Source organism: Heterodontus francisci, chromosome 21 (genome assembly GCF_036365525.1).
Source record: "Heterodontus francisci isolate sHetFra1 chromosome 21, sHetFra1.hap1, whole genome shotgun sequence".
NCBI classification, from domain to species: domain Eukaryota; kingdom Metazoa; phylum Chordata; class Chondrichthyes; order Heterodontiformes; family Heterodontidae; genus Heterodontus; species Heterodontus francisci.
In genome coordinates, this window is record NC_090391.1 from 66,633,760 (window position 1) to 66,705,848 (window position 72,089).

Sequence of the window (72,089 nt, forward strand, 5' to 3'; positions counted from 1 at the left end):
GTAAGCGATGTTTCTACTTAACTGTGTAAAATTGGCAAATCTGGCTGAATCCAGACTCGCCAGCGAAGCACACTGAAGAGAAAGGAGCCGCTTATTCTCTCTCACCAAAGATTCTACAGGGAACGAAAGAAGAAAAGCATTTTTTTTTTCAATCAACCGTTTGTATTGCTGAAGGAACGATTGGTGCCTATTAAGAATAAACTACTGCATCAAATCCTCGTGATGACTTCGAGTGGCCTTTGACTAATTCCCCATTAGAATATCTCATCGATAAGGAATGTAATCCACAAAGACTTGCTTATTTCATTTACTCTTAAACAGATGGGCCAAAGGGACTCTTCTGCACTGTATTGTTCTGAGAAGCTAATTTTTTACAACCCGACTATTAAAATCAATTAACTGCAGTTATTTTTGAATGTATGTCTGTGAATGGTGAGTTAAAATAAGAAGTCATACTGTCTTTAGACATAGGTTTGTCTTCATAGTATTTAAGATTTATTTCTTCATAAATAGTTAATTTGTTGCTGTCTAAACATACCTGGTTTGACCTATTCCGGGGGTTACTAGTGTGTGTAATGTCGCTGCTTTCTAATTGAGTGTGAAAGCTTATTAATATCCTGCGACCTGTGGAGTGAGGGGACTGAATTGAAGAGCGTTGCTCCCGCCGTGGTCGTAATAGATGAAAAGTACAGAATCCAGCCATTCGGCCCCACTCGCCTATGTGGTGCTTATGCTACACTCGAGTATCACCCCATATCTATGAATCTAACCCTCTCTGCATATCCTCCATTTGTTTTTCTTTTTCATGCACTTATCGAGTTTCACCTTAAAGGGGTCTCTGGTATTCGCTTCAACTATTGCATGTGGTCCAAATTCCGCATTCTAACCACTTATTCAGTAAAAAATGCTTCTGCTAAATTTCCTATTCCATTTCTTGATGACTCTTTTATGTTTATGATCTCTCGCTTTGGTCTCTGACACGTTATATGCAATTAGTTTCTCCGTATCCCTAGATCTCTCTGCTCCTTTACATCATTTTGACTCTTATTTTCCAAGAAGTACATGGCCTCTTTATTTTTATTACCAAAATTCACCACCGTAGACCTATATGTATTAAAATTAATTTACCGATTGCATGCCCATTCAGCGCATTTAGTAATGTCTTCACGTATTTTGTCGCTCTCTTCGTTGATATTAACTATACCCCCAAATTGATGTTAAATTAAATTTTGAAATTATGTTTTACATTCCTAAGTACAAATCGTTTATGTAAATATTGAGCAGCAGTGACCACAGAACCAATCCCTGTGGAACACCACTTCTCACCTTCTGCCATTCTCGGCAACCAACTTTAACCCTGACATTGTATTTTGCAGCTGGTTTGCTACCATTGTTTCACTGATCCCTTGACTCCACATGCTTTGACCGCAGTCATGATCCGACTATGAGATATCTTGTCTGTGGCCTTTTGAAAAAAAAAACAAGCATCGGCAGCATTATCCCTGTTATCTTTCTGTACCTTCCTCAAAGAATCCAATAACGCTGTTTGTCTTTCTGTTGCGAATGACGTGTTGATTATTCTTTATTACATTATGGGCTGTCAGTGTTTTATCTATTGTCTTTCTGAAATAATTCCCCGGAAGCAGTGAAGCCAACCGGTGCAGCATGTGTTGATCTGTGCATTATGAACACACAATGAGTTATCAATCTAACTATCTGGATATTTCTTGTGTCACTGACAGAGCACAAAGATCTGCGGATGGTGAATGGGAAGCATCGCTGTGAGGGGAGAGTGGAAGTGTTCTACAATGGCACATGGGGAACAGTGTGCTCGGAAAAACCTGATGGACGTGGTGCACAAGTGATTTGTAAACAGTTAAATTGCGGTCTCCTCATTTCTATTGATTATGTCGCTCAATTATTCGGGGCAGGATCCGGACCCATTTGGCTCCCTTCTGTGGCAGTGTCAATCAGACCCGTGAAGTAAAAACAAATGTGAACACAGGAAGAATGTTGGTGTTGTTTGTTCAGGTAACACAACAAAGCTCTCACTGTGTGAGTGCCATTTCAAACATTGGTGTCTGATACAGTCAGCATGTTTCCTTCTCAACAGAAGCAAAAGTAATGAAGAATCCGCCTCTCAGATCAAAGGACTGCGTTGGGGAATATGATTCTAAATGTGTGCTTTCACCAGATGATACCTTTACTTTATTATACCAATTTTTTTTATTCATTCATGGGATGTGGGTGTTGCTGGCTGGGCCGCAATTTATTCCCCATCCCTAATTGCCTTGAGTAGGTGGTGGGGAGCTACATTCTTGAACCGCTGCAGTCCATGTGAGGTAGGTCCACTCACAGTGCTGTCAGTAACTATCTGACTTGTACTCCTGCCTCATACTACATCAGTAATAATAATTGATTCTCTTTGACAGATTCTGGACAATGGTTGTGCCTATTTGGAGGTAACAACAACTGCTCCGGGAGAGTGGAAATATTGTGCAATAACAGCTGGGGCACGGTGTGTGATGACTCCTGGGATATGCCCGATACCAATGTTGTCTGCAGACAGCTGGGTTGTGGACGCCCTCTACTGGCCCCATGAGGGGACAATTTTTTTCCCAGGGTGACGGTGTTATCTGCCTGGATGAGGTGACGTGCACAGGAAGCAATTTTTTTCTGGCCGACTGTCTTTCCTCATCACCAGCTCAATCTGACTGTGATCACAAGGAAGACGCCCTTGTGATTTGTTCCGGTGAGCGTGGCAGGGTTTGGAGAGTGGGGTTAGGTGCCCTTGTTCTGTTAAGTTGTCTCGTTGGTTCGGGAAATTAAGAACATTATTTATCGTTTTAATGTAAAGTGCTGAAAATTCATCTTCCTGAACTGTTTGTCCAATATATTCCACAGGGATCGATGTACCAGTGTTTCTATTCTTGCTCGCATTATTGTTTGTATTAGTTGAATTGATATTGTTGCCATTTTCTGAAGATGATATGAGCGCTTTCTCACTGACTGGAACATTTTTTCCTCACCACGTTTAAAAAGAGTCCAGTTGAAATTCCGTTAATCCCAGTTTCTGGCTGTACCTGAACTGTCCTGTACTCAGCATAAACATGGGGACACTGTCTCTGGAATGTAGACTGGCTCACCCTTTTCTCTGCGCAATGTACACCACACATGCAGGGGAAAGTTCGACTGGACTGATTGCCCGGAAGCAGTGGATATAATTTTTAAATACATATTGTAAATATTTTATCATGCAAGATGGAGTGTGTCTGTGTTAAACATTTCTGTATTGTTGCCATTAATAACCGGGATGTAAAACTACTTCCATCCTAGTTACGGTCTGATTTGTAGTCCCGCTTAACAGTGTGTTGATCGCACCGGTGGTGGTTATGCAGGAAAGGTCAACCAGAAGAGGTGAGGCTCATATCCTATCACGGAACCAACACAAGATCCCACATATTGTGTCATATCCGTGCAAAACTCTCGTTCATTGCAGCTTTCTATGGAATGTCAAGTGGCCTTGTTAGAAATAAACCGTAATCGTTTTTGCTGATGTGCTCCCGAATGAGTAAAATGTGACATTTAAAATAAAGAGTTATTTGAAGGGTCCACATTCACTGTGAGAGTTTCTCACTTAATACATGAAACTATGGAAGAATTTACTTATTGTAACAATGGATCAGGAAGTTACTTGAACTGTTTGGACTCTGCATTCATTTATTCATTTGACTGTTAATCTTCCTTCATCCATTGGTTATAATTCCAGCCCTTCAGATTCTAGGTATGGCTGTCCAATCTCGAGCTGTCTCACCGGTTTCTGTCCATCATTTCCAGAGGTGATACCTGTATAGGACATTCTGCTTTAACCAGCGAGGATTCTATATTCCAAAACAACGCTTCCAACCACATTTCATCAATCCAACTCATTCCTGATTTATTGTAAGAAATGGGACTCAATAAATGACACTGCTCATATTAATAACGAGTTCTTATAGAAATAGCTCTCTCTCTCTCTCTTGTTAAGAAAGATTATACAGCTAGGAAAGCATCGGCCTGTTATCTCTGCCAAGGACAGGACCAGCACAGGCTCTGAAACAAGTTATTCCTGAAGCTGATAAGATGACGCCTTGTACCATCTCTTTACAAGTGCCTGGCAGAAGTTTACAAATGATAACAAGCATGAGATAAGGTGAAAGGTGAATTTGTGGAGCAGAGCGATGGACAAGGGGGAGTTACCACCTTCAATATCCCAGCTGCATCTCGTGTATTCATTGGTTAGAAGGGTCCGAACTGGTGATTGATATTGGGTGAACTACCAGAACCCCACATCAGGTACATCAATGAATTCTCAGATGAACAGCGACAACATGCCCTGTCTGGCAGAAGATAGACAGCTTCCTTACATCTCGGCTAAGTGGAATAGGTGAAAGCACAGAAAGGGAGAGAGAGAGATCGCGAGACAGAGAAGAAGAAGCCAGCCCTTCCAGCTGCAGAGAGTGGCAGCAAAACTATCGGCCATGGGTCTATTACTTCTTCTGTCTATTTTGCTGATGCATCTTGTCTAAGCTGTTGCTTCTTCATAAGCTTCATATTTTAAAATTACTTATGAGATCTGGATCACCTATTTTGGGAAAACTGTGACTCCCGACCCTATATCTTACACTATGTGCACTAGTCTTTTATCACAGTGAAAGAACATACCAATGAACAATAAGCTCCTCACTCATACTTTCAACTGATGCTGTCACAGTATCAGTCTACTTCATCCAGCTTCTCTTCAGCTGAATTCCACATGTGGGCCCAGAACACATTACTCAATTGGAATTTGTTTCTCCTGAAATGTGGTCATTTCTTCTTTCCCTCAGTCAACACATTTGTCCCCAGTCTGCTGCAGGTGAACATATGAGTATGTAGAAAAATAGACACTTGGACATATATGATAATACGTGGAACAAAACTATGCCACATTCACAATACCTGGCTTTGTCTCTTTACTATCACCATATCTGTGATTTGGATGTGTTCACAAATAATTTATTGTTTAACGCTCGTGGATTGGCACAAAACGTAAATCTCCCTACTCTCCATCGAACAGCTTCTGCCACGAGCGGTAAGGGTTCACCGGCTGGTTTGTAGCAATCAATTTATGAAGTGATTGGAAATATTCCATATACGATAATCACTGCTCTCATGACGAGACAGTCAAATTGTTCCAGATTTTATTTCTCTCGGTGACTGGATTTTTGGATCATAAACAGGTTTCCATCAGGAAATCCTCACCTGAAATCGGTGGTTTACCATTTATTCTACCGCTTTGTATTCTGAAGATTAAGATTAATCTACAAATTCTGCTTCATGATACTGGGGCAACCACACTACCAAATCGATATAAGTTTTGTCTTGCACTTTATTTGTGGAACGACTTAATCATTGAGACAAATTTCTCAGTTTCAAACGAGAAGAACAAATCCGATATTAGCCTACTTGCACTCTTTTCGGAGTGATGGGTGATGGGGTCACTGCTGGCCGTTTGAGACTCTGAAAGGGTAAGAGACGGGGACAGGGTGGAGGGATTCTGAATTAAGAAACTGTGCTTACCGACTATGTTTTACACTATTGTCTCTGATCTGATGTCTGAAATCTGACCCACCAGCTGTACTGAGTATTGTTTTGACTGCTCGCTGGATGAGCAAATATTTATGGCCCATCACTAGTGGCTCTTGAACCATCGCAGTCCCTGTGATGAATGATGTTCCACAATCGTGTCAGATACAAAGTTCCAGGACATTGTCACCAGATGATGAAGGTATTATGTTATTTGCTCGGATTTCCCAATCAATCTCTCCAATAACCATCCATGTATGTGTTTAACAGTTGCTGATTCCATTGAGTCCCTCAATCATATTGAATATTACACCAGGAGCAGGGGATACATCGACATTAGAGTGAGGTCACAATCAACACAGTGGGCGGCACAGTGGCGCAGTGGTTAGCACTGCAGCCTCACAGTTCCAGGGGCCCGGGTTCGATTCTGGGTACTGCCTGTGTGGAGTTTGCAGGTTCTCCCTGTGTCTGCGTGGGTTTTCTCCGGATGCTCCGGTTTCCTCCCACAAGCCAAAAGACTTGCAGGTTGGTAGGTAAATTGGCCATAATAAATTGTCACTAGTATAGGTAGGTGGTAGGGAAATATAAGGACAGGTGGGGATGTTTGGTAGGAATATGGGATTCGTGTAGGATTAGTATAAATGGGTGGTTGATGGTCGGCACAGACTCGGTGGGCCGAAGGGCCTGTTTCAGTGCTGAATCTCTAATCTAATCTAATAATCTAACAGAGCAAGCAGGGAAGAAGCTACCTATTTGGTAAGTAATTAAGCTGCTAACGTTTCAAATAGTTATGGAATAAATGGTAAGCTTAATAAAATATCTTTTAAAAAAGGAATATAAAATAAACAATAGAATTAAATAATTAAGTCATCAATTAATACACATTAAGGATAGCAGAACAGGTGATGTGTAATGCCTGGAGCATTTAGGAGCTCCTGGATGCCAGTGTGACCCAGGGCAAACACGTCTGCAGTAAGTTTTTGTGGCTCGAAGAGGTTCGGCTCAGAATCATTGAACTGGAGCCCGAGCTACATACACTGCGACACAGCAGGGAGGGGGAAAGTTACCTGGACATTTTGTCGCAGAAGGCAGTCACACTCCTTAGAATGGGGTCTTCTGATTTTGTCAGTGGTCATGGACATGGGAGTATGGCTGCAGCTGTGACAATTGAGTGGACGGAGAGGGCAGAACTGCAGGAGTCACATACTTTGCGATTGTCCAACAGGTTTGAGGTTCTTTCAGCATCTTCGGATGAGAGTGGTGGCTGCACAGTAGATGAGCAACCAAGGCACCATGGTGCAGCACGCCATTAAATTGGAGGGAGGAAAAAGAATGTAGTTCCCACAGGAGACAGTATAGCTAGAGGGATTGACACTGTTCTCTGCAGCAAAGAGCGAGAGTGCAGCCGGCTGTGTTGCCTGCTTGGTGCCAGGGTTCGCGACATCAGCTCAGGGCTGGAGAGGAACATAGATTGGGAGGGGTAGGATCCAGTCGTCGTGGTCCATCCAGGTACAAACGACATAGGCAGGGCAAGGAAAGAGGTTCTGTATAGTCAGTATGAGGAACCAGGCGCTGCATTATGAAGCAGAACCTCAAAGGTGATAGCGATGGAACAAAGGGCAGTGCAATGGTTAGCACTGCAGCCTCACAGCACCAGCGACCCGGGCTCGTTGTGGATGCTGCTTGTGCAGAGTTTGCAAATTCTCCCTGTGACTGCGTGGGTTTCCGTTGGGTGCTCTGGTTTCCTCCCACAGCCAAAGACTTGCAGGTTGCTAGGTAAATTGGCCATCATAAATTGCCCCTAGTGTGGGGATGTGGTAGGAATATGAGGTTAATGTAGGATTAGTATAAATGGATGGTTCACGGTCGGCACAGACTCGGTGGGCCTGTTTCAGTGCCGTATCTAAAAATAAAAAAATGAATAAATCTCTCGATTACTGCCTGTGCCACCTGCAATTTGGCATAGGGCAAATAAGGTTAGAGAAAGGGAAATCATGTCTAAACAATTTATTGGAGTTCTTTCAGGGGTGACATGTGCTGTGGAAAAATGGGAACTGGTGGATATATTGCACTTAGATTTCCAGAAGGCATTTGATAAGGTGCCACATCAAAGCTTATTGCAAAAAATAAAAGCTCATGGTGTAGAGGATGACGTCTTGGCATGGATAGACGACTGGTTGGCTAACAGGAAACAGAGAGCAGCAATAAATGGGTCATCATCTGGTTGGCAAGATCGAACGAGTGGTGTTGCATAGGGATCAGTTCTGTGGCCTTAACCTTTTACAATTTATATAAATGACTGTGATGAAGGTTGCTAAATTTGCTCATTGCACTACGATAGGTAGGAAAGTAACTTTTGAAGAGCACATAAGAAGGCTAGAAAGGGGTATAGATAGGTTAGGGGAATGAGCAAAGACCTGGCAAAGGGAGTATAATGCGGCAAAGTGTGACAACGTCCACTTCGGCACGAATAATGAAAAAAAACATATTATCTAAATGCAGAGAGATTGCAGAGCTTTGAGATGCAGCGGGATCTGGTGGCCCAGTGTATGAATTTCAAAAGGTTGGTAAACAGGTACGGCACGTAACTAGGAAATCCAATAGAATGTTATCGTTTATTGGGAGGGGAATTGAATGCAAACGTGTGGAAGTTATGCTTCAGCTATACAGGGCATTAGTGAAACCACATCTGGAGTATTTTGCACAGTACTGGTCTCTCTATTTAAGGAAGGATGGAACTGAGTTGGAGGCAGTACAGAGACGGTTTGCTGTGCGAATATCTGGAATGGGCGGACTATCTTACGAGGAAAGATTAGTCTGGCTAGGCATGCATCCGCTGGAATTTGGAAGAGTAAGAGGCGCCTTGATTGAAACATACAAGATCTTGAGGGGTCTTGAATGGGTGGATGTCGAAAGGATGTGTTCTCTTGTGGGAGAATCTAGAATTAGGGGGTACTGTTTAAAAATAAACGATCGCCCATTTAAGGCAGAGATGAGGAGATTTTTTTTTCTCTCAGGGGGTCGTGAGTCTTTGGAACTTGCTTCATCAAAAGGCGGTGGAAGCAGAGTCTTTGAATATTTTTAAGGCAGTGGTAGATAGATTCTTGATAAGCAAGGGGGTGGAAGGTTATCGGATGTGGGTGGACATGTGGAGTAATCAGTTCAGCCATGAACTTATTGAATGGCAGAGAAGGCTCGAGGGACTAAGTAGCCTACTCCTGCTCCTATTTCATATATTCGTATGTTCGTATGTGCCTGCCACATTTGAATAGCTGGTAGATGGTGCAAATTGTGAGATATGAGGGTGCAGCTTCCAGCAATGCTCTGTGTGTTCGAGTGAGGCGAGGCTTATGAAGGTTTGAGTCAAGTTTAATATTGTTCGAAGGCGAGTGAAAGAGTTGCATTGAATGGAGCAGTGTGTGGGGCTGGTAGTGTAATTGGTAGGAAGTGGCATACGAGGATGCATTCATTGACGTTCACCACTTGTATAGGGCCATTAAACTTCTTGCAGCACTGACACCACATCCTTGGTGCCAGACCGGTGTCACTAACTGCCTTATGGAGGGCCTCATGGCCCAATGAGGCAACGAATCTCTCGACTCCTGTCCAGTTCCTGCAACAACTCCAGTGCAGCATCCGAAAACCCTGACAAACTGTCTTGAATCTTGAATCATAACAATTTCTTCCAAAAGTTCTTCAAATGTTATCCAAGCATTTTCAGCACCTGCTGCCGAATTTAAGAAGTGCAGTCTGGGTCTAAATTGTGAAGTCTAGCTTTAAATAGTGCTGACCTGGTATGAACTTGGGCGACCTGCTGAGGCATGCAATCACATCTTATTCATGGAATGATCAGGCAGCATTAAATATGCATGCTGCCTGCATGACTTTTAACAGGCGCAGGGTCATCCCTGTGCCTGTTGTCAGGGGCTCTCCACTTTCGCCCTCTGATATTCCAATTGTGACGGGATTGTGGGAGCACCTTCGCCACTTGGAATGCACCGGCTCAAGATGGCCGACCACTGTTTCCTCATGGTAACTATGGATGTGATACTGAGCCTGACAAAGTCACCCTTATTATGAGAACAGACAGAAAGGAGATAAAATGGGCATATAATGAATGATTTTAAAAATTGCTAATTGAAAGAAATTGAGACCTTTGATCAGAGCAGAGCTCCACTGAACAAATTGTCAATACAACGTGGCTGACAATGCCAATTGGACATGAGGATTGGACAGGATGGCTTCTGCTTTTACAGAATGATGGAATCATAGAGCACTGACTGAGCCCAACTGACCCATCGTACCTCTGGCAGCTCTTGAAAGAGCCAACCACTTAATTTGTTTTCTCTGCCGTTTGCATCTCCATGCACGATCATCACTAGCAACACCCATCCACAATACACCATAGACATAGAGAAATACAGCACTGAAACAGGCCCTTTGGCCCTCCGAGTCTGTGCCGACCAATAACCACCCATTGTATACTAATCTTACGTTAATCCGATATTTTCTACCACATCTCCACCATCTCCCTACACTAGGGGCAACTTACAATGGCCAATTTACCTATCAACCTGAAAGTCTTTGGCTGTGGGAGGAAACCAGAGCACCTGGCAGAAACCCACGCAGTAACAGGGAGAACTTTCAAACTCCGCACAGGCAGTACCCAGAAATGAACCCGGGACACTGGAGCTGTGAGGCTATGGTGCTAACCACTGCGCCACTGTGCCACCCATGCCAGAATTTATTCAGTTACCTTTTGAAAATTGAAATTGGGTCTGTGTCCACCATCCTTTCTTGCACAGCGTTCCAGATCACAACAACTCATTGCATAAAAAAAGAAACTCTTCATCTTTCCTCAGGTTGTGTGTCAAATACTTTAAACTTGAATCCGATGGTTGGCCACCCTTTCTGTGAGGAGAGCACGACTTTTCTTTTTCACTCCATCACAACACCTGATAGTTTTGGCACCTCAATGAAATCTTGCATTTAAATTCTTGCTCCTTGGATAGGAAGTCTGCCTTCTCCAGTACCTCCACAAAGGGTGTTCTTCATCCCTGATATGATGCAATACTCTCCTGACCCTCTCGAAGACCTTGACATCCTACTTCCAGTGTGGTATCGAGAATTGTATGCCATACTCCAGATTAGGCTGAATCGGTGATTTATCAACTTTGAACATACCTTTCTTGCTTTGGTGCTCTCTGCCTCTATTCACAAAGATAAGTAACTGTACTCCTTTGCAACTTCTCCTCCATCTTTAAGAAACATTTTAGATGCAGGTCTATTTTCTCCTGCACCCAATTATAAGAGCATTTGTCCGAATAACGATGCCCCTGGGAATACCACTGTATACATTCCCCAGTTTGTACAACCGTTTATCACAGTCCTTCTCTCTGTGTCCGTTACCCAAAGGCATTTCCACACTGTCACTGCCTCTTTACTCCATGGGTTTCATTTTTCTTTTCACGGCAATTAAATGGTCTATCATTGCAGAACTTTTGTAAGTCCATAAACATAAATTGAACCTCTTTACACTCATCAACCCTCTCTGTTATTCATTAAAGAACTCGATTGCAACCATGCTCTCTGACATGTCTTAGGTACGTTTTGCAAAGCCATAAATATTTTTGTCCTGGATTCTGTCTTCCAGAAATTTCCCCACCAGCGACATTGGCCTGAGTGCCTGCAGCTACAGGGTTTATTCCTCTCTCTTTCCTCCCTCTGTGGGGTGGCACAGTGGCGCAGTTGTTAGCACCGCAGCCTCCCAACTCTAGTCACTCGGGATCAGTTGTGGATTCTGCCTGTGCGGAGTTTGCAGGATCTCCCTTTGACTGCGTGGGTTTCCGCCGGGTGCTCTGGTCTCTTCCCACAGCCAAAGACTTGCTGGTTAATAGGTAAATTGGCCAGCGTAAATTACCCCCAGTGTGTATCGGTGGTAGGAGAATTGTGGCGATGTGGTACGGAACATGGGGTTAATGCAGGATTAGTATAAATGGGTGGTTGCTGGTCGGCACAGACTCGGTGGGACGAAGAGCCTCTTCCAGTGCTGTTTCGCGCTCTCTCACTCTTTGTATTAACCAGTAGGTAACGGTTGCAACCTCCATATCCTCTGGTACCACTACCACATCCAAGGAGAATAACAATATTTGTTTCCCATTGCCTCCATTATTTCCACCTTTCCTTCCATCAGCAATCCTCATACATCCCAATTGAATCCGATAAGTATTATACTTTAATGTGTATAGTGCTGGATTGAAAAGGGTTAACTGAACCTGTTTATTAAGTGAGTGTAATTAATGTTATTCTCCATTGGCCCCAGTAGTGTCTCTGGAGGTTTCTTCCTTCTATTAATAGGAGACTGCTTGCGGTGTGTTTGGCAGAATCATCTCTGACACTAGCAGGAATCAGCTTCTCCAAAGAAAGGGAGAAGAACGGTATGAATCTGAGAACAACAGATAGGAATGTAACAACAATGGATCAGAATCTGAGACCATTAGATTGGAACATTATAACAATGAGAAGGAGCTTCTCCTGGGAGATTGACTACCTTTCTTATTATTATGATTTGCTGACATTAGATCTTCGAGTCCTGTATTCCCTTCTGGTTATTCAAAAGATTTATTCTCCAATTCTCGCTGTTGTTGGTGTCGCCGGTAAGTCACTGTGTCCAGTTATTTCGATGGTCATGCTCAGCTTTCGTGTTATTTATTTTCGCCTCCTTGCTGCTGTTTTTTCTCTCTGGTGTGATAAATATCATACGTTTTTGATTCTCTCCATCTAACTGACGTCCCATCCCCGTGGTACAAAGATATTAATGCTCCTCCAACACCTTCCCTTGTCCTTGAACTCTTTCCCGAAGTGTGATTAAGGTTGTGAATAGTGGACTGTTAATTGCATGCACTTACAGAAAACACTTGATAAGGTCCTGTATGGGAGGCTGTAAGCAAAAGCCGAATCGTGGTTACAAAATCAGCTCAGCGGCAGGACTGTCAGCAGTAACAAAAGACAGATACTCTCATTGGCAGGATGTTACTCTCAGTGTCTGTCAAGTATCAGTGTTGGGGCCTCTGCCACTCACTATATTAATTAATGATTTGGTTAATGGTATAAAAGCACTTATGCAACTTTGCAAGTGATGCAACGATAGGCAGCATTGCAATATAGATAGAAGGGTAAAACTACAGGATGCATTGACAAATTAAGCGAATGGAGAAAACTATTCAGATTTTATTTCAATGTAGAAAAATGCGAGATCATTCACTTTGGACGTACAAATGATAGAGCAGGGCACTTCATTCATGATAAAAAAGCTATAAATTGTGAAGATGCTAAAAGATTTGACAGTCCAGGTACATAGATCATTAAAACATCGTGAGCCGGTGGAGACAAGAATGCAAATAACATGACTAGAATTATATAATTATATCCAGAGTGGTGGAATATCAGGGCAAATAAGTCATGTTCCACCTTGACAAAACCCTGGCTGGACAACACCTGGACTGCTGCAAGCAGTTCTGGAAACCATATGGTAGGAAGGGTAATAAAACCAACATACTCCAGAGGCTGGAAATCTGAAATAAAAACAAAAAAGTGCTTGTATTACTCAGAAAGTCTGGCAGCATCTGTGGAGAGAGAGAGAGAGAATTAACGTTTCAAGTCTGTGATCGTAAATCGGAACTGGCAAACGTTGGAATGTAATTCGTTTCAAGCAAGTTCAGGGAGGCGGTGTGGCGGGGGGGGGAATGGACGTGGGGAAGAGAAGGTGTTTGTTAGGGCAGATGGCAGGAGAGATTAAACAACAAAGCTGTCCTGGGACAAAGGCAAAGACGGTGTTCATGTTTGTGGTGAAAGACAAAGCATTAGTCCAGAGGGAGCGTTAATAGCAAAATAATGAGCAGCTCTGACGACATGAAAAACCGACACGTGGTTAAATAAATACAATTAAATATAACATAAAGGCCAGTCATGCTTGAGCTATTCAACTCAATGTTCTGTCCACAAGGCTGTAGAGGGCCTAATCAAAAGATCAAGTGTTGCTGCTTGACCTTGGGTTGATGATCACTGGAAGAATGGACCGGAAGCTCGAGGACTTGCTTTCAGAATGAACAGCGGTGTTCCACAAAATGGTCACACAATCTACGTTTATTCTCTTCAATGTATAGGAGACCCCATTGTGAGCAGCGAATACAGCAAACTAAATTGAAAAAGGTACAATTAAATCGCTGCTACACCTGGGAGGAATGTTTGGAGCCTTGGATGGTGAGGAGAGAGAGATAAAACGGCAGACATTACACCTCCTGCGATTGCATGGGAAGGTGCCATGGGAAGGGGACGAGGTGTCGTTGGTAATGGAGAAGTGGACCAGATTATCGTGGAGGGAATAATCCCTTCGAAATGCCGAAAGTAGAGGGGAAGGGAAGATGTGTTTGCTGGTGGCATCACTCTGGAATTGTAGAATTGGCAGAGGATGAGCCTTTCGATGTGGAGGCGAGTGGGGTGGAAGTGAGGACAAGCGGAACCCTGTCGTGGTTCTTGGGGGGAGGGGAAGGGGTGAGGGCAGAAGCGTGGGAAATGAGCCTGGAACGGTTGAGGGCCCTTTCAACCACATTGCAGGGGATACCTCAGTTGAGGAGAAAGGAAGAGATGTTAGAAGCGCTGTTGTGGAAGGTTGCATCATCAGCGCAGTTGCGTCGGAGACAGAGTAGCTGTGAGAATGTGGTGGAGTCCTTACAGGAAACAGGGTGCGAGGAGATGTAACCAAGGTAGCCGTGGCAGTCTCTGGGCTTATAACGAGTATTGGTAGACAGCCAGAGATGGAAACAGCGAACTCGAGAAAGGGAATGGAAGTGTCAGAGATGGGCCCTGTAAAGGTGACAGAAGGGTGGAAATAGGAGGAAAGTTGATAACCGTTCCCAGTTCTGGGTGGGTGCAGGAAACGGCACAGATACAGTCATCAATGTACCGAAAAAGAGATGAGGGAGTGAGCCAGAGTAGGACTGGAACAAGGAATGTTCGACATATCCCACGAAAAGACAAGCATAACTGAAACTCAAGCCAGTGGTGGCACAGTGGCGCAGTGGTTAGCACCGCAGCCACACAGCTCCAGCGACCCAGGTTCAATTCTGGGTACTGCCTATGTGGAGTTTGCAAGTTCTCCCTGTGTCTGCGTGGGTTTCCTCTGGGTGCTCCATTTTCCTCCCACATGCCAAAGACTTGCAGGTTGATCGGTAAATTGGCCATTATAAATTGCCCCTAGTATAGGTTGGTGGTTGGGAAATGTGGTGATGTGGTAGGAATATGGGATCAGTGCCGAATTAGTATAAATGGGTGGTTGATGGTCAGCGCAGACTCGGTGGGCTGAAGGGCCTGTTTCAGTGCTTGTATCTCTAAACTAAAAATAAACAGTAACCATGGCAACACCTTTTACTTGAACGAAGTGAGTAGTGTTGAAGGAGACGTTCTTCAATGTAAGAACATGTTCAGCCAGTCGCAGCAGGGTGGTGGTGGATGGGGACTGGTTGGTCCGCTGTTTAAGGAAGAAGCGCAGAGCCCCCAAACTGTCTCTGTGGAGGATGGAGCTGCAGGGAGATTGGACGGCCATAGTGAAGAGGATAGGATTAGGGGCAGGAAACTGGAAATTGTCAAAATGAGGTTGACCGAAAAGGCAAGGATGTAGCTGGAAAGAGACTGTACCAACAGAGAAAAGATGCAGTCAATAGCAAAAGAAACAATTTCAGTGGGGCAGGAACAGGCTGAAACGATGAGGCTGCCAGGACAGACTTGTTTGTGGATTTGAAGAAGGAGGTAGAAGCGGGCTGTACAGGTTTTTACGACCAGCAAGTTGGCAACTGCAGAGGGGAGATCTCCGGAGGGGATGAGGTCAGTGACAGTCCTGGTGACAGTGGCTTGATTTTCGGTGATGGGGTCATGGTCCAGTGGGAGGTTGGAAGAAGTATCTGATAGTTGGCACACAGCCTCTGCAAGGTAGAGTTGGGTAGCCAGACAACAGCAGCACCACCCTTGTCACCCCTGCCCTCCCAAAGAACAAACAGCAGTACAGCACAGGAACAGGCCACTCAGCCCTCCAAGCCTGCACCGATCTTGATGCCTGCCTAAGCTAACACCTTCTGCGCTTCCGGGGCCCTTATTCCTCTATTCCCTTCCTATTCATATATTTGTCAAGATGTCTCTTAAACGTCGCTATCGTATCTGCTTCCAACACCTCCCCTGGCAGCATGTTCCAGGCACTCACCACCCTCTGTGTAAATAGTTTGCCTCGTACATCCCCTCTAAACTTTGCCCCTCGCTCCTTAAACCTATGTCCCCTAGTAACTGACTCTTCCACCCTGGAGAAATGCTCCTGACTATCCACTCTGTCCATGCCGCTCATAACTTTGTAAACCTTTATCATGTCGCCCCTCCACCTCCGTCGTTCCAGTGAAACCAATCCGAGCTTTTCCAACCTCTCCTCATAGCTAATGCCCTCCAGACCAGGCAACATCCTGCTAACCCTAATCTGTACCCTCTTCAAAGCCTCCACGTCCTTCTGGTAGTGTGGCGACCAGAAGTGCACGCAATATGCTAAGTGTTGCCTAACTAAGGTTCTGTGCAGCTGCAACATGACTTGCCAATTTTTATACTCTATGCCCCGACCGATGAAGGCATGCATGCTGTATGCCTTCTTGACTACCTTTTACTGTATACCTCCCACCTGCATTAGACCTTCCAAAATGCATTACCTCACATTTGTCCGGATTAAACCCCATCTGCCATTTCTCCATTTCTCCAATGATCTATATCCTGCTGTATCATCTGACAATCCTCATCATTATTCGCAACTCCACCAACGTTTGTGTCGTCCGCAAACTGACTAATCAGACCAGCTAAACTTTCCTCCAAATAATTTATATATATGACAAACAGCAAAGTTCCCAGCACTGATCCCTGCGGAACACCACTAGTCACATCCCTCCATTCAGAAAAACACCCATCCACTGATATCCTCTGTCTTCTATGACCGAGCCAGTTCTGTATCCATCTTGCAGGTCACCTCTGATCCCGTGTGACTTCACCTTTGTTGTCTTCCCCACGCATTCCCCGCATCCCACGTCAGTTGCTTAAAGCCTAATTCTTTTCTAAATTGCGCCAGTTCTGATGCAAGGTCACAGATCTGAAATTGTAACTCTGTTTCTCTCTCCACAGACATGCTGAGTTATTCCAGCACTTCATATTTTTATCTTAGGAATAGTACTTATAATTTCCTTCCAGGGATTGAGGCATCGATTTATCACAGTGCTACGTGAACCCCAAGGTTTAAATAACGAGTGGAGACTACACAAACTGGGGTTGCATTCTTCCCTCGAAATTACAAGGTACCAGGAAGTCTCCAAGCTGTTAAATGGAACAGATCGTGCAGATAGAGAGAAACTGCTTCCGCTGGTTGTGAAGTCAAGGACTAGGGGTATAGTCGGAGGATTCAGAGCAGATCAAACCGTTCAAGGCTCGTCTTCAATGATGTCTGTGGGCCATACGCAGCAGGGAAAATGTATTCCACCACAATTCGCAACCTCATGGCATGGACTAGTTTTCGCTCAAATGATGCCATCAAACCAGGCGACCGATCCTTGTTCAATCAGGAAGCTGCAAGCAAGAGAGAGAGCTATGGGATCTCACAATCAACTGACTAAAGCTCTGCAATCCAGCCACATCCATTTGTGAACAGTGGTGCTCAACTATCCAATTAACTGAAACAGGATGTTCCACAAATATCCCCAGTATCAATGACAGCTGAGCTTCGTATGGAGTGCAAAACGCAAGGCTGAACGATTGCAAACATCCTCAGGCAGAAATTCCAACCGGATGATTCAATTTGGCCTCCTCCTGAGCTCCTCAACATTACAAATGTCATTCTTCGGCCAATACAGTTCACTTCACATGACAACAAAGAACAGCTGAATTCATTGGATGCACAATACGATGGGACCTGACAATATTCTGGCTAAGGTACAGAGGGCGTGTACTCAAGGACGAGGGGGCGAATTTAATGAGCCCACGGACTGTCCCGGTGGGCCTGGCAATGTGTTGCGTGCCCATCCAGCACATGGGCAACAACCGCACAGCGATAACACATCAATGGGCATTTTGCGTAGGGGAGTCGCAGGTCCCCACCAGTCACGTGGCGGGGGAGGGAACAGAGTCATTGATTAGTGCCTCAGATGACTCTGGAGCATGTGTTGGTTTCATATTTAAAGGCCAGCCAGACTTCCATTCACTCCTGCGCGGATTGCTTTGCAGCTTGGCGCAGACTACAACATTGTCCCACTACTTCCGTTGCCAGCTTCAACGCCCACCACCACCCATCACTCTCCTGGGCCCAATTCCTCAACCAGGGCAAAAGACGATGGCTGAGAAAGACACAGAGTGTGCCCACGGTACAGTGATGCCTCCCTGCAGATTCATCTCCAGTCTGCAAGAGCAAAACGGGAAGTTCTCTTCCCCCACAATGTCAAGAGGAGGTCCTCCCGCCTGACCAAGCAAACCTTGATGGAGATCACAATGGAGGTTAACAGCCAAGCTGTCACCCAGCACAACTGAGTTCAGCGCTGGAAGAGGGTCAATGTCCTCTCGCGTTCTGTCAAGGCGACTGTTCCATGCCTTTTTGAGGATTGCATATGCCGATGCTGGAAGTTGTGGGACATGGGGAGGGTAACTGTGAGAGACTAGTGGATAGAGTTCTGTCACATCCTCATAAGTGCATGGCTGTCTGTCGGCCACAGGCTCCTTCATAGCTCACCCCCTTACACCCTTCCCCAGACTACGAATGCCAGCACGCGAGACATCAGATTACCCAGGAGGGGATGAGTGGCTTAATTTGGATTAGCAACCATGATGTTCTCTAAGCCATTCTCCACTATCTACATCCTTCCTATTGTAGAACAAGGGGGCCCATAATAGGAGGGAGATGGCCCAGACATTCGGAAGGCCATATCGACGTCCACTCACCTCCACTGAGGAACAGGCCTTGGAACTTGCTGGCATCCATGGCTGCTACGCTGTATCAGATGGGCAGAATGAAGTCCAGGTGCAAAAGAGTGAGGATTGCATCCCATTGACATGCACATCGATGTTGGAGACACACGTAGCTCTTGATTGCCATCAGGAGAACTGCATAGCCTAACCTACACATGTTTGTCTTCTCTCATGCCGGCAGTCATTTCCAGGGATCCACACGATCAACTGCACAGGCGCCTGCCTCTGAGGAGAAGGATTGCTCAAAGGATGCACCATCCTATCACTCTCTTGCACCCTCTAGTAGCGCACATACTTCCATATCGGTGGTTACCTACTTGGAATTTGAATCAATATCATAAGATGCTGAGACTGTGACACACGGACCCCAACAGCTGGCTGAGGCTGAGACAGCCAAGTCCGCTGGCATTCTGTGAAATGTGTGTAACCAGGCTCATGCTGGGCCCCAGGATGATGACATCCTTTGGTCTCAACAACAGAGGGCATGCTGGAGATGCAGAGAGGTAAGGCAGCATTTGGAGGAGATGTCAGAGAGCAAGTGCAACCATAAGTGGACGATGAAGTGGTACGTTCATGCCATGACTGTCGCCAGGATTCAGGCCTATGAGAGCAGCACTTCGTCCATCAAGAAACTGCAGACTCTCACGGAGCCCTAGATCTCAAAGATGCACGCAGAGCTGCACATGGTCGCCTCGACCATGAGCTCAATGGAGCAGTGACAAGGCAAGAGAAGAAACAGGAGATGAAGCCTTCTGCAGCTCCTTTGGTGAGCAGGGTGGCTTGAGAGGGCCTTCAAAGGGAGGTGGGAAGCTGACAGACACATTTGGGGACGCCCCACAGGGCGTTACAAATTTAGCCACTGGCTTCTCATCCCTTCCACCAGGCAGCCCAGTTCCAGTAGCTGCGATGCCTAGGGAGAGCTGTGCACCTGTCCAAAACATCTCCAGGCAGCCGGGCCTTCCAAGCCTAAGGCAGCTACAGGACGCCAGTCAAAGTTATCAGGGTCTAAGAGGCAGCTTTATCAACAGCCTACCTGAAGCCCAGCTGCTGCCTCCCGCAGCACACTTCATGGGACCACCCACAAACATATTAAAATAACACATAGCTGCACTGTAGTTTTCAGGTGTCTACCACATACGTTTTGTGTTAATTAATTGCAGCAGCTTTTTCGGGAGTAGAGAGTGCGAGCGAGTGAGCAGCTGGGAAGGTCAGTTTAAAGTAAAATTAATTTCTTTTTGTTTTCGGCCAAGACCAGGGGGCTGCTGGGTAAGTAAAACCCTATATATTTTGGCCGTTTAAAATAACTTGCCTTTCATTGCAGCAGCTTTTTCGGGAGCAGAGAGTGTGAGCGAGTGAGCAGCTGGGAAGGTCAGTTTAAAGTAAACTTCATTTCTTTTTGTTTTCGGCGGAGAGCAGGGGGCTGCTGTGTAGGTAAAACCCTATATATTTGGGCAGTTTAAAATAACTTGCCTTTCATTGCAGCAGCTTTTTCGGGAGCAGAGAGTGCGAGCGAGTGAGCAGCTGGGAAGGTCAGTTAAAAGTAAACTTAATTTCATTTTGAATTCGGCGGAGACCAGGGGGCTGCTGGGTAAGTAAACCCCTATATATTTGGGCCATTTGTGAACCCGAGACACTACACCTGTAGTGTCTCCCACCCGCCCTCCTCCTCTAACCAAAGAAAAAAGACTCGGTGGTGCGTAGATAAGGTAAGGCTTTTTCTATTACTCTTTTTTTTAATCGTGTGATTGGTAAAAAACTTTTCATTCCTTTTTCATTTAAGTAAGTTTAAGCTTAAGATTAAAAATGGAAGGAGATCTCAGACCCGTGACATGCTCCTCTTGCTCAATGTGGGAGCTCAGGGACATGGCTAATGTCCCTGACTTCTTCACGTGCAGGAAGTGTGTCCAGCTGCCGCTCTTGTGAGACCGCATGACGGCTCTGGAGCTGCGGATGGACTCACTTTGGAGCATCCGCGATGCTGAGGAGGTCGTGGATAGCACGTTTAGCGAATTGGTCACACCGCAGATTAGGATTGCTGAGGGGGAAAGGGAATGGGTGACCAAAAGGCAGAGAAAGAGCAGGAAGGCAGCACAGGTGTCCCCTGCGTTCATCGCCCTCCACAACAGGTATACCGTTTTGGATACTGTTGGGGGAGAAGGCTCACCAGGGGAAGGCAGCAGTAGCCAGGTTCATGGCACCGTAGCTGGCTCTGCTGCTCAGAAGGGCGGGAAAAAGTGTGGAAGGGCGAGAGTCATAGGGGATTCGATTGTAAGGGGAGTAGATAGGCTGTTCTGTGGTCGAAAACGAGACTCCCGAATGGTATGTTGCCTCCCAGGTGCACCGGTCAGGGATGTCTCAGATCGGCTGCAGAACATTCTGAAGGGGGAGGGTGAACAGCCAGTTGTCCTTGTGCACATAGGCACCAATGATATAGGCAAAAAACGGGATGAGGTCCTACAAGCAGAATTTAAGGAGTTAGTAGCCAAGTTAAAAAGTAGGACCTCAGAGGTAGTAATCTCTGAATTGCTACCAGTGCCACGTGATAGTCAGAGTAGAAATGAAAGAATAGTCAGGATGAATGCGTGGCTTGAGAGATGGTGCAGGAGGGAGGGGTTCAGATTTTTGGGACATTGAGACCGGTACTGGGGGAGGTGGGACTATTACAAATTGGACGGTCTACACCTGGGCCGGACTGGAACCAATGTCCTTGGGGGTGCTTTTGCAAACGCTGTTGGGGAGGGTTTAAACTAATGTGGCAGGGGGATGGGAACCAAATGAGGTCAGTAGAGAGTAAGGATGTAATAACTAAAGCCTGTAAGGAACTAGATAATGAAGTCAGCGTGACTAAGGGAAAGAGTCGGCAGGGAGCAGATGATGAAAGCAAAGGGACTGGTGGCCTGAGGTGTATTTTTTTAATGCAAGAAGTGTAGTAGGTAAGGCAGATGAACTTAGGGCTTGGATTAGTACCTGGGAGTATGATGTTATTGCGATGACTGAGACTTGGTTAAGGGAAGGGCATGATTGGCAACCAAATATCCCAGGATACCGATGCTTCAGGCGGGATGGAGAGGGAGGTAAAAGGGGTGGAGGAGTTGCATTACTGGTCAAAGAGGATATCACAGCTGTGCTGAAGGAAGGAACTATGGAGGACACGAGATGTGAGGCAATATGGGCAGAACTCAGAAAAAGGAATGGTTCGGTAACAATGTTGGGGCTGTACTACAGGCCTCCCAACAGCGAGCGTGAGATAAAGGTACAAATATGTAAACAGATTATGGAAAGCTGTAGGAGCAACAGGGTGGTGGTGATAGGAGATTTTAATTTTCCCAACATTGACTGGGATGCACTTCATGTCAGATGTCTAGAGGGAGCAGAATTTGTAAGGAGCATCCAGGAGTGTTTTCTAGAGCAGTAGGTAAATAGTTCAACTCGGGAAGGGGCCACACTGGACCTGTGTTGGGAAATGAGCTGGGCCAGGTGGTTGACGTTTCAGTAGGGGACTACTTTGCGAATAGTGATCACAATTCCGTAAGTTTTAGAATACTCATGGACAAAGACGAGAGTGTTCCTGAAGGAAGAGTGCTAAATTGGGGTAAGGCCAACTATACCAAAATTCGGCAGGAACTGGGGAATGTAGATTGGGAGCAGCTGTTTGAAGGTGAATCCACATTTGATACGTGGGAGTCTTTTAAAGAGAGGTTGATTAGCGTGCAGGAGAGACATGTTCCTATGTAAATGAGGGGTAAAAATGGCAAGATTAGGGAACCATGGATGACAGATGAAATTGTGAGACGAGCTAAGAGGAAAAAGGAAGCATACATAAGGTCTAGGCGGCTGAAGAAAGACGAAGCTTTGAAAGAATATCGGGATTGTAGGCACAATCTGAAACGAGGAATTAAGAGGGCTAAAAGGGGTCATGAAATATCTTTAGCAAACAGGGTTAAGGAACATCCCAAAGCCTTTTATTCATATATAAGGAGCAAGAGGGTAACTAGAGAAAGGATTGGCCCACTCAAGGACAAAGGAGGAAAGTTATGCGTGGAGTCAGAGAAAATGGGTGAGATTCTAAACGAGTACTTTGCATCGGTGCACACCGAGGAGAGGGACATGACGGATGTTGAGGTTAGGGACAGATGTTTGATTACTCCAGGTCAAGTCGGCATAAGGAGGGAGGAAGTGTTGGGTATTCTAAAGGGCATTAAGGTGGACACGTCCCCAGGTCCGGATGGAATCTATCCCAGGTTTCTGTAGGAAGCGAGAGAGGAAATAGTTGGGGTCTTAACAGATATCTTTGCAACATCCTTAACACGGGTGACGTCCCGGAGGATTGGAGAATTGCTAATGTTGTCCCATTGTTTAAGAGGGGTAGCAGGGATAATCCAGGTAATTATAGACCGGTAAGCCTGAAGTCAGTGGTAGGGAAGCTGCTGGAGAAGATACTGAGGGATAGGATCTATTCCCATCTGGAAGAAAATGGGCTTATCAGTGATAGGCAACATGGTTTTGTGCAGGGAAAGTCATGTCTTACCAACTTAATCGAATTCTTTGAGGAAATGACAAAGTTGATTGATGAGGGAAGGGCTGTAGATGTCATATACATGGACTTCAGTAAGGCGTTTGATAAGGTTCCCCATGGTCGGCTGATGGAGAAAGCGAAGGCGCATGGGGTCCACGGTGTACTAGCTAGATGGATAAAGAACTGGCTGGGCAACAGGAGACAGAGAGTAGCAGTAGAAGGGAGTTTCTCAAAATGGAGACGTGTGACCAGTGGTGTTCCACAGGGATCCGTGCTGGGACCACTGTTGTTTGTGATATACATAAATGATTTGGAGGAAAGTATAGGTGGTCTGATTTGCAAGTTTGCAGACGACACTAAGATTGGTGGAGTAGCAGATACTGAAGGGGACTGTCAGAGAATACAGCAGAATATAGATAGACTGGAGAGTTGGGCAGAGAAATGGCAGATGGAGTTCAATCAGGGAAAATGCGAGGTGATGCATTTTGGAAGATCCAATTCAAGAGTGAACTATACAGTAAATGGATAAGTCCTGGGGAAAATTGATGGACAGAGAGATTTGGGTGTTCAGGTCCATTGTTCCCTGAAGGTGGCAACGCAGGTCAATAGAGTGGTCAAGAAGGCATACGGCATGCTTTCCTTCATCGGATGGGGTATTGGGTACAAAAGTTGGCAGGTCATGTTACGGTTGTATAGGACTTTGGTTCGGCCACATTTGGAATATTGCGTGCAGTTCTGGCCGCCACATTACCAAAAGGATGTGGATGCTTTGGATAGGGTGCAGAGGAGATTCACCAGGATGTTGCCTGGTATGGAGGGCGCTAGCTATGAAGAGAGGTTGAGTAGATTAGGATTATTTTCATTCGAAAGACGGAGGTTGAGGGGGGACCTGATTGAGGTGTACAAAATCATGAGAGGTACAGACAGAGTGGATAGCAAGAAGCTTTTTCCCAGAGTGGGGGATTCAATTACAAGGGGACACGAGTTCAAAGTGAAAGGGGATAAGTTTAGGGGGGATATGCGTGGAAATTTCTTTATGCAGATGGTGGTGGGTGCATGGAACGCTTTGCCAGCAGAGGTGGTTGACGCGGGCACGATAGCGTCTTTTAAGATGTATCTAGACAGATACATGAATGGGCAGGAAGTAAAGAGATACAGACCCTTAGAAAATAGGCGACAGGTTTAGATAGAGGATTTGGATCGGCGTCGGCTTGGCGGGCCGAAGGGCCTGTTCCTGTGCTGTAATTTTCTTTGTTCTTTGTTCTTAATTAAAATGTCCTCTATACTATGAATAGGCTTCATTGTCTGAAAGCCATGTACAATTGTGCCTGAAGGGTGAATTGTTGACCTCACCGTCCCCCACTGCCCTCTGTAACATGTCAGTGTCGTGACATCCCTCATTAACATCATGTCTCCCATGGGCACTCGCATACATTACATCCGCTCACAGGAGTCTGACCACATATGGACAGAAATCTGAAGAGTTGATGCATTGCAGTAAACTGGTATTTCATTCTCTGTCAATGCACACCAGGATGGCTGCAAACGAGCTGATATGAGATTGTCTCTTGCCTCCTTTGCACGTGGCTCAACCCATCTGGCCTCCTGCCTTGGATCCATATTGTTGGCGCAGTCACTGATGGACATCAGAGTCCAGCCTTGATGATGACCCACCCGCTGTTCCAGCAGTGTGAGCAAACAGACCAATTACACATGTCAACCATGTACTGCCCCATACCCCCAAACAAAAAATTGGCATCCAGGCACAGCATCAGCAACCACGAAATATCTTGCAGACCCCCAGGAACTTTAACACTTTGCAAAGCACTCGGTACCCTGACTCCACCTGTTCAACTTCAGTACCCCAGACCACCTAGCACAGCCCCCATTACCCCAGACTCTCTTTCTGTGATCCCGGTGCTCAAGACGTTCTTGAAGAGGGTGAAGCAATGCAGTCCCATAGCAAACTCCAAATCCCGCTCTTCACCAAAGCAGCAATGCTCCAGACAGTCTACAGATCACGGCAACGTGTCTCTCCTCAGTGCCGCCAGTTTTTACTGGTCTTCTGTTTGGAGGTGCTTCCGTAGCACCCGCCGTTCTCTGAAACGCATTGTGGTGCAAATGTCACCCATTGTGTTTTCCCACCACTGACAAAAACTGGAACTGACATCAGTGTGTCAGATATCTGGGTGGTCTAAGTTCTGGAAATTCTCCAACCATAATCCACCCCTAACCCCACCCCAATCCCACCCCCACCACCCTAAACCCCAACGTCACAATGCCCACCCTTGATCACCACAAACTTTTGCCTAGGTGTCCATTAGCCAAAATGAACGCTGGCATCTCCCCGAAAACGTGGAAATGTGTCCAAATATGTCCTGTTCACAAAGCTCAGGATAGATCTAACCTGTCATTCATCTATTCTTAATCAGCAATACCATGATCGAAGGTGTCGTCAAGAGTGCCATCAAATGACATTTAATCAGCTTGCAGATGCTCAAGTTTAATTACCGTCAGGCCACTCGGCTGCAGACCTCATTATGGCCTTGCTCCAAACATAGGCAAAATAGACAAAGCAAGAGGCGAGGTGAGATTGGTTGCCCTTGATAATAAGGACTGTGGCATCAAGGCGTCCTAACAAAATCAAGGAGAAACTTTCTTCTGGATGGCGTCATGCCGTGAACAAAGGTAGATGGTATCAGTATTTGGAGGCTAATAGTCTCAGCACCTGAATATCACAGCAGGAGATTCGCAGGGTTCTTCAATTACCTTTCCTCGATCACAAGGACTGAAGTTAGGGTTTTTGCTGATAGTTGCATAGTGTTCAGTACCATTTGCAACTCCTCATGAATGGAAATAATCCGCTCTCACATGTAACAGGGCCTGTATAATATTTAGGCTTGGGCTCATTTGAAGCAAGTTACATTCGTGCCCCCACAGGTGCCAGGTAGTGCAAACATCTAACAACAGAAATTCCATCCATCTCCCCTTGACATTCAATGCCATTATCATCTTTGAATTCCACAACATCAACACACTGAGGATTATCCTCGGCAGAAAGTTAACTGCACCAGCCGTATAAGTACTGCAGTGACGAGAGCAAGTCAGTTGTTGGGAAGTCTGCAGCGTGCAACTCATTTCCGTTACTCGCCAAAGCCCGTCCAGCATTTGCAAGGCACAAGTTAGGAGTGTGATAGAATGATCTGTACTTTCCTGCTTGAGTGCAGCTCCAACAACAGACAAGAGGTGTAATACAATTCAAGATAAGCACCCCAATTGATCGGTACCCTTCAGGCAGCGTGTTCCAGATTCCAATCACCCTTTGGGTGAAAAAGATTTTCATCAAGTCCATCCTGAACCTGCTGACCCTCAGCTTTAACTTATGCCTCTTGGCTATGGACACCTCCGTTAAGGGAAAACGTTTCTTCATATCGACCCTATCTATGCCTCTCATAATTTTTATGTATTAATCAGGTCCACCCCTCAGCCTTCTCCACTGTAAATAAAACAGCCCAAGCCGATCCGGTCTCGATTCAGAGCTGAAATTCTCCAGCCCAGGCAACATCCTGGTGAATCCCCTCTGCACACTCTCCAGTGGAATCACATCCTTCCTATAGTGTGGTGACGAGAATTGTACACAGTACTCCACCTGTGGCCCAACAAGCGTTTTGTACAGCTCCATCATAACCTCCCTGCTTTTACGTTCTGTGCCTCGTCAAATAAAGGCAGGTAACCCATATACCTACCTAACCACCTTATCAAGCTATGCTGCTGCCTTCAGTGATCTATGGATAAGTACACCCAAGGTCCCTCTGGCCTTCTGAAGTTCCCAGAGTCCTGCCATCCATTTTATATTCCCTTGTCTTATGAGTCCTCCCAAAATGCATCATCTCACACTTCTCAGGATTAAATTCCATTTGCCACTGCTCTGCCCATCTTATCAGCCCATCTGTATCGTCCTGTAGTCTAAGGTTTCCCCATTACTATTGATGGCACCGTCAACTTTCGTGTCATCTGCGAACTTACTGATCATACCTCTTAAATTCAAGTCGAAATCATTAAGGTAGACTACAAACAGCAAGGGTCCCAACACCGATCACTGCGGTACACCACTGGTCACAGGCTTCCAATCGTAAAAAGCAACCCTCGGAACATCACCCTCTGCCTCCTCCCAGTCAGACAATTTTGGATCCAATTTGCGAACTTTCCGTGCATCCCATTGGCTCTTACCTTCTTCAGCAATCTTCCATCCTGGGCCTTATCAAGTTCTGAAGTTCCTGTAGACCACATCAACTGCTTTATCCTCATCAACACTCCTCCTCGAAAAATTATATCACATTTATTAGACATGATCTCCCGCTGACAAAGTCATGCTGACTATCCTTCATTAAGCACTGCCTCTCCGAGTGGAAATTAATCCTGCCGCTCAGATTTTTTTGCAATTAGTTTCCCTTCCACTGATGATAGACTCACTGGCCTGCAATTACCTTTTTATTCATCCCTGCTACCCTTCTTGAATCATGGTGCCACATTCGCTGTCCTACAGTCCCTTGGCAATTTGTGTCACAGCCGCTGCAATCTCCATCAATTCCTCACATAGCAGCCTGGTATACATATCATCTGAGTCTGGAGATGTATCCACTTTAAAGCCCACTAAAACCTCTAATACCTCCTCCCTTTCAATGCTAGTTTGCAGAAGTATATCGCATACCCCCTCCCTGATCGCTGCACGGCTTTCTCCATAGTGAACACAGATGAAACGCAATTATTTAAAAACTCACCTCCTTCCTCTGGCTCCACACGCCGATTGCCACTTTGGTCCTTAATATGCCCTCTTCATTCCATGGTGATCTTCTTGCCTTAATATGCTTATAAATCACCTTGGGAGTTTCCTTTATCTTGTCCACCCGTGTTTTTTCATGCACCCTCATCGGTTTCCTAATTACTTTTTTTAGGAACCGCCGACACTTTCACATGTACAATCACTCCAGTATATCACTGGACACAAGAACACATCTGTAAATCTCAATACGTAAACATCCAAACTGGAGCAGTTTCTCACAGCCTGATGTATAATTTCCCTGACTATTTCCCTTTCTCACAGTTAACTTGCTGACGATTGGGATCCTGTCTCGTGGAAAGTGTGGTCTCTCCAAATGTGTCACTCGCTACCTGGTGGCCATGGCAGCGGCGGATCTACTGGTCATTATCCTCGACCTGATATTGCGGCAGATACCAATTCGTTATCGGGATTCATTTATCTTCCTTTATTACATCCGTGTGTGTAATATCCACGCCATCCTGCTTTATGCAGCCACAGACTGTTCTGTCTGGTTCACAGTTGCTTTCACCTTTGATCGATTTGTGGCTATTTGTTGCCGAAAGCTAAAAGCTAGATATTGCACTGAGAGAACAGCTAATATGATACTTGGAGCAGTGACTGTGCTTAGCGGTTTAAAGGACATCACCTGGTATTTTCTGGTATCAGATAAGTACAGGTTTTGGAACAGCCCTTGGTTTTGTCGTATAAAAGCACATGTTATGATTTCACCAGTCTGGGGTACAATCGCGTTCCTTCATAGCTTTCTAACACCAGGGTTTGCATTTGTTTTGATTCTGATGTTCAATGTTTTTACCGTCAGACACATTGCATATGCCAGTAGAGCCCGAAGACGACTCCGGGCTCATAGCAGTGTGGACAACACAAAAGACCCAGAAATGAAGAGCAGAAGGAAATCCATAATTTAGCTGTTTTTTATCTCGGCCAATTTTATGCTTTTATGGTCAGAGTTAATGGTGTATTCCATGTGGCAACGGATGTGGTGGTTAGATTATCAGTCTGTAATTCTACCTGCTTTTGTAAGAGAAATGGGCTTCATGCTGCAGCTCCTGAGTTGCTGCACAAACACTGTGATTTACGTTGTGACCCAGACTCAGTTCAGAGAGCAGTTGAAGAACGTGCTGAAATATCCCTTTTCCCCAATTATTAAAAATAAAGAAATAAATAAATGATAAGAGGTACTGGAGACATTTCAGCATCTGAACGCAATGCTGTCTCAAATTCTAAGAATATATGAAGACTAGAGATAGCAGTCGATTAAACAGCCGCTCGCACCTGCTCCACCCCATTCAACACGATCAGAGCTGTTCTACTGTGCCAACTCCACTTTCCTGTCTGCTTCCCATTTCCCTTCATTCCCTGAAAGAGAAAACAAGATCTGTCTATCTCATCCTTAAATACAGTAAATTATGGAGCATCCAGGCCCTCTGAGTTAGCCAATTTCATGGATTCACAACTCTTTGCGAGAAGAGTGCTGCTCCTCGTCTCAGGGCTAAAACATTGACCCCTTATCTTGAGGCTGTGTTCCCGTGTTCTAGATTCCCCAGCCATGGAAAACAACCTCTCTGAATTTACCCTGTCTAGCCCTTCAGATTCTTGTACGTTTCACTGAGAAACCACGCATTCCACCTAGCTTCTGAGAGTATCGGCCTAATGTGCTCAGGGTAGGTGGTGGCGTTGTGGTATTATCACTGGACTAGTAACCCAGAGACCCAGGGTATTCCTCTGGGGACATGCGTTCGAATCCCACCACAGCAGAAGGTGGAATTTGAACTTAATAAAAATCTGGAATTAAAAACTAGTCTAATGATGGCCATGAAACCATTGTCGATTGTTGTAAAAACCCACCTCGTTCACTAATGTCCTTTCTGGAAGGAAATCTGCTGTCTTTACCTGGTATGGCCGACATGTGAATCCAGATCCACAGCAATGTGGTTAACTCTTGCATGCCCTCTCAAAGCGCCAAGCAAGCCACTCAGTTGTACCTAACCACGACGAAGTCTATAAAAAAAGGAATGAAACTGGATGGACCACCCGGCATCAACCTCGGCACCGGAAACGACAACGGCCAACCCAGCCCTGTCGACCCTGCAAAGTCCTCCTGACGAACTTCTGGGGGCTTGTGCGAAAGTTGGGAGAGCTGTCCCACAGACTAGTCAAGCAACATCCTGACATAGTCATACTCACGGAATCATACCTAACAGACAATGCCCCAGACACTGCCATCACCATCCCCGGGTACGTCCTGTCCCACCGGCAAGACAGACCCTGCAGAGGTGGTGGCACAGTAGTATACAGTAGGGAGGGAGTTGCCCTGGGAGTCCTCAATATCGACTCCGGACGTCAAGAAGTCTCATGGCATCAGGTTACATATAAGCAAAGTAATCTCCGACTGATTACCACCTACCGCCCTCCCTCAGCTGATGACTCAGTACTCCTCCATGTTGAACACCACTTGGAGGAAGCACTGAGGGTGGCAACGGCACAAAATGTACTCTGGGTGGGGGACTTCAATGTCCATCACCATGAGTGGCTCAGTAGCACCACTGCTGACCGAGCTGGCCGAGTCCTAAAGGACATGGCTGCTCGACTGGGTCTGCGGCAGGTGGTGGGGGAACCAACACGAGGGAAGAACATACTCGACCTCGTCCTCACCAATCTGCCTGCCGCGGATGCATCTGTCCATGACAGTTTTGGTAGGAGTGACCACCGCACAGTCCTGTGGAGACGAAGTCCCGTCTTCACATTGAGGATACGGTCCATCGTGTTGTGTGGCACTATCACCGTGCTGAATAGGATAGATTTCTAACGGATCTAGCAATGCAAAACCGGGCATCCATGAGGCGCTGTGGGAAATCAGCAGCAGCAAAATTCTACTCAACCACAATCTGTAACCTCATGGCCCGGCATATCCACCACTCTACCATTACCATCAGGCCAGGAGACGAGCCCTGGTTCAATGAAGAGTGCAGGAGGGCATGCCAGGAGCAGCACCAGGCATACCTCAAAATGAGGTGTCAACCTGGTGAAGCTACAGCCCGGGACTACTTGCATGCCAAACTGCGTCCGCAGCATGCGATAGACAGAACTAAGTGATCCCATAAGCAACGGATCAGATCTCAGCTCTGCAGTCCTGCCACATCCAGCCATGAATGGTGGTGGACAATTAAGCAACTAACTGGAGGAGGTGGCTCCACAAATATCCCCATCCTCAATGATGTGGGAGCCCAGCACATCAGTGCGAAATATAAGGCTGAAGCATTTGCAATAATCTTCAGCCAGAAGTGCCGAGTTGATGATCCATCTTGGCCTCCTCCTGAAGTCCCCAGCATCACAGATGCCAAATTTCAGCCAATTCGATTCACTCTACGTGAAGTCAAGAAACGAATGAAGGCACTGGATATTGCAAAAGCTATGTGCCCTGACAATATTCCGGCAATAGAACTGAAGACATGTGCTCCAGAACTTGCCACACCCCTAGCCAAGCTGTTCCAGTACAGCTACAACACTGGCATCTACCCTGCAATGTGGAATATTGCCTCGGTATGTCCTGTACGGAAAAAGCAGGACAAATTCAACCCGGCCAACTACCGCCCATTCGCCTACTCTCAATCATCATAAAAGTGATGGAAGGTGTCATCAACAGTACCATCAAGCGGCACTTGCTTAGCAACAACCTGCTCAGTGCTGCTCAGTTTGGGTTCCGGTGAGGCCACGCAGTTCCTGACATCATTACAGCCTTGGTTCAAACATGGACAAAAGAGCTGAACTCAAGAGGTGAGGTGAAAGTGACTGCCCTTGACATCAAGGCAATATTTGACTGAGTATGGCATCAAGGAGCCCAAGCAAAACTGAGGTCAATAGGAATCAGGGGGAAAACCCTGCACTGGCTGGAGTCATACCTAGCACAAAGGAAGATGGTTGTGGTTGTTGAAGGTCAATCATCTGAGCACCAGAACATCACTGCAGGAGTACTTCAGGGTACTGTCCAAGACCCAACCATCTTCAGCTGCTTCATCGATACCCTTCCTTCAATGATAATGTCAGAAGTGGGGATGTTCGCTGATGATTGCAAAATGTTCAGCACCATTCGCAACTCCTCAGATACTGAAGCAGTCTGTGTAGAAATGCAGCAAGACCTGGACAATATCCAGGCTTGGGCTGATAAGTGGCATGTAACATTCACGCCACACAACTGCCAGGCAATGACCATCTCCAACAAAAGATAATCCAACCATCTCCCCTTGTCATTCAACGGCATTACCATCGCGGGATCTCCCACTCTCAATATCCTAGGGGCTACCATTGACTGAAATCTGAACTGGAGTAACCATATAAATACCGTGGCGACAAGAGCAGGTCAGAGGCTAGGCATCCTGAGGCGAGTAACTACCTCCTGACTCCCCAAAACATGACCACAGTCTACAAGGCACAAGTCAGGAGTGTGATAGAATACTCTCCACTTGCCTGGATGGGTGCAGCTCCAACAGCACTCAAGAAGCTCGACACCATCCAGGACAAAGCGGCCCGCTTGATTGGCACCCCATCTACAAACATTCACTCCCTCCACCACCGACGCACAGTGGCAGCCGTGTGTACCATTTAAAAGATGCACTGCAGCAATGCAGCAAGGTTCCTCAGACAGCACCTCGAAAAACCCGCGACCTCTACCAACTAGAAGGACAAGGACAGCAATTACATGGGAACACCAGCACCTGCACGTTCCCCTCCAAGTCACACACCATCCTGACTTGGAACTATATCGCCATTCCTTCACTGTCGCTGGGTCAAAATCCTGGAACTCCCTTCCTAACAGCACAGTGGGAGTACCTACCCCACATGGACTGCAGCGGTTCAAGAATGCAGCTCACCACCACCTTCTCAAGGGAAATTCGGGATGGGCAATAAATGCTGGCCTGGCCAGCAACGCCGACATCCCGTGAATGAATAAAAAAATAAATGAAAATAGGACAACCCCCGCATCCCAGGAACCAATACAGCAAAATGCCGCTGTACTGCCTCCATTGCAAGTATACCTTACTTAACTATGGGGACAAAACTGCACACAGTTAATCCAGGCGTAGCCTCAGCAAAGCCCTGCATATTTGTAGCAGCAATTCCTTATTCCTGTTCTCCATGCCCTTTCAATAAATGCTGACATACTCTTTGCCTTCCTAATTTGCGCTATAAATCACATGCTTTAGAATAGATTCTAGCATTTTCCCAACGACTGATGTAAGTCTAACAGGTCTGTAATTCCCTGCTCCTCGAGGCCTCCTTTTTTGAAATAGTCGAGTAACATTTGCTACCTTTCAGTCTGCAGGAACCGCTCCGGAATCTATGCAATTTTGGAGGATGATCACCAATGGATCCATTGTTTCCTTAGCTGCCTCCTTCAACATTCTGGGATGTAGCATTTCAAGTTCTGGGGACCTATCGAACTTCAGCTCAATTAAATTCTCCAAAACAACCTTCTGACCAATACTAATTTCCTTCAATTCCTCATTTCCCCGAATCACTTCTATCTCTAATTCTGTGAGATTTATTGTTTCGTCCTCAGTGAAGACAGACACAAAGTCATCATTTAGTTTCTCTGCTATTTCTCTATTCGCCATTATAAATTCTCCTGACTCTGCCTGTAAGGGACCCACATTTGCCTTAGCTAAACTTCTCCTATTTACGTATCTGCAGAAGCTTTCACAGTCCGTTTTTTCATGTTTTGCTAGCTTACCATTATATTCTCATCTCCATTTCTTTATAAGTTTCTTTGTCCTTTGCTGTATTCTAAAATCCTACCAATCCTGAGGTTTACTACTATTTCTGGCATCTTTATAGGCCTTTTCTTTTAATCTCATACAATCCTTAAATTGCTTTGTTCGCCACGGTTGACTGCCTTTACTTTTGGGGTGTTTGTGCCTGGAAGGAATGTTTAGTCGCTGTAAACTATGTAACATCTCTTTAAAGACTCTGCACTGCCATGCCTTTCAAAGAGCCTCCCGGCCCTATGTTTAAACTTGTGAATATACTCTGTGCAGTTTCCCCCTGGGCTCTGTGTTTAAACTTGTGACTATTCATTGTGCAGCATCCCCCGGGCCCTGTATTTAATCTTTGCACGAATCACTGTGCAGGTTCCCCACGGGGCCTGTGGTTAACCTTTACACGAATCACTGAGCAGGATCGCCCCGGGCCCTGTGTTCAATCTTGACATGAAACACTGTACAGGTTCCCCCCGGGCCCTGTGTTTAAACTTGACTCGAATTACTGTGTGGGATCCCCCCGGCCCTGTGTTTAATCTTGACATGACGCAGTGTGTGGGATCCCCCCGGGCCCTGTGTTTAATCATGACACGATTCACTGTGCAGGATCGACCTGGACCCTGTGTTCAATCTTGACATGAATCACTTTACAGGTTCCCCCCGGGCCCTGTGTTTAAACTTGACACGACGCAATGTGTGGGATCCCCCCGGGCCCTTTGTTTAAACTTGTGACTATTCTCTGTGCATGATCCCCCGGGCCCTGTATTTAAACTTGTTGCAATTCACAATGCAGTATCGCCCGGTTCCTGTGTTTAATCTTGTGACTATTCAATGTACAGTTTTCTGCAGGCCCTGTGTTTAAACTTGTGACTATTCTCTGTGCTCGATTCCCCGGGCCCTGTGTTTAAACTTGAAACGGATCACTGTGCAGTTCCACCCCCCACCCCGGCCTGTGTTTAAACTTGACGCGAATCATGGTGCAGGATTCCTCCAGGCCCTGTATTTAAAATTGACATGAATCACTGTGCAGTTTTCCCCCGGGCCCTGTGTTTAAACCTGACGTGAATCATCGTGCAGGCTCCCCCCGGACCCTGTTTTTAAACTTGAAACGAATCACTGTCCAGGATCCCCTGGACCCTGTTTTTAAACTTGAAACGAATCACTGTCCAGGATCCCCTGGGCCCTGTTTGTAAACTTGAAACGAATCACTGTCCAGGATCCCCTGGGCCATGTATATAAACTTAACACGAATCACTGTGCGGGATCCTCCCGGCCCTATGTTTCAACTTGTGAATATTCTCTGTGCAGTTTACCCCTGGGCTCTGTGTTTAAACTTGTGACTATTCACTGTGCAGCATCCCCCGGGCCCTGTGTTTCAACTTGTGACCATTCATTGTGCAGCATCCCCCGGGTCCTTTGTTTAAACTTGTGACTATTCACTGTGCGGAATCCCCCGGGCCCTGTGTTTAAAGTTGACACGAATTACTGCGTGGGATCCTCCTGGGCCCTGTGGTTAAACTTAACAGGAATCACTATGCGGGATCCCCTGGGCCCTGTGTTTAAACCTTACACGAATCACTGTGCAGGATGCCCCCTGGGCACTGTGTTTAAACGTGACACGACTCACTTTGCAGTATTCCCCCTGGCCCTGTGTTTAGACTTGACGTGAATCACTGTGCGGGATCCCCCCCAGCCCTGTGTTTCAACTTGACACGAATCACTGAGCAGTATCCCCCCGGGCCCTGTGTTTACATTTGGCACGAAGCACGGTCCGGGATCCCCCCGGGCCCTGTGTTTAAACTTGACACGAATCACTGTGCGGGATCGCCAAGGTCCCTGTTTTTAAACTTGACGCGATTCACTGAGCAGGATTTCCCCCGGGCCCTGCATTGAAACTTGACACGAATCACTGTGCAGGATCCTTCCGGGGCCTGTATTTAAACTTGTGAGCATGAATTGTGCAGCTACCCCAGGGCCTTGTGTTTAATATTGTGATTACTGTGTGCAACTTCCTCCCAGGCCCTGTGTTTAAACCTGACACGAATCACTGTGCAGGATCCACCCAGACCCTGTATTTAAACTTGACTTGAGTCACTTTGCGGGATCCCCCCGGGCCCTGTGTTTAAACATAACACGAATCACTGTGCAGGATATCCCCGGGCCCTGCATTTAAACTTGGCACGAATCACTGTGCAGTTCCCCACGGGCCCTGTGGTTAAACTTTACACAAATCATCGAGCAGGATAGCCCCGGGCCCTGTGTTTAATCTTGACACGAATCACTGAGCAGTATACCCCGGGCCCTGTGTTCATTCTTGTCATGAATCACCGAGCAGAATCGCCCAGGCCTTGTGTTTAATATTGACACGAAACACTAAGCAGTATCCCCCCAGGCCCTGTGTTTAAACTTGTGACTATTCACTGTGCAGGATCCCCCAGGGCCTGTGTTTAAACTTGACACGAATCACTATGCAGGATTCCTCCGGTCCTGTGTTTAAACATGTCATGAATCACTGTGCAGTATTTTCCGGACCCTGTTTTTAACCTTGAAATGAATCACTGTCCAGAATCCCCTGGGCCCTGTTTTTAAACTTGACACGAATCACTGTGTGAGATGCCCCCGGGCCCGGTGTTTAAACTTGACACGATGCACTGTGTGGGATCCCCCGGGCCCTGTATTTAAACTTGACATGACGCACTGTGTGGGAACCCCCCGGCCCTTTGTTTAAACTTGTGACTGTTCATTGCGCAGTATCCCACGGGCCGTGTTTGATCTTGTGACTATTCACTGTGCGGCATCCCCCGGGACCTTTGTTTACACTTGTTGCAATTCACTATGCAGGATCGCCCGGGCCCTGTGTTTAATCTTGTGACTATTCACTATGCAGTTTTCCGTGGGCCCTGTGTTTAAACATGTGACTATTCTCTGTGCAAATTCCCCCTGGGCCATGTGTTTAAACTGGTGAATATTCACTGTGCAGGGTCACCCCGGGCCCTGAATTTAAACTTGACACGAATCACTGTGCAGTTTTCCCCCGGGCCCTGTGTTTAAACTTGACGTGAATCATTGTGCGGAAGACCCCCGGACCCTGTTTTTAAACATGAAACGAATCACTGTCCAGGATCCCCTGGGCACTGTTTTTAAACTTGACATGAATCACTGTGCGGGATCCTCCCGGCCCTATGTTTAAACTTGTGAATATTCACTGTGCAGTTTTCCCCTGGGCTCTGTGTTTAAACTTGTGACTATTCATTCTGCAGCATCCCCCAGGCCCTTTGTTTAAACTTGTGACTATTCACTCTGCAGCATCCCCGGGCCCTTTGTTTAAACTTGTGACTATTCACTGTGCAGAATCCCGCGGGCCCTGTATTTAAAGTTGACACGAATAACTGTGTGGTATCATCCTGGGCCCTGTGGTTACACTTGACAGGAATCACTGTGCGGGATCCCCTGGGCCCTGTGTTTAATCATGACACGAATCACGGTGCGGGATACCGCCGGGTGCTGTCCTTCAACTTGACGCGAATCACTGTGCGGGATCCTCCCGGGCCCTGTGTTTAAACTTGACACGAATCACTGTGCAGTTTTCCCCCGGGCCCTGTGTTTCAACTTGTCATGTATCATTGTGCGGGATCCCCTCCGGAGCCTGTTTTTAAACTTGAAATGAATCACTGTCAAGGAGCCCCTGGGCCCTGTTTTTAAAATTGACACGAATCACTGTGCGGGATCCTCCCGGCCCTATGTTTAAACTTGTGAATATTCTCTGTGCAATTTCCCCCTGGGCCCTGTGTTTGAACTTTTGACTATTCATTGTGCAGTATCCCACGGGCCCTGTGTTTGAACTTGTGACTATTCATTGTGCAGAAACCCCCGGGACCTGTGCTTAAAGTTGAAACGTATCACAGTGTGGGATCCTCCTGGGCCCTGCGTTTGAACTTGACAGGAATCAATGTGCGGAATCGTTCGGTCCCCGTGTTTAAACATGACACGAATCACTGTGCAGGATCCCCTTGGCCCTGTGTTTAACACGAACATGAATCCCTGTGCAGTATCCTGCCAGGCCCTGTATTTAAACTTGACATGAATCACTGAGCAGGATCCCCGCGGGCCCTGTATTTAAGCTTGACGCGAATCACTGTGCAGGATCCCCGTGGGCCCTGTATTTAAACTTGACACGAATCACTGTGCAGGATCCCCCCACGCCCTGTGTTTAAACATGACATGAATCACTGAGCAGGATCCCTTGGGCCCTGTGTTTAATGTTGACATGAATCACTGTGCAGTACCCTCCGGGACCTGTGTTTCAGCTTGACAGGAATCACTGTGGGGATCCACTCGGTCCCTGTGTTTAATCATGACACGAATCACTGTGCAGGATCCCCTGGGCCCTTTGTTTAAACATGACACGAACCACTATGCAGGATCCTCTGGGCCCTGTGTTTAAACATGACACGAATCACGGTGCGGGATACCGCTGGTTGTTGTTTTTCAACTTGACACGAATCACTGTGTAGGATCCTCCCGGCCCTATGTTTAAACTTTTGAATATTTTCTGTGCAGTTTCCCCCTGGCCTCTGTGTTTAAACTTGACACTATTCACTGTGCAGCATCCCCCGGCCCTGTGTTTAAACTTGTGACGATTCACTATGCAGTATCCCCCGGGCCCTTTGTTTAAATTTGTGACTATTCACTGTGCAGTATCCCCCCGGCCCTGTGTTTAAAGTTGACAAGAATCACTGTGCAGTATCCCCTCCGGCCCTGGGTTTAAACCTGACACGAATCACTGTGCAGGATCCCGTGGGCCCTGTGTTTAAACCTGACACGAATCACTGTGCGGGATTCACCTTGGGCGCTGTGTTTAAACTTGGCATGACTCACTTTGCAGTATTCCCCCTGGCCCTGTGTTTAGACTTGATTGAATCACTGTGCGTGATACCCCCGGGCCCTGTGCTTAAACATCACACAAGTAACTGTGCTGGATCCCCCGAGCCCTGTGTTTAAATTTGGCACGAGGCACGGTGCAGGTTCCCCCTGGGCCTTGAATTCAAACTTGGCACGAATCACTGTGCAGGATCCCTCCGCGCCCTGTATTTAAACTTGTGAGTATGAATTGTGCAGCTACCCCAGGGCGCTGTGTTTCATCTTGTGATAGTTCACTTTGCAACTTCCTCCCGGGCCTTGTGTTTAAACTTGACACAAATCACTGTGCAAGATCCCCCCGGACCCTGTATTTAAACTTGACATGAATCACTGAGCAGGATCCCCCTGGGCCCTGTGTTTGATTCATGACACGAATCACTGTGCAGGATCCCCCACCCCCCCCCCCCCCCACGGTCCCTGTATTTAAACTTAACACGAATCACTGAGCAGGATCCCCCCCGGTCCCTGTATTTAAACTTAACACGAATCACTAAGCAGGTCCACCCAGGCCCTGTACTTAAACGTGACACGAATATCTGAGCGGGAGCCCCCCGGGCCCTTTGTTCAAACTTAACACGAATAATTGTGCAGGATCCCCCCGGGCTCTGTGTCTAAACTTGAAACGAATCACTGAGCAGGAGCCCCCCGGACCCTGTATTTAAACTTGACACGAATCACTGTGCAGGATCTACCCGAGCCCTGAATTTAAACTTGGCATAAATTACTGTGCGGGATCCCCCCGGGCCCTGTATTTAAACTTAATGGAATCACTGCGCGGGATCCCCCCGGGCCCTGTATTTAAACTTGACAGGAATCACTGTGCAGAATCCCCCCGGGCCCTGTATTTAATCTTGCGACTATTCACTGTGCAGCGTCCTCCCGGGTCCAGCGTTTAAGCTTGACACGGATCACTGAGCAAGATCCCCCCAGACCCTGTATTTAAACTTGACACGAATCACTATAAGGGATCCCCCTCCCCCCACCACCCACCGGGCCCTGTGTTTAATCCTGTGACGATTCACTGTGCAGCTTCCACCCGAGCCCAGTATTTAAACTTAACACGAATCACTGTGCAGGATCCCCCCGGGCCCTATATTTGAACTTAACACGAATCGCTGTGCAGGATCCACCCGGGCCCAGTATCTAAACTTGAAACGAATCACTGAGCAGGATCCACCCGGTCCCTGAATTTAAACTTAAAACTTTGCAGGATCCCACCGGGCCCTTTATTTAAACTTGACACGAATCACTGTGCAGGATCTACCTGAGCCCTGAATTTAAACTTGGCATAAATTACTGTGCGGGATCCCCCCGGGCCCTGTATTTAAACTTAAACGAATCACTGTGCGGGAACCCCCGGCCCCGGTATTTAAACTTGACAGGAGTCACTGTGCAGAATCCCCACGGGCCCTGTATTTAATCCTGCGACTATTCACTGTGCAGCGTCCTCCCGGGCCCAGCGTTTAAGCTTGACACGGATCACTGAGCAAAATCCCCGCAGGCCCTGTGTTTAAACTTGTTACTACGAATTGGGGCCTTGAACTAAATCTTTGCATCCTCATTGGCTACAGGTGAGGTCCCAGAGGACTGGAGAATAGCCAATATTGTTCCTTTGTTTAAGAAGGGTGGCAAGGATAATCCAGGAAATTATATGCCGGTGAGACTTACGTCAGTGGTAGGGAAATTATTAGAGTGGATTATTCGGGACAGTATTTACTCCCATTTGGAATCAAACGAATTTATTAGCGAGAGACAACATGGTTTTGTGAAGGGGTGGTCGTGTCTTACTAATTTGATTGAATTTTTTGAGGAGGTGACGAAGATGATTGATGAAGGAAGGGCAGTGGATGTTATCTATATGGACTTCAGAAAAGCCTTTGACAAGATCCCGCATGGCAGTCTGGTCCAAAAGGTGAAGTCGCACGGGATCAGAGGTGAGCTGGCAAGATGGATATAGAAATGGCTCGGTCAGATTGATCTTTATGCCGTCATTGTCGACAGGAATAGTGCTGGAAGACTGGAGGATAGCAAATGTTGTCCCCTTGTTCAAGAAGGGGAGCAGAGACAGCCCTGGGAATTATAGACCTGTGAGCCTTACTTCGGTTGTGGGTAAAATGTTGGAAAAGGTTATAAGAGATAGGATTTATAATCATCTTGAAAGGAATAAGTACATTAGCGATAGTCAGCACGGTTTTGTGAAGGGTAGGTCGTGCCTCACAAACCTTATTGAGTTTTTCGAGAAGATGACCAAACAGGTGGATAAGGGTAAAGCAGTGGATGTGGTGTATATGGATTTCAGTAAGGCGTTTGATAAGGTTCCCCACGGTAGGCTATTGCAGAAAATATGGAAGTATGGGGTTGAAGGTGATTTAGAGCTTTGGATCAGAAATTGGCTAGCTGAAAGAAGACAGAGGGTGGTGGTTGATGGCAAATGTTCACCCTGGAGTTTAGTTACTAGTGGTGTACCGCAAGGATCTGTCTTGGGGCCACTGCGGTTTGTCAGTTTTATAAATGACCTGGAAGAAGGTGTAGAAGGGTGGGTTAGTAAATTTGCGGATGACACAAAGGTCGGTGGAGTTGTAGATAGTGCCGAAGGATGTTGTAGGTTACAAGAGGGACATAGATAGGCTGCAGAGCTGGGCTGAGAGATGGCAAATGGAGTTTAATGCGGAAAAGTGTGAGCTGATTCACTTTGGAAGGAGTAACAGGAATGCAGAGTACTGGGCTAATGGGAAGATTCTTGGTAGTGTAGATGAACAGAGAGATCTTGGTGTCCAGGTACATAAATCCCTGAAAGTTGCTACCCAGGTTAATAGGGCTGTTAAGAAGGCATATGGTGTGTTAGCTTTTATGAGTAGGGGGATCGAGTTTCGGAGCCACGAGGTCATGCAGCAGCTGTACAAAACTCTGGTGAGACCGCACCTGGAGTATTGCGTGCAGTTCTGGTCACCGCATTATAGGAAGGATGTGGAAGCTTTGGAAAGGGTGCAGAGGAGATTTACTAGGATGTTGCCTGGTATGGAGGGAAGGTCTTACGAGGAAAGGCTGAAGGACTTGAGGTTGTTTTCGTTGGAGAGAAGGAGGAGGAGAGGTGACTTAATAGAGACATATAAGATAATCAGAGGGTTAGATAGGGTGGGAGCGTCTTTTTCCTCGGATGGTGATGGCAAACACGAGGGGACATAGCTTTAAGTTGAGGGGTGATAGATATAGGACTGATGTTAGAGGTAGTTTCTTTACTCAGAGAGTAGTAGGGGCGTGGAACGCCCTGCCTGCAACAGTAGTAGACGCGCCAACTTTCAGGGCATTTAAGTGGTCATTGGATAGAACTATGGATGAAAATGGAATAGTGTAGGTCAGATGGTTTCACAGGTCGGCGCAACATCGAGGCCCGAAGGGCCTGTACTGCGCTGTAATGTTCTAATTCTAATTCTAATTCATAGAAGAAAGAGGGTATCAGTGGATGGGTGTTTTTCTGAATGGACGGATGTGACGAGTGGTGTTCCGCAGGAATCCGTGCTGGGACCTTTGCTGTTTGCAGTATATATAAATGATTTGGAGGAAAATGTAGCTTGTCTGATTAACAAGTTTGCGGACGACACAAAGTTTGGTGGACTTGCGGATAATGATGAGGATTGTCAGAGGATACAGCAGGAAATAGATCGGTTGGAGACTTGGGCGGAAAATGGCAGATGTAGTTTAATCCGGACAAATGTGAGGTAATGCATTTTGGAAGGTCTAATGCAGGTGGGAGGTATACAGTAAATGGCAGAAACCTTAGAAGTATTGACAGGCAGACAGCTCTGGGCGTACAGGTCCACAGGTCACTGAAAGTGGCAACGCAGGTGGATAAGGTAGTCAAGAAGGCATATGGCATGCTTGTCTTCATTAGTCGGGGCATGGAGTATAAAAATTGGCAAGCCATGTTGCAGCTGTACAGAACATTAATTAGGCCACACTTAGAATGCTGCGTGCAATTCTGGTCGCCACACGATCAGAAGGACGTGGCGGCTTTGCAAAGGGGACAGAGGAGGCTTCCTAGGATGTTGCCTGGTCTGCAGGGCATTAGCTATGAGGAGCGGTTCGAAAAACTCGGATTGTTTTCACTGGAACGACGGAGGTGGAGGGGCGGCATGATAGACGTTTACAAAGTTATGAGCGGCATGGACAGACAGAAGCTTTTTCCCAGGGTGGAAGAGTCAGTTACTCGGGGACATAGGTGTTATGTGTGAGGGGCAACATTTAGAGGGGATGTGCGAGGCAGGATTTTTACACAGAGGGTGGTGAGTGCCTGGAACTTGCTGCCAGGGGAGGTGGTGGAAGCAGATGCGATAGCGACGTTTAAGAGACATCTTGACAAATACATGAATCGGAAGGGAATAGAGGGATATGGGCCCGGAAGTGAAGAAGGTGTTAGTTTAGGCAGGCATCAAGATCAGCGCAGGCTTGGAGGGCCGAATAGCCGTTCCTGTGCTGTGCTGTTCTTTGTTCTTTGTTCTTTGTTACCCAGGGCCCAGTGTTTAAACGGGACACGAATCACTGAGCGGGAGCCCCACGGGCCCTGTGTTTAAACTTACACGAATCACTGAGCGGGATCTCCCTGGGACCTGTGTTTAAACTTTGCACGAATCACTGTGCAGGATCCCCCAGCCCCTGTGTTTAAACTTTGCACGAATCACTGAGTAGGATCCCCCGGGACCTGTGTTTAAACTTTACACGGATCACTGAGCAGGATCCCCCGGGCCCTGTGTTTAAACTTGACACGGATCACTGAGCAGGATACCCCGGGCCCTGTGTTTAAACTTGACACAAATCACTGTGCGGCTTCCCCCTGGGCCCGATGTTTAGTCTTGTGACTATCCACTGTGCAGGATCCCCCTGGTCCCTGTGTTTAAACTTGACACGAACCACTGTGCAGGATACCCCGGGCCCTGTGTTTAAACTTGACACAAATCGCTGTGCAGGATCCCTTGTGCCCTATGTTTAATCTTGTGACTATTCACTGTGCGGCTTCCCCCTGGGCCCTATGTTTAGTCTTGTGACTATCCACTGTGCAGGATCACCCCGCGCCCTATGTTGAAACTTGACACGAATCACTGAGCTGGATCCCCCCGAGCTCTGTGTTTATTTTTACACGAATTACTGTGCGGGATCCCCCCTGGCCCTGTGTTTAAACCTGTGTCTATTCACCGTGCATGTTCCCCTGGGCCCTGTGTTTAAACTTGTGACAATTTGCAGTGCAGTATACCCTTGCCCTGTGTTTAATCTTGTAACTCGTCACTGTGGAGGATTCCCCAGGCCCTGTGTTTAACCTTCTGACATTCACCGTGCACGTTCCCCCCGGGCCCTGAGTTTAAACTTGGGACTATTTGCTGCGCCGTATCCCCTGGGACCTGTTTTTAAACTTGGGACTATTCTCTGTGCAGGCTCCCCCCGGGCCCCTTGTTTAATCATGTCGGTTTTCAGTGCACAGGATCCCCAGGGCCCTTTTTTTAAACTTGTGACTATTCACTGTGCACATCCCCGCGGGCCCTGTGTTTAAACTTGTGACCATACATGGTGCAGGATCCCCCTGACCCCCTGCTTTAAACATGTATCTATTTATTGTGGACGTTGCTCTGAGCCCTCTGTTTAAGCTTGTGTCTATTCACTGTTCAGATTCATCTAGGCCCTGTTTTTCAGCTTGTGACTATTCACAGTGGTGCAGTGGTTAGCACCGCAGCCTGACAGCTCCAGGGACCCTGGCTCAATTCTGGGCACTGTCTGTGTGGAGTTTGCAAGTTCTCCTTGTGTCTGGGTGGGTCTACTCTGGGTGCTCCGGTTTCCTCCCACCGCCAAAGACTTGCAGGTGATAGGTTAATTGGCTGTTATAAATTGCCCCTAGTGTAGGTTGGTGGTAGGGCATATGGCATTACAGTTGGGGTAATATAAAATGGGTGGTTGTTGGTGGGCACAGACACGGTAGGCTGAAGGGCCTGTTTCAGTTCCATCTCTATAAATAAAAAATAAATAGATAAAATGAAAGGCACAATTCAACATAGCGGCACCCCATCGGACCCCTTTCCTATCCTGAGTGGCGTGCAACACGGATGCGTTCTCGCACACACACTTTTTGGGATTTATTTCTCCCTGCTGCTCTCACATGCGTTCAAGTCTTCAAAAGAAGGAATTTTCCTCCACACAAGATCAGGGGGAAGGTTGTTCAACCTTGCCCGTCGAAGAGCGAAGTCCAAAGTACAGAAAGTCCTCATCATGGAACTCCTCTTTGCTGACGATGCTGCTTTAACATCTCACACTGAAGAGTGTCTGCAGAGTCTCGTCGACAGCTTTGTGGCTGCCTGCAACGAATTTGGCCTAACCATCAGCCTCAAGAAAACGAACATCATGGGACAAGACGTCAGAAATGCTCCATCCATCAATATTGGCGACCACGCTCTGGAAGTGGCTCAAGAGTTCACCGACCTAGGCTCAACTATCACCAGTAACCTGTCTCCAGATGGACAAATCAGCAAGCGCATGGGAAAGGATTCCACTGCTATGTCCAGACTGGCCAAGAGAGTGTGGGAAAATGGCGCACTGCCACGGAACACAAAAGTCCGAATGTATCAGGACTGTGTCCTCATTACCTTGCTCTATGGCAGCGAGGCCTGGACTACGAATGTCAGCCAAGATCGACGTCTCAATTCATTCCATCTTCGCTGCCTGCGGAAAATACTTGGCATCAGGTGGCAGGACCGCATCTCCAACACAAAAGTCTTCGAGGCAGCCAACATCCTCAGCATATACACACTACTGAGTCAGCGGCACCTGAAGTGGTTTGACCATGTGAGCCGCATGGAAGATGGCAAGAACCCCAAAGACACATTGTACAGCGAGCTCGCCACTGGTATCAGACCCATCGGCCGTCCATGTCTCCGCTTTAAAGACGTCTGCAAACGTGACATTGAGCACAAGTCGTGGGAGTCAGTTGCCAGCGTTTGCCAGAGCTGGCGGGCAGCCATAAAGGCGGGTCTAAATAGTGGCGAGTCGAAAAGACTTTGCAGTTGGCAGCAAAAAAGACAGAAGCGCAAGGGGAGAGCCAACTGTATAACAGCCACGACAAACACATTTTTCTGTAGCACCTGTGGAAGAGCCTGTCACTCTCGAATTGGCCTTTATTGCCACTCCAGGCGCTGCTTCAGAAACCACTGACCACCTCCAGGCGCTTACCCATTGTCTCTCGAGATAAGGAGGTCAAAGAAAGAAGACTATTCATTGTGCAGATTCCCCCCACCGTGCCCAGTGTTTAAACTTGTGGTAATTCACTCTGCAGGTTGTTCCGTGCCCTGTTTTAAACATGTGTCTATTCACTGAGGGTGTTGCTCCTGAGGCGCCTGTTTAAACTTATGAATTTTCACTGTGCAGATTCCCCGAGGCCCTGTTTTAAAACTTGTGACTATTCACTGTGCAGTTCCAAACGGGAAATCTTTTAGAACTTGTGACGATTGACTGCGCAGATTCCCCCTCGGCCCTGTGTTTAGACCTGTGACTCTTCACTGTGCATGTTCCCCTCCGGCCCTGTTTTTATCTTGGGAAGATTTAGTGTGCAGCTTTTCCCGGGCCCAGTGTTTAAACCTGAGACTATTTACGGTGCTGGTTCCCCCGGAACACATGTTTCACCTTGTGACTATTCACTGTTCACAACAGCGCCTCAAATATGGTTTCCTTTTTCCACAGCCGAGGATTCCCCTCCACTGTGGTTGACAGGGCTCTCAACCGTGTCCAGCCCATTTCCTGCACGTGCGCCCTGACACCTTCCTCTCCCTCCCAGAACCGCGACAGGGATTCTCTTGTCCACAATTTCCACCCCGCCAGCCTGCACATACATATGATTACCCACCGCCATTTTAACCACGTCCAGCGTGATGCCACCACCGAATACATCTTCCTCTCTCTGTCAGAATTCCGAGGGGATCGTTCCCTCTGCAACACCCTGGTCCACTCCTCCATTACCCCCACCACCTCATCCTCTTCCCAAGGCACCCTCCCATGCAATTGCAGCATGTGTAATACCTGCCTTTTTGCCTTCGCTCTCTTCACTATCCAAGTCCCAAAACACTCATTTCAGATGAAGCAGCGATTTACTTGTACATTTTCCGAATTAATAAACTGTATTCGCTGCTCACATTGCGGTATCCTCGACATTGGGGTGGCCAACCGCAGATTAGGTAATTGCATTTCCAAACACCTCTGCTCAGTCCGAAAACATGACCCTGCTCTATCTGTCACTTACCATTTCAACACACACCCCCCGCTGTCATGCCCTCATCTCTGTCCTCGGATTACTATAGCGTTTCAGTGAACATCAACGCAAGATCGAGGAACAGCATCTCATTTACCGATTAGGCACTCGAGAGCCTTGCGGACTGAACATTGAGATCAATAATTTCAGAGCATGACTGGCTCCCACATTTTTATTTTTAACTTTATCTTTCATTTTAATTTTTATTATTTTACTTTGTTTCATCATTCATTTTTTTCACCATGTTCCTGCCGTCTGTTTTTATTCATGTTTGTGCTTTTGGCTAGAGCTTTCATTATTCAGTCATTTAACACCCTCTCTGCACTAATGTGTTGTCTTGCATTACGGTATTAAAACACTCTCTTTGCCTTTGCCACAAAGAATTTGAATGCAGAATACAGGCTTAAAGACAGGATTCTTGGCAGTGTGGAGGAACGGAGGGATCTTGGGGTCCACGTCCATAGATCCCTCAAAGTTGCCACCCAATTTGATAGGGTTATTAAGAAGGCGTATGGGGTATTGGCTTTCATTAACAGGGGGATTGAGTTTAAGAGCCGTGAGGTTATGCCGCAGCTCTATAAAGCCCTGGTTAGACCACACTTGGAATATTGTGTTCAATTCTGGTCGCCTCATTATAGGAAGGATGTGGCAGCTTTAGAGAGGGTGCAGAGGAGATTTACCAGGATTCTGCCTGGACTGGAGGGCATGTCCTATGAAGAAAGATTGAGGGAGCTAGGGCTTTTCTCATTGGAGCAAAGAAGGATGAGAGGTGACTTGATAGAGTGGCACAAGATGATGAGGGGCATAGATAGAGTGGATAGCCAGAGACTCTTTCGCAGGGCGGAAAGGGCTATCACCAGGGGGCATAATTTTAAGGTGATTGGAGGGAGGTTTAGGGGAGATGTCAGAGGTAGGTTCTTTACACAGTGAGTGGTGGGTGCGTGGAATGTACTGCCAGCGGTGGTAGTAGAAGCATATACATTAAGGACATTTAAGCGACTCTTGGTTAGGTACATGGATGAAAGTAGAATGAAGGGTATGTAGGTAGTTTGATCTTAGAGTAGGTTAAAGGTTCGACACAACATCGCGGGCCGAAGGGCTTGCACTGTGCTGTACTGTTCTATGTTCTATGTTCTCGCTGGTTCTCTCTCACTCTCTCTGTTTCTCAATCTCTCTCTCCCTCACTTTGTGTTTCTCTCTCTGTTTCTCTCCCTCTCTATTTTATTTTCTCTCTGTTTCTCTCTCTCCCTCTGTTCCTCAATCTCTCTCTCCCTGAATGTGGTTCTCTTTCTCGCTCTGTTTCTTTATCTCTCTCTGTTCCTCAATCTCTCTCTCTCTCTCTCTCTCTCTGTTTCTCTCTCTCTCCCTTTGTTTCTCTCTCTCTCTGTGTTCCTCCATCTCTCTCCCTCCCTCCCTCATTTTTTGTTTCTCTCTGAGTGATTGTGGGTCTTTCTGTCACAATGCCTTTCTCTGTTCTTCTCTCTCTCAATCTCTCTGTGATTCTCTGTGTGCCTTTCTCACTGGCATTCTGTCTGTCTCTTTGCTGCCTGCAATTTATTTGTGTCTGCGTCCTTACCCTCCACTTTTCCCTCCTCTTTTTCTCTGGCTCTTTCTTTCCTTTCTCTATTTTTGACTTTCTGTCTTTTCTCTATTTCTCTGACTTTCTGACTTTTCTCTATTTCTGTGACGTTCTGTCTTTTCTCTATTTCTGACTTTGTGCTTTCTCTATTTGTCTGGCTTTCTCTCTCTTTTCTGTTTCTCTATCGCTTTCTGTCATTTCTCTCTTTCTTTTTCTCCCTCTTTCTTTTTCTTTTTCCGTCTTTTCTCTATTTCTCTGTCTCTCTCTGTCTTTTCTCTATTTCTGACTTTGTCTTTTCTCTATTTCTCCAACTTTCTGTCTTTTCTCTATTTCTGGCTTTGTCTTTTCTCTGTTTGTCTTACTTTCCCTCTCTTTTCTGTTTCTCTGTCTCTTTCTGTCTTTTCTCTCTTTCTTTTTCTCTCTCTTTCTTTGTCTCTTTCTGTCCTTTCTCTTTCTTTATCTCTATTTCTGACTTTCATTTTCTCTTTCTTTTCCTAGCCCTACCCACCTCCCCGCAATTTATCCTGCCCCCGCAATTTATCCTGCCCCCGCAATTTATCCCCCCCCCGCAATTTATATCCCCCTCACAATTTATAGCTCCCCCGCAATTTTTATATCCCCCACAATTAATATCCTCCTTTAATTTATTCACGCCCGTGAATAGCCCCCCGTCCCCCACCCGCCATGTAAATACACCTGGTCTACAGGCCCCTATCTGATATCCCCATGTTAACCGACCTCCATCTAATACCCTTCCTGTGAACAGACTCCCATCTAAATACACCTCCTGTGAACAGACTCCCATCTAAAAAAACCCCTGGAGCAGCCCCCCCTCTAAATACCCCCTGTGAACAGACTCCCATCTAAATACTCCCAGGAACAGACTTCCATCTAAATACCCCCTGTGTACAGACTCCCATCTAAAAACCCTTCCTGTAACCAGACCCCAATCTAAGTGCTACCAGGAACAGACACCCATTTAAATACCCCTCCTGCGAACAGAGTCCCATTTAAATACCCCTCCTGTGACCAGACACCCATCTAATTACCCCCAGAAACAGACCCCAATCCAATACCCCTCTTGTCACCAGACCCCCTCACAATCTATATACCCCCAGGAACAGACCCCCATCTATATACCGCTCCTGTGAACAGACCTCCATCGAAATACCCCCAGGAACAGATCCCCATCTAATAATCCTCCTGTGTCCTGTCCCCCATCTATATACCCCCAGGAACAGACACCCATCTAATACCACTCCTGTGAACAGCACCCCAAGTAATTAACCCCCATCCACCCTGTGAACAGTCCACATATAAACCGCCCTCGTGATCGGACTGGATAATCCGCATTGCCCCTTCCATTTTAAACCAGGAGAATCCCCACTGCCCCCTCTCATTTTAAACCTGGAGAATCCCCACTGCCTCCCATTTCAAACCTGAAGAATCCCCACTGCCCCCTCCCATTTTAAACCTGGAGAATCCCCACTGCCCGCTCCCTTTTTAAACCTGTAGAATCCCCACTACCCCCTCCCATTTTAAACCTGGAGAATCCCCACTGCCCCTCCCATTTTATACCTGGCGAATCCCCGCTGCCCCCTCCCATTTTTACCTGGAGAATCCCCACTGACCCCTCCCATTTTAAACCTGGGGAATCCTCATTGCCCCCTCCCATTTTAAACCTGGAGACTTCCCACTGCCTCTCCCATTTTAAACCTGCAGAATCCTCCCCCTCCCATTTCTAACATAACTCATTCCCTCTGTGATTATTGCCCTCTAATTCTCCTCCCTAGCCCCCCCCCTCTGTAAACACTCCCCCCTTTCTAAATACCCTCCCTGTCCTGTAAAAGCCCACCACTCTGCAAATTCCCACCCTATATCATCTCCCCCGTGAACAGCCCCCCTCCCATGTTATTCCAACCTCCATCACTTTCCTGGGTGTGGCTCCGATTCCCGGCAATCTTTAATTCACTTTAATTCCTGGTCTGTATATGCCACTGGAATTCCATCAACAGGCTCCCAGAAACCCGGCACCTTTAACTCCTGTCTGGCCAAGCAAAGGGCCGGGTGCAGAGCAAGGACCTCCAGAGGCTAACTGGCATTCTGAGCCTTTAACGCACAGTAAGATCCCAGCCCCAGACACATCCCTCTCTGCAGAAAGGTGCTTCACCTGTTCTCCCCATCGGCTTCAGGGAAACAAACAGAGGGAGACACATACAAACACACACACACACTGACTGGCACAGGGACGACAGGAGCCCATTCATTCCTTTGAGCCTGTCGCACCCATGTTAGATCATGGCTCATATGTCCCTTCCCCCATTGAGTCGCAAGGAGACAGGCAGAGACAGGGGGCAGGGGAATTGCAGAGATAACCTTGCAGGAAAGGAAGAGCAGAGATGGAAAGGTTCAGGGATTTGGAAGAGAGTGTGAGAAGAAATGGACTGAGAGAGAGAGAGACAGATACAGATGCAGAGAGTCGCAGAAAGAGAGTGAAAATGGAAACCTGCGAGACTCTACAGAGGGGCAGAGATAGAAAAGATGTTGAGATATATAGGGATTTAAAGATGTGAAGAAACAGAGCTAGGAACAAGGAGGAAGGTGCAGGGAACAAGTTGCAGCAAGAGATGGAGAGAGAGAAATCTATGGGATTTCATTGACTGTTCTGGAGCAGCGCTTTGCGAACTATTTCCTTCAGAGCACCCACCAGTCCCCTCCCTTGTGGTAAAAATTCCACAGACCCCGGAAACACTAAATCAAAAGACTGCAGATGCTGGAAATCTGAAATAAAAACCGTGTTGGGAATACTGAGCATTTCCAGCACTTTCTTTTTCTATCAGCACCGAAAACACACAGTCTTCTTTTCCGTATCCAGAAAGGAATTTGACAACGACACGCATATATTTACTTTTTTTTTCTCCGGTTAAAGCTCTCATCTGAGAATTCCACGTGGCCAAAAGGTTCTCCCTCTGCATCATCACCACTGCAGCTTCCGAAAAGAGTCTCCTTGGGAATAAGAGAAATAGAATTGATTCAAACAAAGCAAAACATTTTTGAACAGAAATAAAGAACAGCAAGAGCCCAGGGTTCTTTCTCTCACTCACTGACATAAAACAAAGTCTCAGTGACTTCCCCATCTTACAACACATCCCCCGACACAGAGTAAGAGACTGGGAAGTGTGGATGTGTTTACCCTGCCATTTCCTGCTCTCCTCTCTCTCTCTATTTCTCTGTGTCTCTCTGCATCTGTTTCTGCCTCATTGTAAAAGCACACAAACATTGGCGACCCCCATCCCCTCTCCTGTTGAAGGATAGAGGGAGAAATCCACATACCCATCCCTGAAAATCTGAAAGCAAATGGCCCGCAGGTGTTTCATTTCACTGTCAAATTCAGCCCACAGCAGAAAACACCTGCATTATTTGGGAATTTAATTCCAGGCCTTCAGGGGTGCTTTATACACAATGAATTCACTTCTAAATGCAGTCACTGTGACAATGAGAGGAATTCTGCCGGCAAGCTGTGCACAGCAAGACCCCAGCATTGGTGATATTTCAAAATTCAGTTACCAAGGTTTTGAGTGTTGATTTCTTTCTCTCTCTCACACACTCTCTGTCTTTCTCCATCTTTCGCTGCCTTCCCTTCCTCACTCACACTCCGCTTGTCTCTCTCACTTTGCGTTTAACCTGCCACCTCAAGCTGTTTCTCACTCTCCCTCTTTTGTATCTCCATCTGTTTCTGTCTCAGTGTTGTAATGTAGGAACTGATGCAGGGAATGTATGCACAGCAGATCCCACAATGTGATAATAGCCAGATATCCCATCACAGTCCTCGGAAAATGCTAAACTCCATCTTTAAACTTATAACAAGCCTTTATACAGCTTCACATTCAGCTTTTGTAATTGTTGTAAATTCTTGTAAAAACACAGATAAATCCATACAATAATCTGCGCCAGCCTCTGCAACCCTCCCTATCGCTTCAATAACGTCTGAAACCGCTAACCCTGCCTATGTCTCTGACCTCCTCCAGTCCCTGCAGCTGATCCCTATCTTGGTAACATCCTCTAGATAATACAACCCTTCCTATTGCTGGAACATCCTCTGATCCCTACAAGGCTTCTCTGTCTTTGTAATCTCCTCAAGATTCCACAAACTTTACTATCCCTGTAATCTCCAGTAGCCCCGACAACCTTCACTACTTCTGAAAACTTCTCCAGCCCCTAAAAGCCTCCCTGTCTCTGGAGGCTCCACCAGAACCTAAACCCTCATCAATCTCGACCTATTCCAAGCCCTATAACCGTCATAACTCTGTAACCTCCACCAGAACCTGCAGCTCTCTGAATCTCTGTAACCTCTTCCAATGCCTCTCCAGCTCTGCAAAATCCTCCAGCCCCAGAAAACCTCCCTATCTCTGTAACCTCATGCAGTCACTCAACCCTCCCTGTCTCTGTAACCTCTCCAGCCACTAAAAAGTTCTCTATCTCTGTAGCATCCTCCTGCCTTCAAAAGGAGTCAACCGTTATAATGGCCGCATCAAGGCAAAACCAGAGAGGTAAGTAATAATAAATATATATGTGTCAATGTCAAATTCATTTCTAGATACATAAAATAAGACTGTGTGCTTGCGGGGCTGATGGGGAAAAAAAACATGTGCTGGAAATGCTCAGTATTTCCAGCACTGTGTTTATTTCAGAATTCCAGCATCCGCAGTATTTTGGTTTTGTGTTTCGGGGGCCTGTGGATTTTTTACCACAAGGGAGGGGCTGGAGGGAGCTCTGAAGCAAATAGTTTGGGAAGCGCTGCTCCAGAACAGTCAATGTAATCCCGTAGATTTCGCTCTCTCCAACTCTTGCTGCAAACTGTTGCCTGCACCTTCCTCCTTGTTCTTAGCTCTGTTTCGTCACATCTTTAAATCCCTATCTCTGTATCTCTCAACATCCTTTCTATCTCTGCCCCCTCTAGAGTCTAACAAGTTTTCATTTTCATTCTCTTTCTGAGACTCTCTGCATATTTATCTGTCTTTCTCTCTCAGTCCATTTCTTCATTCACTCACTTCCAAATACCTGAATCTTTCCATGTCTGCTCCTCCTTTCTTGCAAGATTAGCTCTGCATTTCACACCGCCTCCCGTCAACACCCTCGCTGTTCTGTAAACTGATCTTACTTTGTATCTCTGCCCCTCCACATCTTTCCGCCTCTGCGTCTCTCAATATCTGCATCGCTGCTGTATTCGCTCTCTGTACCTCCAACTCTCTCTCTGTCTCTCTCTCTCTCTGTATGTCTCCATTTCACTCTCTCTCTCTGCCCTTCTCGGTATTTCTGACCCCCTGTTCTCAGTTTCTCTCTCACTGGTTTCTGACTCCCTGCATGTCATTCTCCATCTCCCTTTCCATTTATTTTTCTCTCTCCATGGTCTGTCCTAACTCCGGATTCTGTTTTCTGTGTCTCTATCTCTCTGTCTGGGGGTGTATTTAAACTCGCTGCCTTGGTGTTGTACAGGGTGTTTGTTAACCGGGATCTTGCGTTTCATCTCTCCCAAGTTTTGCTCTCATTGATGTAAAAAACAGGGGAGAGATGCTGAACGGGTATCCGATTCACAACCACCCTCCACCCCGCCACCCTGGTTTGCAACATTGGCACCAAGTTCGAGTCCAGCCCTGGAGTTTCATTGTCTCTTTGTGTACCTGCGCACCGACTGTCTCTGCCTGTCTTCTTCTGGCTCAATGAGGGAAGGGACAGATCAGCCACGATCTAACATGGGTGGGACAGGCTCAGAGGGCTGAATTGCCCCCTCCCGTCCTTGTGCCAGTCAGTGTGTGTGTCTGTGTGTGTCTTCCTCTGTTTCATTCCCTAAAGGTGACGGGGAGAGCAGGTGAAACGCCTTTCTGCAGAAAGGGATGTGTCGGGGCTGGGATCTGCCTGTGTGTTAAAGTTTCAGAATGCCGTTAGCCTCTGGGGTGTTGGTCACTGCTGTATGCCCGGCCCTGCCGTTGGCTGTACATGAGTTAAAGGTGCCTGGGGTCTGGGAAACAGTTGATGGAATTCCAGTGGCTTACCCAGACCTGGAATTAAAGTGAATTAAAGTTTGTCGGGAGACGGAGACACAACAAGGAAAGTGATGGAAGTTGGAATTACACGGGGGTGGGCGCTATTGACTGCGATGGAAGTTACAAGTGGGGCGGAGGATGCTCACGAGGGACATGGAACAGTATGTAAATTAGTAGAGTGGGAATTTTACAGGACAGGGAGAGTATTTAGAAAGGGGGGTGTTTACAGTGGGAGAAGAGGGGAGAAATAGAGGGCAATATTCACACAGGGAATTAGTTATGCTGAAATTGGAGGGGGAGGATTCTCCAGCTTTATAATTGGAGGAGGAGGATTCTCCAGGTTTAAAATGGGAAGGGGAGGGCAGATTCTCCAGACTGTTCATGGATTGTTTAGATGTGGGACATTTGACGGGGACGGTAGGGATTAATTACATGGGGGGCCTGTTCACAGGAGGGGCATTAGGTGGCGTATTTTCACAGTGGGTTTTCGATGGGATTTTGTTCCTGGGGGTATTTAGATGGTAGCCTGTTCTTGGGAGTGTTTAGATGGGAAACTGTTCACAGGAGGGGCATTTAGATGGGAGTCTGTTCCTGGGGGTACTTAGGTTGGAGTCTGTTCTGGGGGTATTCAGATGGGGGATCTTTTCACAGGAGGGGCATTTAGATGTGAGTCTCTTCCTGGGGGCATGTGGATAGAAGTCTGTTGACAGGAGAGATATCAGATAGGGGTCTGTAGCCGAGCCGTAATAAGTTGGAGGTGTCTATTCACGGGGTGGGGGGGGGGGGGGCGGGGGATTTGCAGTGCGGGAATTTTCTGGGGGGGAAATGTTTCCGTGGTTAAACTTTGATTAGGGAGAGGAGGAAATTTGCGGGGGGTGGGGGGGGGGGGGGAGAAATAATTTGGGGGGTGGGGGGAATACATTTTCGGGGGGGAATAAATTTTCAAGGGGAAAATTGTGACGAGGGAATTTGCTGGGCAGAATTTTCAGCATTCTGGATGCACATCTTGACTCACTCTTCCATCAGTAAAATCACCCACTCCCCTACTAATGGCACGTTCCCATGCAAATACTGGAAATGCATCACCTGCCCTTTCACGTCCTCTCATTCAACCATCAGGGCTGCAAGCACTATTTCCAGGTGAAGCAGTAGTTTACCTGTACTTGCACAGTGGTGCAGTGGTTAGCACTGCAGCTTCACAACTCCCAAGACCTCGGTTCAGTTCAGTTCTGCGTGTTGCCCGTGTGGAGTTTTCAAGTTCTCTCTGTGACCGTGTAGGTTTCCAGCAGGTGCTCTGGTTTCCTCGCCGAGTCAAAGATTTGCATGTTGATAGGTAAATTGGCCATTGTAAATTGCCCTTTGTGTAGGTAGGTGGGAGGACAATGGTAGGGAATATTGAAGAAATGTGGGGTTAGTATGAATGGGCTCTTGTTGGTCTGCACAGAAACGGTGGGTCGAAGTGCTTCTTTCAGTGCTATGTCTCTGCACAAATAAGTATTGTATTTACAATCATTGTTCTTTACACTGAGGAAACCAAACAGATGTTCTGCTACTGTTTTGTTGAGCACTTCCAATAAGTCTGCAAACGTGATGCTTAGCTTCCGGTCACTTGCCATTATAATTCCCTGCCTCATTCCCATGCTGAACCCTCTGTCCAGGGCCTGCGACACTGTTTCAATCTTCCGGAATCAGCATCAACTTCAAAAACTCACGTGATAACTGCTCCTCCATTTGTTTTTGACAGCGGGCGTTGGGAATGATTCCGCTGTCCATTTAATCAATACTGCCTTCAATCCTATCACAGTTAATCTCTTCTGTTATTTCATTCCTTTCCTCAGTTCCCCTTTTCCCAGCCTCTGTTCTTAGTTAATTACTGCTGCAACAGAACACTTTGTAGTTCTGAAGACAATTCTCCAGCCGGAAATTTTAACTCTGTTCCTCTTTCTAAAAATGCTACCTTGCCTTCAAGGTAGTTCCAGAACTTGCTGTTAATTTCTCAGCTTCCCTGCCTCCGCAGGATTTCGCCTTTTTACAGAAGGAAATGTCATGGATAAATGAAGAAGTAGGTTGCAATTGAATGCAAAGAGAAAGAAATACATGCAATAGCAACATGACTTTGGAGAGGCTGGCAAAAAGGGGCGAAGAGGGCATGAGGAAAGTGATCTATTTAGAAATACATTTTGTAAACTGCTGCCTTGATGTTGACGGCAGCCACCTCGATTACCATTGCCACCATTACCAGCAAAAGAGCCATCACTGTTTTTCTTGCCCAATTTTGCTGTATAAGCCCACTGTCGAGAGGCAATGTGTTTCTGATTCATTCCTCTCAGAAATGCCGCAAAATTATACTTCATATATGGACTGTGTAGCCTTCGAGGGTAACTCGCCAAATCATTGAAGAAACGTGATCACTCAGTGAGACTGTCCAGAGAATCAGAACACAAATAAACACTGACTGGTATCAGAAGTTCCAAACATTCACCATCGTTGAGCTGTGCAGGGAGGGAAGTGATGTGTTCCTTGTAAGCATGACGGAATGTGTTTTATAAAAGGTGATCACTTGAAATCAACAAAGACTTTCCATTACCGAAATATATGAAAAGCAGCTCACAGTCTGCAGGACCTCAGAACAGTCTCTGTGTGTTTTGCTGTTCTGCTGAACTGAGAGGAAGCGCCTGACATTATGATGATTTCTGTAATATCAACATACTGCTGCAGGACATTTCAGCACGGACTTTGAACTGAGCTACATAAAATCCATAAGGACAAAGTATGGGGAAAAATGTGACAGCTTAGTGAACTCTAAATAAACTGATCTCTTGTTACAAAGACTGACTCACAGTGCAAAAATACAGTAATCTGTGCACACTTTCCAAAATGTAAAACCCAAAATATCAACAGGTCACGATAAATGACTAAGTTCAAATCAATCAGCAAAGTGGGGAACAGCAGGAGCATCAATTCTCCTTGTGGTTTTAAAGTAAAATAGATGAACTTGTGAAATGTTCAGGCTGTTTTCTCTACCTGCATATATCGGTTAATGAAACCGTAATACTGTTAATAATCTAGACAGTCGAGTGAGGCTGTGTTACTGTAAACGGTTAACACGTTGTAATATTATCACCAGGAATGTAGCCTCTATCAATGTCAGTTATTAACTCACTATGATTCAATGCAAAGAAGGGAGCTGAAGGTAGATGGTTGTTTCAATAAACTGTCCACTGTAACTCAATAAATAATAACTAATGTCAGCCTGATATATCCGGGAGTGCAAGTAGAACTGGAGAATGAAAAGAGCCTGAAGATCTAATGCTGATCAATAAATTAGCACAGTTGAGGTGTCACTATAAAGTTACCACAAGTAGAAAACCTTGAAATGAATTCATTCCCCGGATGTAAAACAACAACTCTCCTGAAATGGACATTTAACTAATGAATTCACAAATTGAATTGGAACCAGGCTAACGACACTCATAACGATGCCATCCACTCACTGGTTTCTGCAGGGGTATCGGCTCCTGTCACAATCTGATAGGTTTATCCCCCTGAGTTATGTTTTGCAGGTATCAAACAGACTTACAATACATTAAGTATGAGATATGGGTGTTGACAGCAACTGGTTGCCACAGCAACTTGAATTACTCGTACATAACGATGGAGGTTTAAGATGTTTGGTATGGGTCTCTTGTATCTGTGAGAAACCGGCCAATCCTGTAAATCATAAATACTGGTACTTTATTCATTTAGAGATACAGCACTGAAACAGGCCCTTCGGTACACCCATTCGGTGCTGATCAACAACCACCCATTTATGCTAATCCTAAATTAATCCCATATCCCCTACCTGAACTTGGGGCAATTTATAATGGTCAATTTACCTATCAACCTGCAAGTCTTTTGCGGTGGGAGGAAACCGGAGCACCTGGCAGAAACCCACATGGTCACAGGGAGAAATTACAAACTCCAACCAGGCAGTACCCAGACCTGAACCCGGGACATTGGAGCCGTGAGGCTGCGGTGCTAACCACTGCACCACTGTGCCGCCCTGCTTAGCCATGAACAACCTGAAAATGGTGCAAGTAACGAAGGAACATTCAGTAAGCACTGATATTCGGATGTAACTTATGCCACACATGTAGGATCCTATATAAACGTTGAAATTCGAGGATCTTCTTGTCAACACGGTAATTTCCGAGTATCTCTGTCAATAGATAACATTAACGGGACACAATAAATACTGACAGATGCAAGGTCTCCTGTAACGAAAATCTTATGGACCCAGAAAATATTACCAGACTCGCAGAGATTCTTTTCAAATGTTGCCACTTCAATGGACAAATTGTATTCATTGATAAGCAATCCCAGAACCGTCTGTCGATAACATAAATCCAGAGGTCTATTTGTAAATGCTGAGAATACCCTCCGATTCTGTCAAAACTGGAACATAGTCTCACTCCCAGTATTCCCTTGCAAATAAATTCTCGCACCCGAGTGATCCCTGTGCACACAACTCCCAATCCAGGGGTGTCATGTAATTGTTCAAATGGCGAGATGCACTTAGGAAGAATACAGGAGCCGCGAATATACGTTGCTAAATGATTTTAAAAATGCAGTAAAGCATGCTTCATACAGTTGATAACTGGATATTGCAATGTTTTGACAATTGTGTTGCACATTTTTTTCATTTAAGGCTACCATGCACACACGTGCCAGCGGAGGGAACTGAAAGAGAAAGTGAAAGAAAACAGAGTAAAGAAGACTCCATTATGTTCAAGCGTTTGCTGACTCGGTCCTCAGTCTTTTCCTCATATGTCTTACTAAACTCTGCTAAACCACAGGCCAGTTCAGAGACTACCAGAGGCATTGATTCTTACAAGGAACAGACAGCAGTAATGAGGTGGTTAATGAAAGGAAAAGACAGTTAAATGTTGTTTATTGAATTAATAGTTGGAGATGGAAGCTCACCAGGAACTAGCAAGCAGAGGTAGCACAACTTGTGGACACTCTGATCTGTCATATGTATCATAATTTCTAAATATACTATATGGCAATTTGAATACACATATTAAAACTCGCAGATCATACTTATCCAGGCTATTGTTCTCAGGTGTTGATCCATTCGCTCCCTCTTTGTAAAGCTGTATGAGGCGAGGCGCAAGGGGAGAGCCAACTGTGCAACAGCCCCAACAAACAAATTTCTCTGCAGCACCTGTGGAAGAGCCTGTCACTCCAGAATTGGCCTTTATAGCCACTCCAGGCGCTGCTTCACAAACCACTGACCACCTCCAGGCGCGTATCCATTGTCTCTCGAGATAAGGAGGCCCAAAAGAAAAAAAGAAAAGAAAGAAAGTTGGAGATGGAAGCTCACCAGGAACTAGCAAGCAGAGGTAGCACAACTTGTGGACACTCTGATCTGTCATATGTATCATAATTTCTAAATATACTATATGGCAATTTGAATACACATATTAAACCTCGCAGATCATACTTATCCAGGCTATTGTTCTCAGGTGTTGATCCATTCGCTCCCTCTTTGTAAAGCTGTATGTACCTGTTAGTCACTGACGCAATGCGAGAGTAACATTGCAAGGAGAATCTTATTTACATCAAAGAGAAACCTCGCAGTGACACAGTTAGGTCCCTTGGAAAGTGCCATGAATTACAGTCACTAAACAAACAAGGTCAGTGACATGCTTTCTTCTGAACACGTTATATGTCAAACTATGTACTTGCCCAGATAGGAATTGAAACTTTCCAAAGCCCAGACTATAATTTGATTAACTGTTCCACTGGGGAAAACTGCACAGCGCTGTAGTTGCATTGGTATAACACTGACCATATCTGCCTGTGGATTCTGAACAATGCCATGCTTGCATTTAAACAGTACTGCCTCCCTCTGCTGGTGAATACTGCACAGTACAATTGTTGCATTGATACAGTAATACCTCCATTCTTCTGGAGGTATGACAGTGCAGTATTATATTTATATAGCAATGATGAGTGCAAAGCCTACATTGATATAGTCATGTCTACCTCATTTGGTGAATGCCATTTTATACCTCCTGTGGGGAAGACTAAACAGTGCACTGGCTACATTTGCACAGTGATATCCTCGTCTCTTTGGAATACACATTAGTGCATTAGTTATTGTTACGATCAGGTGATGAGGGGTCACACTACACCCACTTATCCTTCCTCTCATTTGACCGCAGCAGGGTTTATTCCTATCTAAACACTGGATGTACTTAACACTCCAGTGAGTGTTTTACCTTTCTCCTTTGTTGTGATCGTAAAAGAACCAATTGGACAGGTTGTCTTGAGTTTAAACAAGGAAGAGGTGAGTTTATTATACTTAATAATCACATCTAAAAAAATAAACTTAGAACTCTCTTTCAGACACGTACACAGAAACACAAACACACACAGAGACACGCACGCACACACCTATATAACAGCGTGATAAGAAGTTGATTGGTGCTTGGATTAGAGTCCAGACACAGTCTGTGGAGTTGGAGCATTCCGTTGTCTTCCGGCAGAAGTTGTGTTCTTGAAGTCTTCGGCTGGCAAATGTGCATTTTGTGGCTGACCCACTGGTTCAGGCAATTTTCTTGTCGGCACAATTGTCGGTGGATTTCTTCCCCTGATATATCTGCCTTGTATCCAGCAAACAGCAGCAGGCTTTGCTTGCCCCACACGAGGTCTTCTGGAGAGAGAGAAAGAAACACCCATCATAGCTTCTGCATAGAATGAGTCACTGGCTTCTGTGCTTTGTCCAAGGGATAACTCCCAGCTTTCACAGAGATGGACTGACGGTCACATGACTGCCTCAGTTTATTGCCTGGAACTTTCTAATGGGATTCAAGTTAAGTAATTTCAGTCCCACAGGCCTCAGGATGTTAACGTTTGCACCTGGAGGATTGAAGGCTAATCTTCTAGGCTGGCTCTGAATGTCCTTCTAATGAAAGGAATCTCCTGTGATTAACTCAGTAGTGCAAGTCATTATTTTGTGTCCAGGCCCATCAGACATGTGTCTCCTCTTTCAGGCCTTGGAATGTGCAAGGTGTTCAAATACAAATTGTGGTGGCCATCTTGTCTGCCAGCTTTCTAAACAAGTTCACTGTAGAATTCCAGCTTCTTCTGTCTCATTAAACGTTTAAAGTAGGTTTCCAATCCATGAATTTAAAACAAAATCCCCTTTTTATAGCAGGTTTTCTTGACATTATGTTTAATATCATAATGCTTACTGCCACTGGTAGATCCACTCCCATAAAGTGCACCAATGGCTCCAACTGATGCAATATGTGTTTTCACACGAGACACCGTAAATTTATCCAGTATTTCTAAACTGCTTCAAGGTCAAGAAAATAAATGTAAAAGGCATCTAAAGAATGGCACATAGAACATCAACTGGCCACTAACCATAAACGGACAGAATTTTCATTGACCTCCTACGGACAAACTGAACAAGTTCATATAAACTGACCCCAGCCATACATCTAAACTATTCATAAAATGTTGCGTGACTCATTAACTGAACAGGTCTCTGAAGCTGACACATCACAACAAAATACATCACCATCGACATCGATTTATTTTGTGAAGGGTTATCTTCTTTTCTTCTTGTCCTAAATGCGCATCTCTTTAAGGGAGCTGCGGAAAATTGTCGGTGCCTCTCCACTCTCACAGCTATGAGGTTGCTTAGCCTGCCCAGTACTCATATTTCGCTTTTACTGTCTCTGCTGACAGAATCCTCTGCTTGGCTCGGCCCTTCAGAAGCAAGAGAACCAAGCCAGCAATACCAATCTGAACAGTCACCCCTCCTACTTCAACATGCACCAGTTCAGCATTTAGCACAATGCATGGGAATGATGGTGAGATAGCACAGTCTGTACAGGGTGAAGTTCACATTGTCATTGATGACAATGTCCTGGGACTTTGTGTCTGACATCATTGCGGAACATTCATCACAGGGACTGCAGTGGTTCAAGAGCAATTAGAGATGGACCATAAATGTTGGCTCAAACAGCAAGCAGTTAAAACAATACTTGATACAGCTGGTGGGTCAGAGTTCAGACGTCACAGCAGAGACAATATGTAAAATCTAATCGGTTAGTACAGTTTCTTAATGTAGAATCCCTCCACACTGTCCCCATCTCATTCCATTTCAGAGTGATTACATGTAATCCAGTTTGAAGGGAATAAAATGACATGATCGTGATAAAGACTGCAAAGTTAGTAGACACAGAAAATGCTATGAAGGATGTGACAATACATGAAAGATTGAAGAGAGTTTCAGTCGATTTATGACATTCAATTGCTGTTGGAGAGAATATAAAATAAAAAGAACACGAACAACCCGATGGGTTTAATTTTCAGGGCCCAGATATCTGAGGCAGTCCGTGTGCAGACGGAAGGGGAAATGGGCAACGTTTTGATTGCTGGTTACAAATAAACAGAAATCACGTTCTTTAAGCAGTAGTGACGGGTGAGAATCTTCCCAAACCCATTGCTCATCTTACCAAACACACCGATATAGTCACACATGCACAGTGATAGGACTCCTTCACATGGGGATAGTGAGCAGATTTCTGACAGTGTTCAGTCAGTTAAAATGTGGTATTTAAGCGGAAGTGACATTTGTTCATTGAAAATTCAATTCGATATGAAATATAAAACCTGAACGCCGGATCTGATAGGAATCTTTGCCAGGTGGAATATCCCAATCTCTTCATAAATTGCTTGGTACAAACCAGCCGGTATACCCTTGCTGCTAGGGACAGAACTTGTCGGATGGTGGGTGGGGATATTAACGTTCTGTTGCAACCCACGAGCATTTAACAGTAAATTATCTGCGAACACTTCCAAATCACAGAGATGGTAATAGTAAAGAGAAAAAAGCCAGGTATTGTGAATGCACAGTACAGTTGTTGTGTGTATTTTCGTATATGTCTTTGTGTCTCTTTTTCTGCACACTCATATGTTTACCTGCAGCAGACTGGGGACAAATGTGTTCACTGAGGAAAAAGAAAATCAAGTTTTTTAGAAACGATCTCCCCTGAGAAAGCCATGCTGACTAACCCTGATTAATCCCTGCCTCTCCAAAAGGAGATTAATCCTGTTCCTCAGAATTTTTTCCGATAGTTTCTCTACCACTGATGTCAGATTCACTGGCATGTAATTACCTGGTTTATCGCTGCTACCCTTCTTGAATAATCGTACCACATTCACTGTCCTTCAGTCCTCTGGTACATCTACTGTGGCCAGAGAGGATTTGAAAATGTGCGTCAAAGTCCCTATCTCCTTCCTTGACTCACATAACAGCCTGGGATATATTTCATCTGGGCCTGGCAGTTTATCCATTTTACGCTCGCTAAAACAGCCAATACTTCCTACCGTTCAATGCCAATTTGTTCAAGTATATCTCAATTCCCCTCCCTGATCTCTACACCGACATCGTCAGTCTCCATGGTGAACACAGATGAAAAGTAATCATTTAAAATCTAATCTATGTCCTCCGACTCCAAACACTGATGGCCACTTTGGTCCCTAATCAGCCCTACTCTTTCCCTGGTTATCATCTCGCCCTTAATATACTTACAAAATGCCTTGGGATTGTCCTTTATCTTGCTCTCCAGTGTTTTTCCATGACCCCTCTTCGCGCTCCTAATTCAGTTTTTTAAGTACCCCCTACACTTTCTCCAGGGATTGTGCTGTTTTCAGCCCTCTGAATCTGCCATAAGCCTCCTTTTTTGTTCCTTATCCAATCCTCTATATCCGTTGACATCCAGGCTTCCCTGGACTCGTTGGTCCCACCCTCAAACTTTCGGGGAACATGTTGGCCCTGAGCTCTCACTATTTCATTTTTGAAGGTATGAGACCATGGGATCCAGGGCAATTTGGCAAATTGGATCCAAAATTGGCTTAGTCGCAGGAGGCAGAGGGTGATAGTATAAGGTTGTTTTTGCGTGTGGAAACCTGTGACCAGTGGTGTACCGCAGGGATCGGTGCTGGGAACCTTGCTGTTTGTCGTGTCCATTAATGATTTAGACGTGAATATAGGCGGTGTGGTCAGTAAGTTCGCAGATGATGTGAAAGTTATAGGTGTCATAAACAGTGAGGAGGAAAGCCTTAGAATACAGGATGGTATAGATAGGCTGGTAAGATGAGTGAGGAGTAGCAAGTGGAATTTAATCTTGAGAAGTGTGAGGTGACGCATTTCGGGAGGATTTTCAAGACAAGGAATATGCAATGGATGGTAGGAGTCTAGGAAGTTCAGAGGGTCAGACGGACCTTGGTGTACTTGTCCATAGAACACTGAAGGCAGTAGCACAGGGTGATAGGTTGTTAGGAAGGCATAAGAGATACTTGCCTTTATTAGCCGAAGCAAAGAATATAAGAGCTGGGAGATTATGATGGAGCTGTATAGAACACTAGTTCGGCCACAGCTGGAGTACTGTGTACAGTTCTGGGCACCGCGTTATAGGAAGGATGTGATTGCACTGGAGAGTGTGCAGAGGAGATTCACCAGGATGTAGCCTGGGCTGGAACATTTCAACTATGAAGGGATTCTGGATAGGTGATGGTCCTTTTCTTCAGGGCAGAGAAGGCTGAGGCGGGACCTGATTATGAAGGGTATTGATAGGATAGATAGGAAGAAACTATTTCCCTTAGTGGAGGCATCAGTAACCAGGGGGCAAAAAGGTAAAGTAAGGGGCTGGAAGTTTAGAGCGGATTTGAGCAAACAAAATATTCACTGAGAGGATGGTTGGAGCCTGGAACACGCTGCCTGAAGGGGTGTTAGAGGCAGGAAGCCCTCACAACATTTAAGGTATTTTGATGACCACTTGAAATGCCATAACATACAAGGCTAAGAGCCAAGAGCTGGAAAATGGGACTAGAATAGATAGGTTCTTGTTGGCCTGCACAGACACGATGAGCCGCGGGGCCTGTTAATGTGCTGTATAACTCTATTACTCGTACTTGTGATCACTTATAGAGAGAGGGCCCACCTCGCAAGACTAAATTAAACATCCGAAAGGTGAAGCTGTCTACAGGCTTGTTATAATTTCAGAATAATTCTGGTGTTTTGGGCAGTGCTGTGAATTTGAGGGTGAAATGAAATGTGCAGCAGCCATTTGAATAGACAGTGAGATTCGAAGAGTGGATTTCTCTGTTTTTTCCTCTCTCTCTCCATCTGTCTCTCTGAATAAGAGTAACAGGAGGGAGAGAGACGCAGGGGAGTGAGGGAAACATGGAGGGAATCAGAGGGGGAGAGGAGGGGTAGCCAGCTGTTATCACAGTACTGCTTGTGGGATCTTGCTGTGCACCAATGGCCTGCAGCTTTTCCAACATTGCAACAGTGACGATCACTTTAAAAATTAACTCACTGAGTGCCAAAAGCTAGGAATTAAGTCACAAATGTGATAGTTTCTAAAGGCTTATTATAATACTAGAATAATCCGTGTCCTTTGGGCAATGTTAGGAAGCTTTACTGTTAAATAAGATGTGCGGAGCCCATTTCAATTCATTTTAGTGAAGTTCCGAGTTTCGATTTCTGTCTCTGTCTCTCTCCAGCTTTGTTTCCCTCTGTCTTTCTATTTAAACCTTTAATAGTTAAAAACACACACAGCAGTGTGATTTGTTCTTGTTTCAAATGGTGAGACATAAATATTTCATAGCTATTTTCAGTCAAGATTATATATGAGATAGAGGGAAAAAACAGATATGGACATAGAGAGAAAGAGAGACAGGGGCGAATGAGATAGGGATAGGGAGAGAGAGAGATAGATACAGAGACACGGAGAGAGATAAAGAGACAGACACACACTGGTCGAGGGAACTGTCTGAACCCTTTTAGCCTCTGCTTTACTAACTGTGATTTGTCTGTATTTGGGTGTTGTTGAGAGAGTTTCTGTGTAACCGAGGGCAATTTCTGTGCTATTTCGTTTTACAATGGTCATGTGAGGGAACCGTGGTTGACAAGAGAGGTTGAGAGTCTTGTTAGGAAGAAGAAGGATGCGTATATAAAGTTGAGGAAAAAGGGCACAGGCATAGCTCTGGAGGGATACAAGATGGCCAGGAAGGATCTGAAGAAAGGGATTAGGAGAGCTAAGAGAGGGCATGAAAAATGCTTGGCGGGTAGGATAAAAGAAAACCCCAAGGCCTTTTACGCGTATGTCAGAAATATGAGGATGACTAGGGGGACCGTAGGTCCGGTCAAGGACAATAGCGGGAGACTGTGTGTTGAGCCGGAAGAGATAAGTGAGGTTTTGAATGAGTACTTCTCTTCGGTATTTACAAATGAGAAGGGGTGTATTACTGAAGAGGACGGTGGGAAGCAGACTGGTAAGCTCGAGGAAGTGCTCGTTAGGAGGGAAGATGTGTTGGGGTTTTTGAATAACTTGAAGATAGACAAGTCTCCCGGGCCTGACGGGGTATATCCAAGGATGTTATGGGAAGCAAGGGATGAAATTGCAGAGCCGCTGGCAATGATCTTTTCATCTTCTCTGCTGACGGGGGTGGTACCAGGTGATTGGAGGGTGGCGAATGTTGTGCCCCTGTTCAAGAAAGGGAATAGGAACAACCCTGGGAATTACAGGCCAGTTAGTCTTACTTCGGTGGTAGGCAAGTTGATGGAAAAGGTGCTGAGGGATAGGATTTCTGAGCATCTGGAAAGACACTGCTTGATTCGGGACAGTCAGCACGGTTTTGTGAGGGGTAGGTCTTGCCTCACAAGCCTGATTGAATTCTTTGAGCAGGTGACCAAGCAAGTGGATGAGGGTAAACCAGTGGATGTGGTGTACATGGATTTTAGTAAGGCATTTGATAAGGTCCCCCATGGTAGACTTATGGAGAAAGTCAGGAGGCATGGGATAGTGGGGAATGTGGCCAGTTGGATTAAGAATTGGCTAACTGATAGAAGGCAGAGAGTGGTCTTAGATGGTAAATACTCAGCCTGGAGCCCAGTTACCAGTGGCGTGCCGCAGGGATCAGTTCTGGGTCCTCTCCTGTTTGTGATTTTTATTAACGACTTGGATGAGGAAGTCGAAGGGTGGGTCAGTAAATTTGCAGATGATACAAAGGTTGGTGGAGTTGTGGATACCGAGGAGGGCTATTGTCGTCTGCAAAGGGACTTGGATAGGTTGCAGTGCTGGGCTGAAAAGTGGCAGATGGAGTTTAACCCTGAAAAGTGTGAGGTCGTCCATTTTGGAAGGACAAACATGAATGCAAAATACTGGGTTAACGGTAGGGTTCTTGGGCATGTGGAGGAGCAGAGAGACCTTGGGGTCTATGTGCATAGATCATTGAAAGTTGCAAGTCAAGTGGATAGGGCTGTGAAGAAGGCATATGGGGTGTTAGCGTTCATTAGCAGAGGGATTGAATTTAAGAGCCGTGAGGTGATGATGCAGCTGTACAGGACCTTGGTAAGGCCTCATTTGGAGTACTGTGTGCAGTTCTGGTCGCCTCATTTTAGGAAGGATGTGGAAGCCTTGGAGAGGGTGCAGAGGAGATTTACCAGGATGTTGCCTGGAATGGAGAATAAGTCTTACGAGGAAAGGCTGAACATTCTAGGCCTCTTCTCATTAGAAAGGAGAAGGATGAGGGGTGACATGATAGAGGTTTATAAGATGATCAGGGGAATAGATAGGGTAGACAGTCAGAAACTTTTTCCCCGGGTGGAGCAAAGCGTTACAAGGGGTCATAAATTTAAGGTGAAGGGTGGGAGATATAAGGGGGATGTCAGGGGAAGGTTCTTTACCCAGAGAGTGGTCGAGGCATGGAATGCCTTGCCCGGGGAAGTTGTTGAGTCAGAAACTTTAGGGACTTTCAAAAGGCTTTTGGATAGGTATATGGATAAAGGAGAATGATGGGGTATAGATTAAATTGTCCTTGACAGAGGACAAAGGATCGGCACAACATTGTGGGCCGAAGGGCCTGTTCTGTGCTGTATGTTCTATGTTCTATGTTCTATGTTCAATGCCTTTTAATCAATGTTGTCACTCTCTCCCATTGCCTCAGGAATTTTCATTCTTAAAACTGCATCGTAAAGGTGAAAAGAGGGAAAGTCTGGGACGAGGAGTCATTGGAGAAGAGCTTCCTCCAGTGGGGACGGACTGAGGCCTTGTCCACAGCTGCACCCAAAGGGCCCACGTGAGTTCTGCCTGTTTATTAGCCCAAGGTTTAATTTCCTCTCTGGGGCCATGGGTTAACTAGTTCCTGTCGGATTGGGGCCCTGTAGTTTTAAATAGGTTGAAAGCCTGGGGTTAAAGGAGCAGCCCCAGGAGGGAGTCCCATTTGCCACTTGCACCTTCCAGCCCTCTCTGTGAGCTTTGCTGCTGGTTTAGGCAATGCTATGAAGCTAACAGTTAAATAAGATGCATGGTGCCCATTTTAATTCATTTTACTGTTGTTCTGAGGTTAGATTTCTCGCTGTCTCCACATTCGTTCCCTGTGTCCCTATGTCCCTCCATGCTTTTCTTCTCTGTCTCTGTTTCACACTCACTTTCTACATTTAAAACTTCAATAAATAAAAAAAAACATGCCACACACAGCAATGTGATTTGTCATTAATTGAAATGGTGAGACAGAATCAGCAGCTTGTTCCCAGATTAAAGAGGGAGTTTCGCCCTTTCTGGGGACTGAAATCTGGATATTGTCACATTGCTGCTTGTGGGATCTTGCTGTTCATCAAATGCCCTGCAGCATTTCCTACATGACAGCAATGAGGACACTTCAAAATTCAGCTTCCTGAAGGTCTGATTGTGGATTTCTCTGTGTTCTTACAAGAGTTTTACAAAAATTAGAAGAGCTGAACGTGAAGCCGTATGAAAGCTTGCCATAAGTTAAAAGATGGAGTTTAGCATTTTCTGAGGACTGTGATGGTACATCTGGCTATGATCAAATTTTGGGATCCTGCTGTGCATACATTGCCTGCATCAATTCCTAAATTACAACACTGAGGCAGAAACGGATGGAGTGAAAAAGAGGGGGAGTGAGAAACAGCTGGAGGTGGCAGGTTAAACGCAGAGAGAGCGAGAGAGAGAGAGAGAGGCCGAGTGTGGGTGAGGGAGGGAAGGAAGGCAGAGAAAGATGGAGAAAGGCAGAGAGAGAGAGAGAAGGAAATCACAATCAAAACCTCGGTAAACTGGATTTTGAAGCGTCACCATTTCTGGGATCTTGCTGTGCACAGCTCGCCTGCAAAATTCCCTGCATTTTAGAAGTGAATTCATTGTGTGCAAAGCTCTCCTGAAGGCCTGGAATCAAAGTCCTGAGCTTGAAGCCATTATTATTCCAAAATAATGCTGGTGTTTTGGGCAGTGCCATGAATTTGAGGGTGAAATGAAATGTGCAGCAGCCATTTGAATAGAGAGTGAGGTTCTGACATTGGATTTCTCTGTCTGTCTGTCTCTCTCCATGTGTCACTCTGAATGAGACGAACAGGAGGGAGAGAGATGCAGGAGGGTGAGGGAATCAGAGGGGCAGAGAGGGGTAGCCAGCTGTTATCAGACTGCTGCCTGTGGGATCTTGCTGTGCACCAATGGATTACTGCATTTCCAACATTGCAACAGTGACGACCATTTTAAAAATTAATTCATTCAGTGTCGAATATTTCTATGAACCAGCAATTAAATGGCTGAAATGTGAAGGCTTGTTCTCATTTCCCAACTGGTACTGGTGTTTTCGGCTGTGGGCTGAATTTGACAGTGAAATGAAACACCTGGGGCAATTTGAATTCAGATTTTCAGGGATGGGAATGTGGATTTCTCTCTCTATCCTTCTACGGTAGAGGAGATGGGGGGGGGGGTCACCAGTGTTTGTGTGTTTTTACAATGAGGCAGAAACAGATGAAGAGAGACACACAGGGAAATAAATAAAGAGAGAGAGACAGAGACAGAGAGAGAGACAGCAGAAATCCACACCTCCAATTCTCTGGCTCTGTGTCGGCGAATGTGTTTGTCAGACGGGGAGTCACTGAGAGATTGTTTTATGTCAGTGAGTGAGAGAAAGAGCCCTGGGCTCTTGCTGTGTTTTATTTCTGTTCAAAAATGTTTTGCTTTGTTTCAATCAATTTTATTTCTCTTATTCCCAAGGAGAATCTTTTCGGAAGCTGCAGCTGTGATGATGCAGAGGGAGAATCTTTTGGCCACGTAGAATTCTCCAACAAGAGCTTTAACCAGAGTGGAAAATAATAATAAATATCTCTGTGTCATTGTCAAATTCATTTCTAGATACAGAAAATAAAACTGTACGTTTTCGGGGCTGATAGATAAACTGCCTCCCAGAATAAATTCCAATAATTTGTCCACTACTGAGGTTAGATTGACTGACCTGTAATTATTCGGTCAATCACTCGCTTCCTTTTTAGATAGAGGTACAACATTAGCAGTTCTCCAATCCTCTGACACCGCAACTGTATCCAGAGACGGCTGGAAAATGATGGTCAGACCTTCCACTATTTCCCCTCCTGCTCCTTTTAACAACCTAAGGTACATTTCATCCAGCTCTGGTGATTTATCAACTTTCAGTGATGTTAATCCCATCAATACCTCCTCTCTCCCTATATTTATCACAGTCAATGCTTCACTGTCCTGCTCCTTAACTACAATATCTGCATCGTCCCCCTCTTTTGTGAAGACAGACGGAAAGTATTCAGTATGAATCATACCAACATCTTTCGCCGCTACACATAGATTACCTTTTAGGTATTGTATTGGCCCCTACTCTCTCCTTCGTTATCCTCCTACTCCTAATGTATTGATAATACACCATTTGGTTCAGCTTGATCTTGCTTGCCAATATTTTTCCATGCCCTCACTTTGCTTTCCTAATTTCCTTTTTGATTTCACCCCTCCACTTTGTATACTCCTAATGGCTTTCTGTAGTATTGAGTTCTCGGTGTCAGACACAAGCTTTCCTTTTTTTCCTTATCTTACCCGGTGAGCTCCCTGACATCCATAGATTTGGCCATCTCATCCTTTATTCGTTGTGAGAACATGCTTACTCTGAACCCCTTGAATCTCCCCTTTGAATGTCTCCCACTGCTCTAACACTGAATAACCTTCAAGTACTTGTTTCCAATCTACATTGACGAAATCAATCCTCAGTTTAGTAAAATTGACCTTGCCCCAACTGAGAAATCTAACACATGTTCTATTTCTGTCCTTTTACATAATTATGTTAAAACTGACCGAATTATGATCACGATCACCAAAATATACCCCACTGCCACTCCTACCACCCGCCCATCTTCATTTACTAAAACTAAGTCTAAAACTTTACCCTCTCTTATAGGACTTGTTTCATACTGGTCAGAAACATTCTCCTGAATGCACTGAAAGAATTTTCTTCCTTCAACCCCTTTCACATGTAAACTACCTCTGTTAATTGTGGGGAGTTAAAATCCCCTACCCATTACTGCCCTAATGTTCTTGCAGTTCTCAGAGATATGCCTCCAAATCTGCTCTTCTATCTCCCTCTGACTGTTTGGGGGTCTATCACACATTCCCAGCACGG

General features: G+C 45.9%; 1 pseudogene; it reads left to right on the forward strand.

Annotated features, from left to right (window-relative positions):
* Window positions 1-6,755: 6,755 nt before the first annotated feature.
* LOC137381151 (probable G-protein coupled receptor 139) lies at window positions 6,756-29,167 on the forward strand (annotated as a pseudogene).
* Window positions 29,168-72,089: the final 42,922 nt, after the last annotated feature.